Source organism: Haliotis rubra, unplaced genomic scaffold (assembly GCF_003918875.1).
Source record: "Haliotis rubra isolate DU_JTF1 unplaced genomic scaffold, ASM391887v1 Scf412, whole genome shotgun sequence".
NCBI classification, from domain to species: domain Eukaryota; kingdom Metazoa; phylum Mollusca; class Gastropoda; order Lepetellida; family Haliotidae; genus Haliotis; species Haliotis rubra.
This window is the reverse complement of record NW_025767094.1, coordinates 604,849-672,630: the sequence shown is the minus strand read 5'-3', so window position 1 is coordinate 672,630 and position 67,782 is coordinate 604,849. Positions and strand designations below refer to the sequence as shown.

The following is a 67,782-nucleotide window of genomic DNA, read 5'->3' as shown; positions in this document are numbered from 1 at the left end:
AAACACGTTCACGACATGAGGATTAGATAAGAGACTCCGTTAACGACATTATGTGATTGGTTGAAGCAGGTCCATCTATTTTCAGTCATCAAAGGCGACCCCAGAGATAAGTGTGAAACGAATAGCATAACATCCACCTGGGTTTGTAGGATGGGGCCGCCACCGACCACATTACTACATGTTTGCCTTAAAAGAAGAGGACGCCATTAACCCCATACGCTCAATGTCAGTGTATGTTTGTCTGCTCCAAACCCAATCTGTAGGTATTTAACCTGACGAGTCTTCCATCCTTTGTTCGTCACGTGTACACTCACGGTCGACCTAACCGCGGTTTCATTCATACAGACGCATCTCGCTAAGATAAACCTAAGGCATTTGGACCGCTTCCATGGTGTTGTGGAAATTGTGCTTGTTGCGCTGCCTGGTGTTCGCTGTTTAGGAATAAGACAAGGACGCATGTGCGTAAATCATGCAACCTCATTTCTCCTCACGTGTGGGGGTAGATGCCATGAAATGGTTGGTCAGGTTCGGGCAGACTTAATTAGTTGGCCCGGAGTTGGGGCTTGTTTTTTGGTGTTTTGTTGTTGTTTTTGTTGTTGTTGTTTTTTTGTTGTTTGTTTTGTTTTGTTTTGTTTTGTTGTTGTTGTTTTGTTTTGTTGGGGGCAAACATTTCAAACCGTGAGAGCGGGGGTGGGTTGTTTGTCAGGGGATGACGGCTGAAATTATTGGTAATGACATACATGTCTCTGTAATCACAAGTACCATGTGGAGCATTCTGTATATTTCTCATTCATATTTTACACACATTAATTTGTGGAATTCAGCAAGAATTCGCATGGCACAAAGTCTTAATAGTCACCCGTCAAATAGCCTCAAAATCAATAAATGCCGTATAGGTAATGATAAAAGATGACTCGTTAAGACACACGAAATTGTTATATCTATTTGGCGAACGAGACTGGTACTGAGTTCAGTTGTCATATATTATTGCTTTTCACTGTGAACCTTGTTTTGGGGAAATGATCCAAAGTAGCTTTGTCTTCTGTCATATGGCGCTACAAACTCTTTGGCAATGTCATTCAACAACAGTTCATCTGCAATGTGCTTGTGCGTATGCAATAACAAGACGTTGTTCAGTCGCTCCTGAGTCATCGTAGATCTCAGATTTGACTTCAGACGCCTCACTGATGGAAAAGATCCCTCAGCTGTAGAAGTTGCAAAAGTTGCTCTATTTCATATACAAAATCGAACCCTTCCTGTGAAGATTTTTTCGACAGTTCACCCTAAAGGACGCGAAGAACTCCACATTACATCTGTGATGTTCTGAACCATCATCTAATCTCTTTGGTCTCTTTCCATGATGATGGGGTAGGGAGGGGGGTGTAGGGACATGATGGGTGGTAGGGAGACATGATGGGTGGTAGGGGAGACATGGTGGGTGGTAGGGAGACATGATGGGGGGTAGGGAGACATGATGGGGGTAGGGGAGACATGATGGGGGTAGGGAGACATGATGGGTGGTAGGGAGACATGATGGGTGGTAGGGAGACATGGGTAGGGAGACATGATGGGTGGTAGGGAGACATGATGGGGGTAGGGAGACATGATGGGGTAGGGAGACATGATGGGGGTAGGGAGACAGAGGGGTCCTGTCTTATCTCCAGGTTCCTGGACTATTCCCATGAAGTATTCTGTGAAATTTTCTGACCTCAGTTTTGCATAATAATTCGGTACTTGCTGAGCAGCTTGTTTTGCATCCTGAACAATTGTGCGTACACTCTCAATGGAGGCTGATAGTTGTTCTGACGCAGCAAACATATGAGAGGCAACTTTCAGTTCAAAGTATGTACCGAACTGTTCAAGTCGTCTGCCATCAGACCACCCTGGGTGTTTATAAATTTCACTTAATGTTCTTTGAAGAGCATCATAGTTTTCCAGAACAGAGTTTTCCAGAGCATGAGCTTTTTGGACATTCTGAAAGAGATGTTCTTGCTTTGGTGAATATTTGATTCATTTTGTAATCTCCATCGTTACATCAAGAGCATCCCTTAAAGACTTGTAGGTTCTCCCTGCTTCAAGGTTAAGGCAAATGGGCTAGGCAATGGATGTGATGTGCCCTAGGTGCCATGTTGGAGTTGGTAACTCATCATGTTGGAGTTGTCCTCGATCCATCATAACCTTGTCCTCGACAGTCTGAGAGAGGTAATCCACAACGTGCCAGTGTGTTATTACAGTATGTTATCTTATCAAGGCACTCATGACATCATGAATGATTATAGCGAACATACCGTTTCGATTTCATTCTTTTTTGTCTCGAAGGACACAGCACTTTGTGCTTCCAATCAACGTTCAAAATCAAAGCATTGGAAACAAACGAACTGGTGATGTAACCAATTATTGGCGATCCTCATAAATAAACAAGCTTATATTTTTCTCATATATATTCGTAAATAAAGGAACTTACTTCATTGTGCTTCTAAACTTTTTGGTGCATTGTGTGTTGGGGCATTGCCACCCCCCAACTTCAAAAGAGGGGCAACACTCTCTCACACACACACCCCACCACCACCCAACCCGTTCCTACGCCTATGAGTCGGCGTCACCATTCACTCCTCACACCGAACACCCGGGTTCGATTCCCCACATAGGTACAATGTGTGAAGACCATTTCTTGTGTCCCCCGCCGTGATATTGCTGGAATATAACTAAAAGCGGCGTAAAACTAAACTCACCCCATACTCCTTGTCGTAAACCTTCGTCAGTCCATACGGAATTCATTGTCACGAGTCCCGTTGAAGAAACACGTTTGTCGTAAAACTGTTCTATTCACGGTTAAGTGCGCCATGGTTTAAATTTGATAAATTTCCCGGATGTTCATGGTTCAGCTGAAACATTTTCGCCTTCATAGTGCAAGCATTTATTAGGTCGGGGTATTACTGACAGGATGGAATCCGTCTTGCCTACGGTTTGAGAAAAGGATTTAACGAAAAGATGAACCATGCATTCATTAACCTGAAAATACATCCATCTCACTTATGGAATTTGGTAATACACTACGAACACTAAATGAAACGTACTGCTAATTACTATGACACACTAGATGTACAAATCGTTTTAGCCCTCCTCTCCCTGATACCCGTGAAGACCCGGGTTAGAATAATTAATGGCCTTCAGCAACCCATGCTTGTCGTAAGAGACGACTGACGAGATTGGTTAGTCAGACAAGCTGACTTAGTTGACACGTCATCTTATCCCAGTTGCGTAGATCGATGCCCATGTTGTTGATCACTGGATTGTCTGGTCCAGCCTTGTTTATTTACAGACCGCCACCATACAGCTGGAATATTGCTGAGTGCGGCGTCAAACAGCAAACTAACCTCTACCTGAAATTATGTTTCTTGGTATGTCAGTGCAAGAGTTGCGCTTGTGAGTTTTACCAAAGTTGTTAGAAGATTCCATTTAACAGGAATACTGGTCAAAAGAGCGTTGAACCTATCTCACCCGATCACTCACTCATTCACTCACTCACTCATTTTAGCCAATTGAGTTGACTTAAAAACACACATCATAGGGGTAAGGTGTGTCACTATATACACCATGTAAGCCACAGATGACGTATTCCAGACCTTGGAACGCTAAATGTGACCCTAGATACCCTATCTTATCCCGATCATCATTACTTTCGTGAGATCCGGTTTATTAAACGGGAGAGCCCGAGTACCGGAACTCCATCCGAAGTTTGTTTATTTCATGATGTAAATCGGATTATGTCATGCTCGTGGATATAACCAAATGTCGAAAACCTGCGTCACTGGCCTCTCATGCTGACTCAGATCCTGTTGACAACTTTACGTCTACCATCTAGACTAACTTTTAGTCTCTGAAAATATAATAATTTTGTTTCAAGGACCGCGAGACAGACTATCTACCTCTTCCCGAAGTGAAAACGTGCGCTTTCTCTCAGTATCGAAGTGAAAGCCTTTGTTCAAATGTCCCGAGGTTCTTGAAGGCTTTTTGTTCTATACCATGACATCATGTTCGACAACCTCATACCATGCTTACATATCCAGTCCACTATACCTTCATTCGTTTATAACAGTTTGGATAATCAGTTGCATACCATACTTTCTATAATCTTTCAGACATGGATGTCATTGAGCATATTAACAGTATACGCGGCGATGGCGGAATTCGCATCCAGCGTCCATTGCTTAGTCTTCTAATACCCTGCTAGTGACACAAGATTTGAAACGCTTTATACGGTCCTCATGGCTGGTAGGGTGGCATGGCTTGATGCGGGTTATTGTGTCCTAATGGCTAGGATCGATGTGTTCGGGGATTGTTTTGTCTCGTCCGGACCCTCTTTAGACACACATGAAGGCCTCCGTGATATAGCTGAAATATTACTGTCTGTGACTCCACCATGGGACGACTGGTTAGGGCGTAGTAAGCCTGGATGATATAAGCCGTTGATGACTGGTTAGGGTGTAGTAAGCCTGGATGATATAAGCCGTTGATGACTGGTTAGGGTGTAGTAAGCCTGGATGATATAATGCCGTTGACGACTGGTTAGGGTGTAGTAAGCCTGGATGCTGTAAGCCGTTGACGACTGGTTAGGGTGTAGTAAGCCTGGATGATATAAGCCGTTGACGACTGGTTAGGTTGTAGTAAGCCTGGATGTATAAGCCGTTGACGACTGGTTAGGGAGTATAAAGCCTGGATGATATATGCTGTTGGCGACTGGTTAGGGTGTAGTAAGCCTGGATGGTATAAGCCGTTGACGACTGGTTAGGGTGTAGTAAGCCTGGATGCTATAAGCCGTTGACGACTGGTTAGGGTGTAGTAAGCCTGGATGATATATGCCGTTGACGACTGGTTAGGGTGTAGTAAGCCTGTATAAGCCGTTGACGACTGGTTAGGTTGTAGTAAGCCTGTATAAGCCGTTGACGACTGGTTAGGGAGTATAAAGCCTGGATGATATATGCTGTTGGCGACTGGTTACGGTGTAGTAAGCCTGGATGGTATAAGCCGTTGACGACTGGTTAGGGTGTAGTAAGCCTGGATGCTATAAGCCGTTGACGACTGGTTAGGGTGTAGTAAGCCTGGATGATATATGCTGTTGACGACTGGTTAGGGTGTAATAAGCCTGGATGCTATACGCTGTTCCATAGCACATGGTTCAGTTACCTCCCGCTAACACCATACGCCACAATCAAAGTGAGTGGAAAAAAGAATTGAACATAGATATCACACTTAATCTATGGAAAATATGTAAGTTTATACCATTTCGAACATCTTTTAGTGCTAAGCACAGATGGCTTCAATACTGTATTCTCCGTAGAATCCTCACAACAAATAAGGATTTATACAAATACAAACTATTAGAATCACCGCTTTGTACATTTTGTGATGTTTAAATAGAATCAATCATTCATCTACTATATGAATGCAAATATGTCAAAAAGCTGTAGCAAGATGTACTAGAATCGATTGAAAATGAAACAGACACCCATTTGAAATTGAACGCAGAGACCATTTTTCTCGGATTCAAAGATTCAAGAGAGAAGAAATGATGTACTGAATTTCATTTATATATTAACTAAAGAATACATAAAGTCAAGAAAAGTAGCAATCATTTTAACTTCTCTCGCTGGTCTGAAACCAAACTTGAATTACAATTACCAATTACATAAATTTAATGCCTACTCTAACTGTAAATACGATACTTTTGTTTCATTTTGGTCATGTTGCCACAATCTATGTACATAGATAATGACTGTAATTTTACTTGCTATATATATTACAAATATGCCGACCTGTTAAATGTATATGAAATGCTGTACCCAGATCAAAAAGAAATAAAGTTATAAAAAACTAAACAAAACAACAATAGGAATAATACCTATGATTGCCATTATTAGTTTTAACTAATTATTCGGTCCACAAACATTAGATTGTATACCGTATCCTATCAAGTAACCCCACGTTAAAGTGTGGCATAAAATCTCAGTGGGCTCGCAACACGCATGCAAATACACGTCCAAGCAGTGAAATTATCTAAAAGCAACTTGAAACTCTATTCCACCTCACCTTGTGACTCGCAACCCGTTATGACGTCAATAATGTGTTTTTTGTTGTTGGTTTTGAGTATTGTCAAGTGTCGAGACACATATATGTTTAGCCAACACATCTAAAGTTTCATGTTTGTTCGACGCCAATTTCATAGTATTTTCATGAATCTATGCATTTGTTTCGCATTTTCAACACCTATTGATCTGAACTTATTAAACAGTTTGACTGACTGACTGACTGAGATTGGTTTTACGCCGCTTTTAGCAATATTCCAGCAACATCACGGCGGGGGACACCAGAAATGGGCTTCACACATTGTGCCCATGTGGGGATTCGAACCCGGGTCTTCGGCGTGACGAGCCAACGCTTTAACCATTATGCTACCCCACCGCCCCCTAAACAGTTTGAAATTGCAACTGTGGAGTTTTAATAAATGAATGTGTCTGATCATCTACATTCTTGTAGAGGTGTAGTATTTGACAAAAGGGTGTAACGGTTAATCACAACATCGATGTAGAGTGTAATTGTCCATGACCCACTTACAATACATCGACGGGAACGTAAAATATGTACAATTGACTTCGATGTCGACAACATTTAACAATCTTTCTTATCCAAAATATACATTGATTGAAGAGACGTGGAATTGTTTTTCATTTCTATCGGTCAGAGGTATCTGGCCATAAATTTCTCAAAGATTCTCCAACGCAGAACCGAATAGATGCTTCTCAAAAGAATGAAGACTGGTTGGTATGCTCTGTTTGAGTAGATAACCCAAGTTTAACTTCTTGTCGTAAGAGAATGTAAAATGGATCGGAGGTAAAGACTCTAAAAGCCATTAATATGCTTTCAACGTATATATTCAAATGTTCACGCACCAGTCAGGCTGATGAAGATATTGGACTATTTCCGCCCTTGTGAGCCTCAGCCGAAATACCCTAGATCTCCAAACATATTACCGCATAAATATGGCTATGCAGTTTTTGAAAATAGAAATTGAAATATGAAGATGGAGGAGAATCCAAGAATCAAAAACTACCAATGGCTTAGTCAATTTTGTTTCTAAAAGATACAGGATACGCGAATGTAAAACACAAAACATTCACCAAAGACTGTTGGTGCGGTCGGCGAGAGGCTACGAATGATGAGTACTAACGGGTCTTTGCCAGGGTACGTGTGTGTTTGGGCAGTTTCACCTCCGTAATTGGATTTAACCTTAATTTGGTGGTGTTGATCTAATCGCCGGTACACAGATTTTCGTGTTTGTTCTGAGATACACGAGAAGACTATTTGCACGGAATTACATGTTAATTAGGACTTGACCTACTTGCAACCTCACGGGGCACAGAGGTCTAAATACACGAATGTACCAGTGGTCTGTCCCGGGTCCATAACCCTGATATCATTGGTGGGTTCCAACAAAGTCATTGTCCTAGAAGGGGGTCATGACACCCTGATCTTCTTAGTTGGGTAGACAATAAACCGTTTGTCGGTAACGCACCACCTTGGACCGATTGCCGGTAAGACTAAACGTAAAGGTTCAGATGCTTGAAACCCATTTAAGGTATTGCTAAAATATATTAATAAAATATGTGGGGAGAGGAACACCAACTGCATAATGTTGAAGAGAGAGGAAGAATAACTCTTTAGAGGAACAAAACGGATGACTTGGCAGGGATAACAAGAAAACTGACAAGAGGTTGAAGGGTAAGATGATTGTCTAGGATCAGAGGGAAGAAGAACGTTGTCTATGCTGAGGGAGAGAGCAAGGTTCTCTGATGATAAAGGAGTAGAGGAAGAATGTGCAATCGTGACGAGGGAGGAACATCAACCTGTACACTTGGCAAGAGATGGGAACAACAATCTGTACACCTAGGAAGAAAGACCAACATCAACCAGTACACCTGAGAAGAGAGAGGAACAACTATCTGTACACCTGGCAAGAAAGAGGAACATCAACCAGCACCCCTGCCAAGAAAGAGGAACAATTATCAGTACCCCTAGGAAGAAAGACCAACATCAACCAGTACACCTGAGAAGAGAGAGGAACAACTATCTGTACACCTGGCAAGAGACAGGAACATCAACCAATACCCCTGGAAAGAGAGGAACATCACCAGCAACCATATCTGTACACCTGGCAGCTAGGGAAGAAGAGAGAGGGACAGTTACCAGCTTATCCAGGCCCCTGGGAAGAAAGAGGAACATCAATGCATACAGCTAGGAAGAGAGAGGAACAGTTACCAGTACCCCTTGGAAGAGACAGGAACAATTACCAGTACCCCTGTAAAGAAAGAGGAACATCAACCAGTACCCCTGGGAAGAGGCAAGAACAACAATAAGTACCCATGGCAACAAAGAGGACCATCAACGAGTCCCCTTGGCAAGAGGGAAGGACAACAACCTGTCCGGGTCTACAGCACATTCGTCTGATTCTCCTTCAAACCAGGACGATTGCACACTCAAAAGATTGCATACGACGCGAAGATGTAACAAAACCACATGTTATTTATAAGATATGGTATATTGGATTTCACATTTTAAGTAAAGATGGAGGTTTCGATAACGTACTTGTGTACAACTCTGACACATGTAAATTGAAACGGCTCTCATGGCCCGAGCTATGAAAACACATTAATTGTCATTTAGAATCAGTAAAGTGCAGATTATAGTGCAGATTCGTTATGGGTTACATTTGATCACTTCCCACATGGTATTGAGTAAACATGATATTTGATGTAAGACCAATATGTATTTTTCTCTTTAGAAGAAACAATGCGGTATGGTTATATTGAAAATAAGGCCTACAGTTGACATATACTAGAATTCGTCTCATTAGCAGGAAAACACCCAATACCCGTCTTATCTTTCGAAAACTAGACAAGATTCATTTAGGTGTGTCCGTATCATATCTATGTCTGGATTTCTTTCTGACCGCAGTCTTAGTTAAAGAGGCTGGTTGGTTGGTCGTTGCTTAACGCCGCTTATATACTACCCATCAAAAGTTTAGACTCACTAGTGTAAATATAGCCACTTACTTGTCCACTGTTCTAAACTAGCTTTTTGCAAAATATTCCATACTGTTTAAAGTAGTTTAGTTATGAACTGGTGTATTGTAAAACATATTCGTAACATTGAAAAGATTATTGTCATGAGTTCAGTAAATGATTAAAATCTTTGAAAATTGGCGAATTCTTAACAAAACTTTACACCAAAACGAATCTGTTTGCACGACATCAGCAATTTGAAGCATCATCATTCAGTGGTTTTCAGTTGGTTCCCCAAGTTGGTGGAGAAATTCATCTTCGATGTAACCACATACATATACATAACATATAGTGAGTGCTTTAAGTGAGTCTAAACTTTTGATGGGTAGTATAGTTCAAGTGGAGCGCTGTTTGTTTCAAACCACACATTCTAGTATTCCCATCTATCAATCAGTTAAATGGCAGCGTCTTCACTGAGACAGTATCAGTTTCACACAGGGCACAAAGGACACCTGAAATGTTCTGAATAAAAATTGACAGTTTTTGCTGTTGGTGCGCCTGGTACGTAACAGATGTAACAGCTTACAGGATGCGAGATCCAACACACGGACGTGACGCAAACATGACATCACTTTTCATAACACACTACGTGAAAAAACGGCGAATTCATGTATCAAGTTTCATTACTCACGGATATTATTTGGAAATGCGACTGCCAAAGCTGTTTTGGTGCCATGTGTTGATTAAGGAAGGGATGGGCCGAACAGGCACGATATGTTTCAATCATATTCGTGTTTTTCCTAATATTTTCATCATTAAACACAAACGTGTATGTAATTATGTCACATTCGTCTCTGCGGGAACAGATACCAAATATATTTCCTCATTGCAGTTTGAATTTTGCCATCGAATTATGTCTAACATCACGACGTAAAGGCCGTCCATGCAGAAGAAGAATAGCAGACGACAGTGTAAGTAAAGCAGACGACAGATCGCGAAGCAGACGACACACCGACACTGTATGTCTTCGACTTATCTCGGAATGTTGAAACATGCTTTCAAACTGCGATACACTGAACCAGGTCAAAGTTCGATCTGTCACAATTGCTGAAGGTCTTTCAACAAATGTTTCCAGAAATATGATAAACGGACTCAAGGAATTGTTACTTCATTCTTAATTAGACAAGTATCGGTTCCTAATCCTCCCAGACACTCCATTGCCTTGTTGATGAGTCGCAAATCCTCCCAGCATGCCCTGTCTGCCAGTCACTCCGTACAAGCCGGGACTTAGTCAATATTTGAAAACATCTAATGTGAAAAACGGAATGAAAGCGAAACAGAGTTCTCTTTTTCCAAACACCAACATCAAAGGATCTCAGGGATAGGGAACTACATTGCACGCACAGGCCTTATTTTTAGAGGTCGGGGGTACATAGACCCTGGCTCGGCCATTGTGCCTCTTCCCAGAAAGTCAGACGTTTCATAAAAATTCTGAATCACTATTTGTGTGTCTTATAGATAGACGTATAGAAGAAAGTGTAACAATTGTCCTTGTGAGTCTAAACATACAAACGGGCATTGTAGGCTGCGAATTCTCCGTATACAACCTAAGTCCACCAGTTTGTGTGAGCATGTCTTACACCACACACAATAGATGGCCAAAAGGAGACCAGATTCCAGCGGGACAAAAGGTTGATGAGATGTTAGGCTTTGTACACCGGCTCGGGAGACAGACATTTTGTCAACCGCCGCTCTTGCATGTGTCTTGTATTGTCGGATGTTTGATGCGAATAGTTGATGTAACGTAAGGTAACGCATTCTGCTCCCAGTGGCTGAGTACTATACATTAAAATGATGCTGCAGATTAGCAGTGAGAGAGAGAGAGAGAGAGAGAGAGAGAGAGAGAGAGAGAGAGAGAGAGAGAGAGAGAGAGAGAGAGAGAGAGAGAGAGAGAGAGAGAGAGAGAGAGAGAGAGAGAGAGAGTGAGATTAATATATTTTATTTACGTGTCTCATGCTTTACATGTCATAATACCAATAACATACAAATGTAAGACAAGCTTCCAGCCCTCAAGCCTACGAGACACGATATTACAAATTTAAAACATTAAGCTATACAGACAACATAAATAGCACACTCTTAGCACACATTAGCAGTGCATTGCTTGGAATAAGAAAATTACAATTAAACATTGTGTGTTGTCGATGATAGAAATTTAAGAGCCATAAATCATTGTAAGAGCAAATACGTGTTGTTTTGATAGTTGGATTGTAAATACACACAACCCATGCTAAAGAATTGCACGTAAGGGTGACACGCTGTGGAAATGTTACAGTACACCATCAATAACCGTGCATTACGATTACAAGAGCATGTCAGTTATGTTACATTTACATACTAACATTTGTATGGCGCCGATATCCAGCTCAGCTGCTCAAAGGCGCTTTGTTTTTTCCCTCGATCACTGGATGTCAATCTCAACGGCACGTCGTATTATCAATCTCAACTCCCTTGGGATCATACAACTCGGCGCACCGAGTTAGTGTGGCTTTCCCATCCTTGAGAGGCACCCGTTCACAGCTGGGTGGACTGGGACACATAGTCACAGTACTTTGTCCAAGTTTACTGCATGTTGCTGTACCCGCTACTAGGTGTTTGCACGTATTCATGTGGCCAATATCTGGTCATATACCAACGGATTCGTGGGTTCTTTTAAGTGCACAGGGTTGTGTACTGTACACTGAAAGAGTCTGCACACAAAGTTGACTCCAAGGTTTTTACACCCGGTCACAGGTGGGCTCGATCCCGTCACCTTAAGCTCGATGGATCACTAGCTTGGCGCTTTAGCCAGTTCGCCCACCACGCCCCCAAAAGACGCTAAATTTTATTCAACTGCAATGTTCGACTATTGTAAATAACAATATATTGATAGAAAACTATACACTATCTCATTACATCTGAGCTGCACGCATCATCACTCTCACCAGTACTCGCTGTCACATCTCTCCCATTCTAAACTCTCTACACTGGCTCCGTATTCGTGAAAGGATTGACTTCAAGATTCTCTGCCTCACCTACCAGTCTTTCTACAACTCAGGACCTTCCTACCTTCAAGACCTTCAGACACATTACTCTCCAGAAAGAACTCTGCGCTCATCACAACAACTGTTACTTGCTGTCCCGAGCTACAATCTCAAATCATTTGGCTCAAGGACCTTTTCATATGCAGCAGCTTCTCTGTGGAACTCTCTCCCAGTCGAGTTAAAATCATCTCCTTCCCTAAGTACATTCAAAACACGACTAAAGACTCATCTATTTCTTCGCTACAAGTGACTTCCAATCATCCGTACCTGCCAACTGTATATAGTTTTAACTTGAGCTCAGGAAGCGCTTTGAGCATATCCCTGTGACGTGGAAAGGCGCTATATAAATGGCCTATTATTATTATTATCATTACATGTATCTATCCTCAGTGCTCAAGTGGTGTAAATAGGACTGACAAGGTACTATGAAACATAGATTATACATTATAAAAGCTAATTGTTGCAAACACGACTGAGAAGATATTATGAAAAGAAAGGATTACCCACTGTTAATGCTAATAATTATTAATACGACTGATGTTATGAAACAAAGAGCATACACCACCATTGGTGAACTGTTAAAATTACGATTGAAAGGATAATTATGAAAATAAGAATAAACATACACTGTAAATGCTAAACTATTGAAATCAATATTGACAAGATATAATGGAAGCAAGATTATACAATACCAAATAAAACCATTGAAAACACGAAAAGTTTTATATATATATATATATATATATATATATATATATATAAATACAATCTACTATCATTGTTAAACTATTGAAAAACACAATTGCAAAAATATTAATATACGAAGACTACACTTTGAATGCTAAACTGTTCAAAACACGACTGGACAAGTTATTTTGGAAATAGAACTATAAATTATTAAAGACGCTAAACTGTTGAAATCTTTATTGAAAAGATAGTATAATAGAATTCTACATTATCAGTGCTGAACATTCGAAAACATGATCGGAAAGATAATAATGAACCTATAATTATACACTTTCAATGCTGGATTATACATTTTTCATGCTGCACTCTTGTTAGACTGGCAAAATACAATGAAAGAAAGATTATACGTTTTGAGTACTAATTCGCCGCGATTGCTGGAAGATTGCTGGTGCGGCGTAAAGCAATATCATGCATTCTCAATACTAAACAATAAATCATACAATGGTGGATGCAATAATGGGTTTCTTGCTTTCAAACATCAAACGCAGTTTCAGAATAACAACGATACAGGTGTGTGTTCACAGGGTTAAAACAAAAGGTGCGAGACGAACAAATCAAGACGTAGTGAAAGATCCGCCTGCAGCTGTTGTACAGTGTATGACCTTCACAAAGGTCACATTGAAACGTATATAATTTAAACTAAATCTATACAAATAGAAACGCAGAAATTGCGTTCGTCGATTTGTATATAGTATAAATCTATGTAAACATCCCGACATGCCCTTCTATATCCCAGGTATCCTGTTTTTGCACCTGGCGCACCTGTTGAAGGTAGACTGACAAAATATACAAGTGTGCGCGTGCTGGTCACCAAATCCGTTTGAATTATCCAGGATGTAAACATTTTTTAAAGTTGCAAAATGTTCATACTTTGCATATTTACATACGACTGCTAAGATCTATCCGTAGTTAGTCAGTTATAATATCGTCAACAAACCTGCATGTTTACATTGTGTACGACGAAGGTATTCAACTCAGTCCTTATTTAAGTAAGTGTCAGTACAAAGAGAGGGACTCAATATTTGAAAAGATTTAAACACATGCTTCTTCCAGCTGAGTTATCGCACAACGGACTGAAGACTATCCAGGGAGGGATATCAAGAACCATCAATATGTACCTATGTGGAATAGAACCCAAACCTTCGGCGTTACGATCGACGCCTTGATCACTTAAGCTACCCAGTGACCGGGTATCTTCAAGTCGGTTGTTGCAAAATCAGAACATGACAATAAGAACCCATTCCTTACCTCTCGGGATTGCAAACTTTAGAAACAAACAAAAAATGACTAAATTAAATCCATAAATCACTTGGGGGACAGGAACATATATTATCATTGTTATTGTATATTACCACTTGAAAGACGAGTACAAACATCTCGGATGCTGTCTAGTCTCTTCCATCAGCTCACCCACGTGAAATACTACGATGGTTCACAAATGAGTGACCAGGTCTATACATTATTAATTAAGCCGGTATACGTCAAATACCGAATGTCATTTCAGATAACAGCTAAAGTTAAATGTTGAAATATTATACGTAGCCACTTCTTTCAAAATGATGAATAAGCTACGCTGAGGTATTGCTCAATTCAAGCTAACAAGATCCGACATCAAATTAAAACATTCCCAGGCTTCGAAAACCGAAATCTGGTTTGCTCGTACTTAACAATGGTAATGTAATACACTTTTCAACACAGTATGGTTGCTCTTGTATAAGCACAAAGACGACATTGCTTAATCCCGTAATCACTAGTCCCCTAAGCATTGCCATTGTGATATTTTTGTAGTAATCCAGTATGGAAATACTCCGAAGCATTTTTAAGGTCTGTTCGTCTCACAATGGTCTCGAGTTAGTCTGTCAGTTCGAGTTCCCATTTCCAGCATCCCCATCCAACAGAGTCACTGCACTTAAAGCGTTCTTAAACTAAAGCCAATTTTAGTATTTATTTATTTCAAATGTCACGCATGCACTTCATAATGTATTTTCTGTTTCCTTAATTATCGACACATACGTAGGTTTTCTCTAGAGACTGGAGCTCTCCAGCACACAGAAAACCACAACCGATTTAGAGCTGAAACATTCAACTATGTAAATACATTTTACTGTAATGGATGACTTCACTGTACAAGCATATGTGTTCATTCCCGTGTATACTGATGGTAAGACGTGTATCAACACTCCCTTCTTGACGTCTCTGCTGGTACTGACATGTGAATTATTTCTTTTAAGGACACCTCACCGTGTCTGGAAAAGACACTACAAGTTAACGCACTTTTGAAAACTGATATAGCACAGAAGAGGTTGAAAAGGAAAATGCGAGTGCCATCAACTCATGTAATGTAGAACATTCGCGTATCCTACCCACTTTTGAACAATTCGGCAGCTCGGCTGTCATAGCAACAAGGGCAACAAAACCCTTCTTACACCCAAAAGAAATATCTGATTCCCACTATATGACGAGCATGTGTTTACGAATCACAATAAAAAGTGGATGATACCAGGTGTTACACGTGGCACCGGGGACATCCCTCATAAACACAAGCAAATGCTAGTCAATTGTACACCTGAAAAAAACAACAACATGGAAACTTGAAACAGTCCATCAATTATGGTTACCTCGGAGTATCACTACAAATATTGATTAAAACGATTACGTGGACCGTTACTCGTGCTTTAGACGTACCATTGCAAACAGTGATTGGCTACGATGACGTGGACCGTTGCTTATGCTTTAGACGTATCGTTACAAGTATTAATTGGCTACAATGACGTGGACCGTTGCTCATGCTTTAGACGTATCGTTACAAATGTTGATTGGCTACGATGACGTGGACCGTTGCTCGTGCTTTAGACGTATCGTTACAAGTATTGATTGGCTACAATGACGTGGACCGTTGCTCATGCTTTAGACGTATCGTTACAAGTATTAATTGGCTACGATGACGTGGACCGTTGCTCATGCTTTAGACGTATCGTTACAAGTATTGATTGGCTACAATGACGTGGACCGTTGCTCATGCTTTAGACGTATCGTTACAAATATTGATTGGCTACGATGACGTGGACCGTTGCTCATGCTTTAGACGTATCGTTACAAATGTTGCTTGGCTACGATGACGTGGACCGTTGCTCGTGCTTTAGACGTATCGTTACAAATGTTGCTTGGCTACGATGACGTGGACCGTTGCTCGTGCTTTAGACGTATCGTTACAAATGTTGATTGGCTACGATGACGTGGACCGTTGCTCGTGCTTTAGACGTATCGTTACAAATGTTGCTTGGCTACGATGACGTGGACCGTTGCTCGTGCTTTAGACGTATCGTTACAAAGGTTGCTTGGCTACGATGACGTGGACCGTTGCTCATGCTTTAGACGTATCGTTACAAATGTTGCTTGGCTGCGATGACGTGGACCGTTGCTCGTGCTTTAGACGTATCGTTACAAGTGTTGATTGGCTACGATGACGTGGACCGTTGCTCGTGCTTTAGACGTATCGTTACAAGTATTGATTGACTACAATGACGTGGACCGTTGCTCATGCTTTAGACGTATCGTTACAAGTATTGATTGACTACAATGACGTGGACCGTTGCTCATGCTTGAGACGTATCGTCACAAGTATTGATTGGCTACGATGACGTGGACCGTTGCTCATGCTTTAGACGTATCGTCACAAGTATTAATTGACTACAATGACGTGGACCGTTGCTCATGCTTTAGACGTATCGTCACAAGTGTTGATTGGCTACGATGACGTGGACCGTTGCTCATGCTTTAGACGTATCGTTACAAGTATTGATTGGCTACGATGACGTGGAGCGTTGCTCATACTTTAGACGTATCGTCACAAGTATTGATTGACTACAATGACGTGGACCATTGCTCATGCTTTAGACGTATCGTCACAAGTATTGATTGGTTACGATGACGTGGAGCGTTGCTCATGCTTTAGACGTATCGTTACAAGTATTGATTGGCTACGATGACGTGGACCGTTAAACCTAATTGTACTTAACATCACCTCAAACGACGCCCCACCTAAGAACAATTCTTTTCATCGACCTGTAATTAAAGCGACTCTTTTACCAATGATTTGTTATTCTGTGAACTTCATTCTTGGTTTTTAGCTGTTAAGCATTTCATATAACAATATTCAAGGAATTAAAATGAAAACCTGTTTCTTGTTAATGCGGCATTGACATGAACATACCATCTGTACAGTTTATACTTAAACCTCAGGAAGATTTGAGACAAAACAAAAAATACGCGCATCCTGGTTTTGAGAGTAAGTTGCTAATAATAGGTATTGCAAAAACGTTCAACGAACTTAATTTTAGCTGTTTACCTAATCAAGGACGACTGGCGCTCCAGCGTGGGACGTTATGAAATGTCAAAAACGTGATGCCGAGTTCTGCAGATTATTCAGGTTAATTTTTAGTCTTTAGTAATTGGTGTCAGTCTGATTGCGCATTTCAGCCTAGTTCCCGCTGTGATTTTGCTGACATATTGTAAGAGCGGCGTAAAACCATATTCCCTCACTCGCTGTGTATTTTTGCATAGTTTAAGTATTCAGTGTTGATAGCTCTTTCCGATACCTGATGGGTTTATGAATAATATTTACTTTCTATTATACTGAAACTTCATTTTTTTAAAGTCGAGATTTTCGTGACAGAATACAAGGTTAAATATTAATGAGGAACCTCCTGTACATACCGCATTGTACTGTATCTATCACCATGTCGAAGAGAAATATAGAGTTTCGTCATGTACATTTCATGCTGAATTGCTCATGTCGCCATGCACCATGCATGTCGTGTGCTATATGTGTCATGTTGCGCTGTATCCCCTTGCATATATACTCATGCCAATAATGGTTGTCACCCCCTTCAATTTTTTTAATTGGAGAGGGGGTGTGGGGTATTGGTGTGTGGGGTGTGTGTGTGGGGAGGGGGGTGACAACCATTTTAAGGCATGAGTATATTGTCGCCTTGTACTTCTTATGTTACCTTGTACTGAACGTAGCGTGGTGTTCTCGGCATGCCCTTGTGTACACTGCAGGTCGCCTTGTACTGTACATGTGATCGTGTTTGTCCCTGTGTAGTGTATATGTCGTCTTTTGATTTACATGTGGTCTTGCGCTGTACATGACGTACTGTGATGTACATGTGGTCTTGCGCTGTACATGACGTATTGTGATGTACATGTGGTCTTGCGCTGTACATGACGTATTGTGATGTACATGTGGTCTTGCGCTGTACATGACGTACGGTGATGTACATGTGGTCTTGTGCTGTACATGACGTACTGTGATGTACATGTGGTCTTGCGCTGTACATGACGTACGGTGATGTACATGTACTGTGATGTCTTGACTTGTGCTGTACATGACGTACTGTGATGTACATGTCGACGCTGTACATGACGTACTGTGATGTACATGTCGACTTGTGCTGACGTACTGTGATGTACATGTGGTCTTGCGCTGTACATGACGTACTGTGATGTACATGTCGACTTTGTGCGTACTGTGATGTACATGACGTACTTGTGATGTACATGTGGTCTTGCGCTGTACATGCTGTACATGACGTACTGTGATGTACATGTCGACTTGCGCTGTACATGACGTATTGTGATGTACATGTGGTCTTGCGCTGTACATGACGTACTGTGATGTACATGCCGACTTGTGCTGTACATGACGTATTGTGATGTACATGTCGACTTGTGCTGTACATGACGTATTGTGATGTACATGTCGACTTGTGCTGTACATGACGTATTGTGATGTACATGTCGACTTGTGCTGTACATGACGTATTGTGATGTACATGTCGACTTGTGCTGTACATGATGTACTGTGATGTACATGTCGATTTGTGCTGTACATGACGCACTGTGATGTACATATTGTACTGTGATGTGTATATCGTACTGTGATGTACATGTCGCCTTGCGTTGTACACGACGTTCTGTGATGTACATGTCGTCTTGTGCTGTACATGACGTTCTGTGATGTACATGTTTTGCGCTGTACATGACGTACTGTGATGTACATGTCTTGTGCTGTACATGACGTACTGTGATGTACATGTCTTGTGTTGTACATGATGTACTGTGATGTACACGTCTTGCGCTGTACATGACGTACTGTGATGTTCATGTCGTCTTGTGATGTACATATCGTACTGTGATGTACATGTCTTGTGCTGTACATGACGTTCTGTGATGTTCATGTCGTCTTGTGATGTACATGTCTTGCGCTGTACATGACGTACTGTGATTCACATGTCGTCTTGTGCTGTACATGACGTTCTGTGATGTACATAGACATTACTAAACGAGTGTCTGTCAGATACCATTTATCTTACAACGAGTTGTTTCAAAACGTATTTAACGAGCGAAAGCGAGTTAAATACGCTTGAAACAACGAGTTGTAAGATAAATTGTATCTGACAGACACGAGTACAGTAATCTGTTTCTTACACACCATAAAATCGTATCATTTTATGGTAGAATAGATTCAAATTTCATGTTTTCTCATCGTAGGTGCGCAATAATACACAACACAACGTTTATGAATGAGTGACGTCACTTGGCTTCCTAATCACTACTCATCCCCATGGTGACCCTCCACAAAAAGGTTTCTGCCACCTCTTCGCATCATCAAGGCAATGGTGATAATGATAACTAGATAAGATCACTGAAAATTAATTAAACCCTCTAAAACGATGATTTTACCATGCAAATGTGGATGATTTTAATTCTTGCAAGCGTAAAATATTTGAGCATGTGACGTCATCGTTATCGCTTGGTGGTTGTCGTCATCATCGGAAGATTGTTTTGGATATCTCTGCACATTGGGGATCTGTACTTGTGTACCAGTAATGTTTACGTTCAATGTTCTACCATCGACCGGAGCCAAAAGTTTTGAGTGTGTGTAATTAGGTGCACCCAGTGTGCTTGAATGTGACATTGCTGAGGTTACGTTCACTGTCAATGGGGGACTACTCTTCTTCGCCACATCCTTCTCGTTTTCCCGAGCCAGAAACTGCCACTTGGAATGTAATGGAATTTACGGAGTTTTCAGTATGAAATGTGAGTTGAGTACATCCTGTAAGTTATCAAGACATAAACTTTTCATTATCATGCGTCGGAGGAATATCTTGAGCAATGACTTATGTGTAGATCAACCGTTCCTGTACATGTTCGATTGAACAGAAAGGACGTGTGCCGCCATTTGCACTCATGGAACCTTGCAAAACGTACCATGTTGTACATTGTTTCAACGAGTGTGTTTTGGTTCAGATTGTCATGAGTGAATTTGATAACATTGGAATCACATAGTATCTCGGAGCTGGAAGTGGGTCTACATCATGTGTATCAGTGAAAAATGTCATCTTCATCAATGCATCAAAGAAACAACAAGGCAGATCTCTCGACAGCACTGACGTTATCGTGTCAGGTATTTTTGCAAGACGACACATGACACTTGTCGCATCTCTCCAGTAAAAGTACCAGTGTTGTACATTTTGAATATTCGAAGGGAATCAACGGCTTTATCTCTAACGGTGATTTTCACATAATTGTTTACACAGGTATCACAGATTGTTGGAGCCATTTTGAATTCATGACTAGAAATCAAAAGTTTTAATAAAAGGAATTAGAAAATAATAGATTTGTGTTATATTTATTCTACTTGTGACTCATTGTATAAATACATGTTTATGTTGCAATCGCGAAAATAACAGGTAGGTGTAAAGGGGTATTTTTTGCACGAGTAACAGGTTTCTGTTCGATTGAAGCACGAGTAACTTATCAATGAATTTTAATCAGGAAAGTAGTCCGTCATAACCTGACCCTAGGTCATCACCATGGAGTAGCCAATCACGGGATTAGAAATCGATCTCACACATATGTGTGATACCAGTTTTCTCACATGGGTTTCTCACCCACGGGTGTGTAAGAAATGTTTTGCGCTGTACATGACGTACTGTGATGTACATGTCTTGTGTTGTACATGATGTACTGTGATGTACACGTCTTGCGCTGTACATGACGTACTGTGATGTTCATGTCGTCTTGTGATGTACATATCGTACTGTGATGTACATGTCTTGTGCTGTACATGACGTTCTGTGATGTTCATGTCGTCTTGTGATGTACATGTCTTGCGCTGTACATGACGTACTGTGATTCACATGTCGTCTTGTGATGTACATGTTTTGTGCTGTACATGACGTACTGTGATGTACATGTCTTGCGCTGTACATGACGTACTGTGATTCACATGTCGTCTTGTGCTGTACATGACGTTCTATGATGTACATGTCTTGCACTGTACATGACATACATGTCGCCCTGCGCTGTACATGTGGTCTTGCGCTGTTCATGACGTACTGTGATGTACATGTCACCCTGCGCTGTACATGTCGTCTTGCCCTGTACATGACGTACTGTGATGTACATATTGTACTGTGATGTATATATCGTACTGGGATGTACATGTCGTCTTGCGCTGTTCATGTATTGCGCTGTACATGTCCTACTGGGATGTACATGTGGCCTTCTACTGTCCTGTCTTTTCAGTGGTTGCATGAGGAGACATTCCTTTCCGCATGGTCTGAACTAATATGTGATAACATAGATATTTAAAGTACCTGAATATATGATGTACAACAGCCAGACTGAGAATCCAGGAAGATTCTACGAAACATCTTTGAATAGTAACAATTTCATATTCAAACAGTCAGCCAATTGTCGGTTCCATTTAGGCGGCACTTTGAATCTACAGAATCAACAAAGACAGGAACTATATAGATTCCATCATATTTTGATCTTCAGGTCAAGTTTTGGTGCAGTGTTTCTATCTGTACTTGCTTAGTAAAGGTACCAGTGCAGGAACCGATAATTAGAACCCATAAATCAAGCTGTCACTGACGCCTTCACGGACACGATTTTGACAACACTATCGTTTTATGGTCTCATGTGATGGGACGTTGTGCAATTCTAGGATATTCCTCCCCGTCATGTTAACCGATGCTGAATACAGATGCGTGGCTTTAGATGCGTGGGTAGAAGAGTGTTTTATAAGAGGGCCATTCTAGTGCGATGCCATTGACACAGTGTACAGTTACACGTCTGGTAAGTATATAAACATATTGTAATTATGTTGAGGTTAAAGCAATGTATATTGATTCATATAGAAAAGTGTTTGCTCCTGAATATTCAATATGTATGTATAAATGTTTAAACATGGATATATAAATATATCTTTTTGACATCATTATTTCGGTTAATGTATGTTTGTTAAACGTTAAACCTTCCATAGAACTGTCGCTCTAATTTCTGATTAAGTGATATATAATGCACAAGAACAGCTGTTATTACGACAATTGTGTATAACGGATATCCACACTTCAGTTTATCAATGGCAATTACTAAGCAATGTACACGCTGTCGATTCCGGTGATGAGGGTATCAGTGATGATGTAGCTGATGTAGTATGGCTGTATCTGATATGACTCTTTTATTTCGTTGTTCCCCTTTTCTCTCTGTCATCCTGGATGAAGCGTCCATTTAGAGATTGATAGAATAACTTATTAGATTGTCATAGGATTCAAACTTAAGAGCTTGCTTTCCTACATTTTCAAATGTCAAACACGTGATTGGTTGTAACATCTGTAAAATTTAAAATGGATTACTGCAGCTTATATAAAGTTATTTTTAGACGTTTGATATGCGGAAATATCAATTTGATTTCAACCCCCCCAACCCCCACCCCCTTAATTTTGTTTCTGTACGTGCTGTTCCATCCCACTCACTCAATGTTAATAACTCATCATGATGTCTGAAAACGTTGTAGCTTACATTTTAAATGTCGCCATTTATATGATAATGTTGAAAACATTTAGATTTTTTAAGTGTCCCGCTAGGAGGTTTTTAATATGAAACCAATATTTAAACATTTCTGTTTATATATAAACGTTATATCCCAGTGTATGTCTAAGTAAATACAGTGTATGAGTATATGTAAAGGTTATAATTATAAGGAAAATCTTTGAATAGTAATAAGTCTGTATTCAAACAGTCAGTACAATTTAGGCGGCACTTTGAATATATGGAATCAGCTAAGACAGGATTGTTCCAACATATTTTGAAATATTCGTTACATCAACATTTTCATTTAATACTTATAACATGGTGCTGATTACAAAACAACAAGTAAATTACTTCGTGTTTTTGTTCTTGAAAGAAATATTTATGTTCCATTTGAAAGAATTTGGGTTGGGAAAGTGAGGATGACAGCCCGACAACAACATTTCCCGTGACCAATGATCAAATCGCTTGCGCAGGATTGACAGTGTCGGTCGCGAGCCAAAGTCATTTTACATGAATACGTGGGAGTCCAAATTACCTGTCTCTATTTGCATAGGGTCCACAATAGCCATACCCTTAATCCCGGCTATTTGGCTGATATGAGAGGCGCGCCGACACAAACGTTTGGGTTAGAGCCCTTGCTTACTCTGTGTCCCTTACTTCTATCGTCACAATAAACTGGCATCGTAACTGTCCGCAAACCCGTCTGTAGAGCAGATGTTAATGTGTGGTAATATGTTTAACAAAAGCTAGAAATTTGTTAATTTGTTGTGTGTTGGTCAACCGTCGTTTGTAGACGCAGAAGTCGCATGCCGACAGGACAGACGATACTCAATACGCCAACGGATGTTTCTAGTTGTTCTCAAGATCAGAGGTTAATCGCACCGAAGACTTCCCGAGCAGTTTTGTAAGAAGCGTTTGTTAAGGGAGTAGAACTTTAGCCTGCCCAGTGTGCAATATGCATAGGAGTTAAGACGGGCATTGGATGCTAAGAGGTAAAGAAGGTGGGTCTCAACTTGGATGGGCTCATTCTTGGCAGGGGGAGAGCTCTTCTTCATCGTCAGGTTCATTCGTAAATTTTCGCTTTGCAATTCTTTTAATGTTTGCGGAAATCAAGCAGGCACAAATTAAGTACGGTCCAAAGTAAATATAGCGAATGCATGTTAAGCGTTGTGGTATTACGAGTGTATTTCCACTGTCGTGGAGATAGAGAAAATTGAGCAGACGACAACTTGTAAGCAGCAGAACTGACAGTGAAGTATTCCCGCCCTCGTCCTGTACTCCCAATCAAGAAACTTTGTCTGGAGGGAGGAATTGATGAGACAATTGTTTCCTCAATGGCTTTACACTCACCGAATTGTGTTTTTGACTAAACAAGAATTTTAACACGAGCAAGCATCTGCTTTCAACGCTACCTTGTCTCACACTTTTCAGCTGTATTGAAGGATTACTTTGCCAGACAAGTGGCGCTTTTCATAGCGGAGGGATACATATCACATCGTTAACAGGTGAGTTGCTACTATTCACACAAATTACTATTCGAATATTAGTGAATAATGTTTAAATTAATTTAAGCAGCTTGATGAATAACATTTAATTGTTTCATTTCATTTTACCTGTTTATTACGTTTTTGTTGATCGCTATTTTGATTTATTATTTTATGTCTTTATATACTGATCGGGATAGAGTTACATTACCTTCGTGAGTTAAAGGAAGGTGGTACAAATTATATTTAGAACGGTATATTATCGATATCTTCATATACTTAGTACATGTGAATCTTCACGTTAACCGTGAACTTACGAAACTATAACTCTAGCGTCAACTAATTCAAGAAAGCTAGCGCTTCATTCTTTTTGCCAAATTCAAAGTCCTGTCTGAATGTCACAACATTTAAACATAATGATGCGCTTCATAACGCACCAGTTTTACCGTATACCTTAACATTGAAGTTGACGATCATTATCACCCCACCCACATGGTAATAGGCTGGGTGCAGTTTGACGTATTTTCATATAGATTCGGCAAATTTATTTCGAAATATCACACTTTATAACTTCCATATGAAAATCGTATTTGTCATTAAGTATCGCTCTCGCTTGAAATAGTTTATCCATTTGCCGAATTAAAAGTATCAGATATCTTGATATTGTTTTTGATTCAAACCATCAAAGGTAATCGTATTTTCAGTAACGTAATATAAAAACTATTTATAAAAGCACAATGCATTCAGAACCGGTACACTTTTTAATGATCATATGTTCTATATTAATTTTCGTATCACGGGGAATAGATTAAACTGATATGAAAGGTAGAACCTTAATCTCTCAAGATTTTCTAAGAAGGGACTTTTTAAAATCGGGGTATTCTGTCTAGGGTTGTGATCGCGCTGTTAAAGAATCCGGACTTCCTGTTGGACTCGTCTTTCGCGCTTGTTCTGTGAGAATGTTCTGTGAGAACCGAGGAAAAGACAGAGTCCTTCCTAGCTGTAACATAATTTAAATGTGATTCACGTTGAGTCGAAAGAGAGATGTCGTAATCCCTTCTACATAGCGACATGTCGCAAATAGGATCAAGGCCGTTTGAAGTCACTAGTGACGTCAGAACAGACACCATTTTCGGCAACACGTGATGAATTGTTTCATGGGGGGCCTTCTGCTTCACCCCCTTTTTTCCCTCACGACAAACGGAAACCAGCAGTTTACACATTGAGAAGTGTTCCACGATCACCTGCTGGTTTTCCATCAGCATCCAAACCGCGTATGGCTTCTCAAAGACAACAGCGTTTTTGTCCTTGAATTAAAAAAAAGTATTCTTGATATCTACCAACATCAGCTATACAAGCTGGCTCGAGAAGCTCACCCCATCGTGCGTGATCTCTACGTTGATCTTAATTAAACTACCCCTACAGCTGCCTCTGTGTAGGAAATATTCATTTCAAGATGTGGCGGTATAAATTTTTCTTAGAAATTATCATTTTCTTGAAAATTTGAATGTTTGAGATCCAATTAACAGCACAATGGCTAATTAATATATATCTACCAAGTGTAGTAATCATAGAAAACAGTCTAAAGATGCTTCTAAACATTTTCACATTTACTTCTGATAATTTATTACTGATGAATCACTTTTATCAACCTTTTATATCCAAAATACATATTTACATCGACTTTTAATTTAGTCAGCTTTAATTTGTTTACACAATAACTGGGTTGTGTGTTCTTTATTCCTAGAAAGTTGTCCGGATGTATAATATGGTCGACCACATCAACAAAGTGTAAAATACCAGTTTAGTTTGGCTTTATGGTAGCGGGATGTCGTAGATGAAACGCCCCTGTAGCAACTGATGACCCGAGTCTTGACTCGACTCGTTAACCCAAACACCCGGTGTCATATCTATTTGATGTAACTTCATAAATTATTCACATACTCTGCTTTTAACAACGATTACGTGTGATTTTCAAAAGGATTTATCATTATTTTTATTATTATTAACTATGTATTTCATATTAAAGATAAACATCCACTAGGGTTTGTAACAGAAATACTTTTTGAAGCTGTGATGGACCAAACGAAATCAAGTGTACACCTTTTAGAAAAGGATAATTTAAAGACATTTAGAAGTGTTAACATCATATACTGGACAAAATAAGTTAGGGATATTGGTATTTCTATCATTGATATTTTATCAGTATGTCAATGAATAAATAGATCATTATTCATAATTTCAAAATTTACATATATCCCTAACTATTTTTGGTCCAGTATAGATTATGACACGAAAACCTACTTTTCTTCTGCACCTTCATTTTCTCAAAACCTTTTCCTCGCTAGACATTTCCTCGCTAGACATTTCCTCGCGTAAAGATAATGAATCTCTGGAAAGCCAGCCCTAGTGTCATCCATTAACATCTTTAGTGCACATGCATTGTGTGATGGACATAACGTTATTAGCTGTACACCTAGTATAAAGTAACATATTGCCTCAATGATTCAACGGGAATTCAACATGGCCCGTATCTCTCATGCATTAACGCATGTGCTCCATTTTCTCTTTTGGTTTTGCGGAACAGTTCATAAAACTCATCCAGTACTTTTCTTTCTCACACAAGGGATTATTTCACCGTGTGTATGTTACTGTTATTTGTAAAACATCTTTGTCAACTATTCACTTAATTGCATGACAAAATGCAGATTCTTTGAATTCCCCATGTACATCCCCGCTAGAATATTATACAATAGATTTGTTACTTTCATACCAGAACTGAAATGTGCAAAGCGTTAGGCGCTCTGACAGTCGCATATCTAGTGGTATGCTATACATACGTCAGTTATCTATATATTATGTTAGACTGGGTTTAGGTGCGGTGTGTGTGCGACTTGGTCTCGGTAATACAGGCAAGGCTATATCACACACCTGTCAAAGTGATTGTTTCCTAGCTATTGTCTCCTTCTTATCCGAGGTGAGACGCCAGAAGCAGTCTAACACATAGCGTCGATTTTCCTCACCATCCACAGAACACCGTATTTTACAGTCTACTCGGGCTCACACTGACGTCAACCTATCGTAATTCGACACACTTGCATTTCAATGCTGTACCTATGTAAAACTAGGGTTAAACTCGGTTCAAAGGTGTCGTTCGTAATAAAACGATAAGCTGTTAACAAAATGTTTAAAGTGATAATTGTCTTACTTTAAAAAACCAAACAACACAATTTCTATGCACAAGTTAACTTTTTGTAGAAATAATACGCTCAACTGCGATTCTGCTAAGTATCATAAGTAAATTAATTGTTTTCTCTTAATTACGACTGTTATAGCCTGTCCACATTTGTATCCAATAGTTACGCGCCTTCGACAGCCACACACTGTCGTCTGGCTGCTTGACGTGATGCATCTCAAACTGACATGGTCAAGACTTACACATTTCACATTATTTCAAAAATTGTCTGTATTGTTTCATTGTTGTGAGATCACGACTACTCACGAATATCGTTTCAATGTCATCGTTAATGTATTTCGATTCCGTATTGTTACTCGGTACCGAGGTGACTAATTCGCCGAAGAAGCAAAGTAGGCAATTGTCTACAGTACTTTGCTCGCACCTGTTCAAACGCTCTATCAGTAGGTTCACAACACAACACACATCCCCACATCCCAGTTGTTGACTATTGTCATTTTGTCAAAGTATTTTGAAACGCATCGAGTTGATTTAAGTTCTTAAGCTAAAGAAATATAATTAATCAAATCATCCCATTGGCTGATAATTATACGTTTCATCGATTATATATTTAATATCGAACGCATCACACAAATATAGATTGTGGCAGAGATTCTAAACATCAACACAATGTAAAGTTTTAAAACATATTTCTCTATAACCTGTTATATAGGCACAATTTTTTTCTCATTCTAATACATTTCCAATATATTTATAAATCTGATGTTGGATTCTATTTAAATTTTGTTCTAAATTTAGCAAATGCGTAAAAGCTATACGTATAAAGGATGTTTATCCAATGTACGCATTACACAGTTAAATATACGTAAGTGCATAGACAGATCCTTCGTAAAATACTTAGTTAACACAGCCTAGCTTCTCTGAGGGTAATCTTTAACCCTTTAAACAATCATCCGCAAACAATCAGGTAAACGCAATTTGCCCGCTCTAACTGGAAGAGTACAGGAAACATGTCTCTCAGAGCAGACTCGTGGAAGCCGGTCTCGCACACCTGTCTACTTCTCAGAGATCTTTGAACTGGCGCCAGACCCATGCACGTAATTCACTTCTATGGCATCCTGGAGAAGCGCGTGTTTATTGTGTACACATAAAGTATGCCACAGCACACAACAACGACGGACTATCACGCTGCTTGGCCGTTACTGTAGCCGTCGCAGTTACTGAGGGCATCGGACGTCCGTGACCCCCTCGCCGTACAGAGATGGCTCGAATTGTTAATCGTTGTAGGCAACTTAAACTTCTTCAGACGGGAGAGTAAGGACTGAGATTTGAGGATTGGATTGGAGATAAAGCACACTGGGTGATTGATTATCGTTTAATCCGGTGATTATGGAGGCTGCCCACTTCCAGTTCGTGCTAGACACCTGAATGTGAAAATATGATCCTTTAGATTAAATACCTGCTGTCATTAGGATACGATTGTGTTACTGATTGGAGAGCCAACGTGACCACTTTGGTTTTTATGACTTCCAGGAACCAGTCGCAGAGTAAGGATGAAGACATATCTAACGACAATAATAGCACTCATAGCAACTTTGGAATATGTTGATACATTCCCAATGAAGGTAAGTCCTAAGAAATGTGTAACTGTTAAGTGAGTGAGTATCAGTACGTGGTCGTTAGTGTGCGTGTGCGTACGTGTGTGTGTGTGTGTGTGTTTGTCTCTATCTTTCTGTGCTTGTGTGTGTGCGTGTATGTGTGTGTGCGTGCGTGTATGTGTGTTTGTCTCTCCCTTTCTATATGTGCGCGTGTGTGTGTGTGCGTTGTCTGACGCCTCTTTTCAATATTCCACTATTGTTAAAGAACATTCAGAATTATACATAAAATATCACAAATATTATCGTGAGGCTTACCATCACATGAAGTATATCATCCCCGCTCTGATCTTACATATTCAGCGTATAAAGGATACATGATTTACCTAGGTACAAGGAACATACAGAAAGTGAGTGTAAAATGGATACATGTGGTTCTTGAGTACTATAAGTACACGTATAGACCTACCGCTTCTGGAACGCACTCGCTCGATGTTATTTTAATTCAATGCTTTCTCAAGACATTTTAAGTCACACTGACTACCCTTGAAACGTCCTGAAATAACTTGCCTGCTTCGCAATAGAGCACTGACAGAGTGAGTGTGGTATTTTGCTACTGCCACTGGTTGCTGAAAGGATTCCATTCTTCATACATTATTGGTGTACATGTTTTGGTACATCGTTAACATTTCACAAATCAGTAAGGATTTGTATTATCGTAGATTAAGCTGGCATTTGTTTAGGACATCACGGTCAAACTTCTCAGTACAGCACGTATTTATCATTAACATGTGATGAGGCATTCACCTGCATTGGGTGTGCAAAGTGTTTATGAGTTAAAGATAGATAAGATGTTGAAAAGAAGTAGAACAGAAATTGGAGGAAATGAAATTTAGTTTTACCACTGGTGTCAGAATAGGTAGCTAATATATGACTGAAATACCATGCGTGTATCAACAAGTGTTATAAACGTATTTACCAACAGTCTACAACAACAGAAATAATGACTCCTTACGTATATTGTTAGCCAGTTTGTAGCACTAACATAGGAATGTTCACTCCTTGCATTTATCATTACTATAAACACATGCTTATTACACCCAACACATGCTCATTACTCTCAACACATGCCCATTACTCTCAACACATGCCCATTACTCTCAACACATGCTAATTACTCTCAACACATGCTAATTACTCTCAACACAGGCCCATTACTCTCAACACATGCTCATTACTCTCAACACATGCTAATTACTCTCAACACATGCTAATTACTCTCAACACAGGCCCATTACTCTCAACACATGCCCATTACTCTCAACACATGCTAATTACTCTCAACACATGCTCATTACTCTCAACACATGCTCATTACTCTCAACACATGCCCATTACTCTCAACACATGCTCATTACTCTCAACACATACTAATTACTCTCAACACATGCTAATTACTCGCTAAACACATGCTTATTACTCTCAACACATGCTAATTACTCTCAACACATACTAATTACTCTCAACACATGCTTATTACACCCAACACATGCTCATTACTCTCAACACATACTAATTACTCTCAACACATGTCCATTTCTCTCAACACATGCTAATTACTCTCAACACATGCTCATTACTCTCAACACAGGCCCATTCTTCTCAACACATACTCATTACTCTCAAACACATGCCCATTACTCTCAACAGATGCTCATTACTCTCAACACATGCTCATTACTCTCAACACATCAACACTCATTACTGCTCTCAACACATGCCCTCATTACTCTCAACACATGCATGCCCATTACACTCTCAACTCTCAACACATATGCCCATTACTCTCAACACATGCTCATTACTCTCAACACATGCCCATTACTCTCAACACATGCCCATTACTCTCAAACACATACTCATTACTCAACACATGCTCAACACATGCTCATTACTCAACACATGCTCATTACTTTCAACACATGCTCATTACTCTCAACACATGCCCATTACTCTCAACACATGCATGCCCATTACTCTCAACAGCACATACTCATTACTCATCTCAACACATACTCATTACTCAACACATACACATCAACACCCATTGCTCTCAACACATGCATTACTCATCAACACATGCTCATTACTCTCAACACATGCCCATTACTCTCAACACATGCTCATTACTCTCTCAACACATGCCCATTACACATGCCCATTACTCAACACATGCCCATTACTCTCAACACATCAACACATATGCCCATTACTCTCAACACATGCCCATTACTACTCTCAACACATGCTCATTACTCTCAACACATGCCCATTACTCTCTCAACACATGCCCATTACTCTCAACACATACTCATTACTCTCAACACATACTCATTACAGCACATACTCTCAACACATGCTCATTACTCTCAACACATACTCATTACTCTCAACACATGCCCATTACTCTCAACACATGCTCATTACTCTCAACACATGCCCATTACTCTCAACACATGCCCATTACTCTCAACACATGCTCATTACTCAACACATGCCCATTACTCTCAACACATACTCATTACTCTCAACACATGCTAATTACTCTCAACAAATGCCCATTACTCTCAACACATGCCCATTACTCTCAACACATGCTCATTACTCTCAACACATGCTAATTACTCTCAACACATGCCCATTACTCTCAACACATGCAGATTACTCTCCCCACATGGCTATTGCAGTATTCTCTGTAAGCTACAATGGCGTGAAATCAGCCAACCATTGCCCATGGGAGGAACACAGTTGTACACGCATCTATAATAATCCCTGACGCAAGTATCTTACTGAGTAATCTAGTTAATTTAATCTTTAGAAGTCGACCTTAATTTATCATGTCGCCTAAAAACAGAGTGTTTTAGTCTGTTCCTGTCTCTACGGTGGAACTCCCCCTCTGTCTTGTGCAACATTTCATCATTTCTCAGTGCGTTCGTCTCTGATTAAGATGAAGTTGACCTGCCTTTAAATGCTGCCTCGAAACTTTCACCTGGGAAAAGCACTCCGCCCTCTGACCTGTAGTGATGGTTGCAGTGAAATCTTGACTTGGGAGATATAATTGTTGAGTTATTTGGTCAAATCCGGTTTTCAAGAGTGTACTTTCTTCTACCAGGCAGTCCTTTACTAAGACCTTTACTTTGAATCATTATTAAGACATTTATGTAAATACTTATGGCACGCGTATGTGAAAAGAGAACTGTTCCTCAGTTCACAAATGAAACAATGATTTCGAAAAGTATGTAAATATGTATATAGTGTATACATTCATGTGGCCTACATACTGAATAAGCACTTGATTTGGATAAATTATGTGTTAAATGGCAGTTCAAGTGAAGCAAAGCTGAAGTGTTCCTGTACTCAGTGAAAAATGCAATGTATTTAAAAATGATATACCAGTTCAAATGTAACTATAACCAGATCAATATTATTATGATTCACTGATCCCACGTGATTTAAAACCATGTTAATAATTATCATAACTGAGACATAAACATTAAAGTATACATGAGAAAATTGGTTTTAACAAAACATTTACATGTTGAAAACGTTATTAGGCTGAACCCAGTGTCCGACACACCCCAAACAAGGTCATGCCCAGTATTAGTCTGTCATACAGACCCTGAAGCAAATATATCCAAGAAAACCCATTAAGTCTAGAACTGACTGACTGACTGAGTTTGGTTTTACGCCGCTTTTAGCAATATCCCAACAACATCACGGCGGGGGGACACCAGAAATGGGCTTCACACATTGTACCCATGTGGGGATTCGAACCCGGGTCTTCGGCGTGACGAGCCAACGCTTTAACCACTAAGCTACCCCACCGCCCCTCAAGTCTAGAAAATGTGGCAAGTCTACTCTGAAAATGAAGAAAGTCTCAGGGCTCCTTTTCATTATATTTTATTTGTTTTCACTATGAGCTTTTTTTCTGTAAAATATTATCATTTCAGAGACTAGTTGTTAGTCTAGGTCTATAGCACATCTATGATACCCGTATCACAAGCTTCAACATGTCTTGCTTGTTGCTGTTCTAGGCACCGTCAAACATGGGTGTACGCTTTCTTTTTTCCTGGCACTGATGCAAATGTATGCTTCAATACACTGTAGTGTGTGAGGGAAAAAAGGCTTCTTTCATTACAGCATTGCCTGTGGTGTTTGTCGGTTGTCAATAGTTTTAACTTAATTCCATCTGTAATTAAAACAAAATAATAGTGTTTTCAGTGTATTAAATGGTGTTAGTTTCAGCTCAATTTAGCACATTTTATTAAGCAGCAAGCACACAAACTAACTCCCGGGGATACCGTGAAGCTCACGTGTCGCGTTATGTAAGATGTGTCTCACCAACCAATGTCCACACCTATGATTCGTTTTAAAATTCAAGGCTGTCATGTGGAATGGCTGCCGGAGCTCCCAATGTAAACATGGGTAATTTTCTCAACTGTGCGAACTAAACGAACTATTTTGTCCACCGTGTTTGCGAAAGCCTAATCACGACCTTTAAAGTCATCGCAGGAATACCTGCATGGTGGGGCCGTGGAATGAGAAGCTGGGGCAATGAGAGATACGAATACCCCGCATTGTTAGCTGCATGTAGCACATGTCTTTCACTGATAGTTAAATCGTAAAACGTAGTTAAATCTCGGTTAAACTGCATGCTTTGAAAGACTAATTTCTCCTGAATAAATAATGTCAAAACAAATACTAAAAAACGCATTTTAGAACATCCATGAAATTGTCAAAGTTGAAACCGCAACAGGTCTTTGGAAGATTGCTAGATGGCATCGCTGAATTGCAAATGCACACGCATGAATAAACACACATGCATACCCACGCATAAGGACAGGCATGCACCAGTGAGTGAGTTTAGTTTTACGCCGCACTCAGCAACAGGTACGTTCAGAGACAGGCCTATCCGCAGGAAATGCTCACACGTATAGAGATGTCTCAAGACACAGGAACCCATGGAGACGCGCACACACGCAGGCAATGCTCACACGTATAGAGATGTCTCACGACACAGGAACCCATAGAGACGCGCACACACGCAGGTAATGCTCACACGTATAGAGATGTCTCACGACACAGGAGCCAATAGAGACGCACACACACGCGGGCAATGCTCACACGTATAGAGATGTCTCAAGACACAGGAGCCCATGGAGACGCGCACACACGCAGGTAATGCTCACACGTATAGAGATGTCTCACGACACAGGAGCCAATAGAGACGCGCACACACGCGGGCAATGCTCACACGTATAGAGATGTCTCAAGACACAGGAGCCCATAGAGACGCGCACACACGCAGGTAATGCTCACACGTATAGAGATGTCTCACGACACAGGAGCCAATAGAGACGCGCACACACGCAGGCAATGCTCACACGTACAGAGATGTCTCAAGACACAGGAGCCCATAGAGACGCGCACACACGCATGCACTAGCAAAGACGTAGAATTAATGTGTATCAGTCATACTGAAATGCACATCTCAAATCAATATAATTGTAGCGTACAAAGAATGTATCAGATCAGATGTGTCAAGAGGATTTTTTTAGTTAGCCATGTTTCGATTTGCGCCTTCTAACATACAAAAGAATGTATCAAAAACTGATTATTCGTATGTTGATCAGATGCATCAGACGGGTTTTTTAGTTAGCCATGCAGCTATTTGCGCCTTCTATCGTCTATTTGTTTCTATTTCTTCACAATTATGTTCGTTGTTTTTCCTGTCTTCATGTAACACGACTGTACCTACAAAGGGCGACGTTCAATCTAGCCTACTCTTTAGACGTGCGATCATGTATTGCTAGCTGTTCCAATATTTCATACAAAATGAAGGTTTTTCAGGGAAGGGTGTTGGAGTGTATTGACAGAGATATTATCTCAACACTGTGGAAATAAGAGATTGTAGACGTCGATAAATTCCCTTATCGGAAATGTTCTCAATAACCTGTGGTTTGAAGAGGGACGAGTCGGTGCTCGTTACTGGGATGACATCATTCCCTATTTACGTTGTTTATGATATCGATCACTGGATTTTCTGGTCCAGATTAGATTCTTTACATATCTAACCTGACAAAGCCTTTTGTGAAGCAAGTCGACGTTTTCTTCAGGGATCTCCAATCTCACTGGGATTCCTTTTCAATTTATAAACCGTTACATGTTTCTATCAAAATTATGTAAGCGTTAGTCAAACCCGATCGTGTAGCTGGGATATTGCTGAACAACACACAATCATCTTGGCTTAGCCTAATATTTAACAGTCTCTATCCCAATTCGTTAATACATCAAATCGAAATAGTGACTATATCGTTTACACTGTGTAACTATGTAGCTGTAGTTCCTGGCGGGTTCACAGGACAAATACATTCTCATAATGACATTCCTCATATCCTTATATGGCACCTAATGTGGCGCCTTTTGTGGCGCCTTGAGTGGCGTTAAACGAACAACACACTACACACAGACACGAGACCTTATTAACATTGGCTGGTTGGTTGGTTGTTGTTTAACGCTACACTCAGCAATATTCCAGCTATATGAAGGCGGTCTGTAAATAATAAAGTCTGGACCAGACAATCCAGTGATTAACGTCATGAACATCGATCTACGCAGTTGGGATACCATGAAATGTGTTAACCAAGTCAGTGAGCACTTACGAAGTGACGTTATAGTGAATAAGACACCGGTTAAATGATGTTATAGTGTATAGACATCGTTAGTTGGTTTAATGTAGATAAGCATATAGACTTAACATAACATATACACAGACACCGGTTAAATGATGTTATAGTGTATAGACATCGTTAGTTGGTTTAATGTAGATAAGCATATAGACTTAACATAACATATACACAGACACCGGTTAAATGATGTTATAGTGTATAGACATCGTTAGTTGGTTTAAAGTAGATAAGCATATAGACTTAACATAATACACAGATACCGGTTAAATGATGTTATAGTGTATAGACATCGTTAGTTGGTCAATGTAGATAAGCATATAGACTTAACATAACATAATACACAGATACCGGTTAAATGATGTTATAGTGCACCTGTTGGTTTTATCGTAGATACGCATAGATCAGCGACTTACAGTTTTACAATTGTGAACTGCACGTAGGGGTAAATATTAATTCATATTGAATTAGAAATCGTTCATCTACTGGAAGTACATAATCAGATATTACGTTCAACAGGACGTTCATTGAACAAACTGCACGGTGGTAATAACAAACGAAGCTGTGTATGGATCCCAGTTTATACACCTATGTATGAGTGAGTGAATATGGTTCTACGCCGCTTTTAGCAATATTCTAGCAATATCACGGCGGGGAACACCAGAAAGGGCTTCACACATTATACCCATGTTGGCGAATCGAACCCGGGTCATCGGCGTGACGAGCGAACGCTCTAACCATTAGGCTACCCCACCGCCCCTCTTTGTCTGTAGAACTTTGCAACAAAGGAGCTCAGAGGGTGAGTGAATGTTGTTTATATATATATGAAGACATTGTATAGCAGCTATGAAAACAGTTAGTACATGTTACATACGTTTTATTAATTATTTTAATTATTTTTTTTTATTGTTAACAATAAAAATATGTTACATACTTACTCATATTACAGATACAAATGAGGCGGCAAATATCAAATATCTAATTCCGATAGTATGCAGCTTGGTTTGTTGTTAAACGCTGGCGATTGTGAGTGAGTGAGAGAGTTTAGTTTTACGGCGGTGACACCAGAAATGGACTTCTCATTGTACCCATGTGGGGAATCGAACCCGGGTCTTCACCATGACGAGCGGACGCTTTAACCATTAGGCTGCCCCGCCCCCCAATAATCAATTAAACTCCAGGGAACGAGAAAAAAAATACTTCAACATTTGATTTGACGCTAACGTTATCAAAGTATTACTAGGCTGAAAACAGTCACTTGAGGTACATAATACAACTTGGATATCCCTGTAGACACATCACCATCGACTAACATTGGGTATTGTCAGTCTAAGGGAGTATACTTTCTTTTGACAGAATCAATACAAGTGATGAATAGACTATGGCTGAATCGTCCTCACAATACTGATTTGATTGCATGTAACCGACGTATAATCTGTCTGTATCAAGTGATAATGTGTGGGGTTCAATGTTAATAAAATGTCAATAATGCCATATTCGTGATGCCTCAGCATCTACACAATTGTATTAATTAGAACGAACTGTTTAAAAATAAAGCATTCACTGTGATGACCATGTTCAAATTGAAATTTTATACCACTTTAATTAGAAATAGCAAACACAATGCGGTGACCAAATATGATTTGCGGTAGGCGTGATGGGAATAAGTAATTTTGTCTGTGGTTTTACATTACATTGTCAAGTAATCGCTCAGCAGCGTTATTATTCAGATCCAGGAATGCACACCAGGTTTACAGGCCAGAAACTAATTGTATATTTTCCTAGGTGGTCGTTAACCCTTCACCTCAACGCCATGTATATAGTATGTAAGCCCTAACGGAAACATCTTACTCAGATGTAATGGAGCATTTTACTTTCATATCGTATGTTAAGGTATATATATATATATATTTATTCCTATATATATATGCACGTGTGTGTGTGTGTGTGTGTTTGTGTTTGTGTGTGTTTGTGTTTTCCCGGTGTACCAGTAAGGACTAGAATCCCACTGTGTCAGTGTGCCCGAGTTTAATATAGGTATTCCACCTGGGCATACTAACCTGACTCCGAGCCGACCAATCTTGGTTTTATCCCATACATGCCAAGCACCAGGAAGGGAGCCAGTACCATGTTTAAATGTCATCTGATACGCCAGCGTACTGAACCCTGACATTCCATGCAACATAATGGATAGATCCTATACATGCCGCAGACTTGTATAACTGAGGAACTTTTAAATCAAACATATTTGCAACATGGTTATGTCATTATGGTGTGATGGGGAATATTCATTTAAAAGTTCTCAAAATAACACATTTCCGAAGAACTGGTTTGCTGCATAGCTAATCACGAAATGGGAAAGTTAAGAGGAACACGTAGGACTCCAAGTAATGAGATACACAGACTGTAAGCTGATAGACCCACGGACCCTCCGGATACATTGATAAATATAAATTAGAATGGTTAAAGTTGTCAACTGACTGCCTGACTGACTGAGTTTGGTTTTACGCCGCTTTTAGCAATATTCCAGCAACATTACGGCGGGGGACACCAGAAATGGGCTTCACACATTGTACCCATGTGGAGATTCGAACCCGGGTCTTCGGCGTGACGAGCCAACGCCTTAGCCACTAGGCTACCCCACCGCCCCTAAAGTTGTCAAGGGGTATAAGACACTAGAAGTATATCCTCACTTTGCTACCATGTTTCATGGGATTAACAGTTACCGTGTTAATGAAAGCACCAAACAACAGCCACGTCATCAAACAAAATAATACATGGTGTCTTGGCTCCTCATGATTCATACCTAAGTTGGACATTTAACGCCCAGTTGGAACATTGCAGTGAGGTAACCTAGTGGTTAAGGCGCCTGCTCGTCACGCTGAAGACCCAGTTCGATTCCCCATATAGGCACAATGTATGAAGCCCGTTTCTGGTGTTCCACCGTGATATTGCTGGAATATTGCTACGAGCGGCGTAAAACAAAACTCACTCACTCTACCATTCTTACATCACAGGAAACTGTATGTGAGAATCTCTGTCACTGATAAATTCTGAAGCCTGTTTAATGGGGGGAGTATTGTATTTATATGAAATCTGATATATATGTAAATGACATATAGGTGGTGTGCTTGCTTGCTATAGTCATTGTTAGTCCTAGCCCACTGAGATAACATTGCCACATGGATACCTCTCTCATACAGTCTTCTTACTTCAACCCACCAGTTCTTATTTTATCATCTTAAAGCCGAGGGCAGGACATGAAAACAACAGGTAGTTTCTTTCATTTGGATTCGACCACCGAGCCTACATTCTCCGAGGAGACGCTGTATCCACTAGACTCTAGTTCATGAGTACGAGTTAATGACTTGTAATAAAGGACAATATAAGACAAACAGCTAAACAGGTAATTCCCGTCTCCTCACGTCTGGGGTCACGATTGACTTAGTAGGCTAAGGCGTCCCTGTTCGCTTCCCAGAGGTAGTTATGACCCTCTGATCAGGGCCCCGTTTCACAAAGTGATTGTAGCACTATACTCCCATACTTTAACATAGACTTACGAGAGTCGTAGCGCTGCGACCGCTTTGTGAAACGGGCCCCTGGTTGGTCCAGGCCGTCGTTGTACAAAACAACTTTAGGGCAACGACAGTCGTAAGTCTATGTTAAGGTATGGAAGTTACGATCACCTTAGCCCTAAGATTGCTTTGTACAACGGCACCCTGATTGTATTCCGTACTTTATCAGCATCGTCCTCATCTTTCACCACAGCGGAAAACGTCTAAGACCCGCGTCACCACGCTCTTCCTCCACATCAAGCTGGCGTGCTGATGTACGACTCTCGTAAGTCTATGTTAAGGTATGGAAGTTACGATCACCTTAGCCCTAAGATCGCTTTGTACAACGGCACCCTGATTGTATTCCGTACTTTATCAGCATCGTCCTCATCTTTCACCACAGCGGAAAACGTCTAAGACCCGCGTCACCACGCTCTTCCTCCACCTGGCGTGCTGATGTACGACTCTCGGAAAACGATCACCTTAGCCCTAAGAGACGGCACCCTGATTGTATTCCGTACTTTATCAGCATCGTCCTCATCTTTCACCACAGCAGAAAACGTCTGGACCCGCGTCAGCTCGCTCTTCCTCCACATCAAGCTGGCGTGCTGATGTAACAGATATAATAGCCAAGCATCATGAAGTCAAACTCACTCGTCCACACTTATATCCGTCAAATGAACGTTGAACAGAAAGCTGCTTCATTACTAACAAGTCATCCGAACCTGTCACTAACAGTAACTGACAATAATTACCACCTTCTTATAGATGTGTACTCAAAGGCAAAACCGTAACCGTTTGTTGCGTCCCCTTTAAAGTGCATTGGTGTTCAATTTAGCTGTCACAGTTGTTTAGAGGTGTGTATTTTTTCAAGCTCGGATTCATTACGCATTAAAACGATATCAATCCCTTATGTAAAGCAATGTACGACATGTTTTTATCATTTGCTATCAGGTCATCTATATGTATATATACTGGACAAAATAAGTTAGGGTTATTGGTATTTTTATGATTGATATTTTATCAGTGTGTCAATGAATAAATAGATCACTATTCATAATTTCAAGATTTACATATATCCCTAACTATTTTTGTCCAGTATGTTTGATCACAGTTACTTTCGCCTTTAAGCATAACCAAAATATTTAAAAAATGAAATATTCTTAAACAGACAGCATGTTCAAACATTCTGTTCTTTACAGATTATAGCATTATATCAGGCAGAGGTTGTTGAAAGTAGGACAAGCTTCACCAAACAATATGTCTCAGAGACGGAATAAAAGGTATCATCCTTTTCAAATGGTCACGGCTGATAAGCCCCCAGATTACGTGTATTTGACATTCAACCCCAGATAATAACCAAACAAAGCATCGGTGTATTTATTAACCGTCTGCACGTTGGATTCGGGTTATTTTGCAGTTTGTCAATGAAAGTTTTTGGGAGATGAGCACACAAAGACTTGACTAAGTGCAACTTCCAAGTTATGTCGCAATGCCCTCTATGAAATAGATAGTCAGGCATTCTTGATTTAAAATCGTGATTTGTTTTAAATGGATACGTGCCAGAGTCAATTTCAGGGGTGTATGTTTGTTTGGGGCGTTGGAAATACTGGGAGTGCAATTCCAACTAATATTGACATAACTTAAGCTGTATTCGCCAAGGAAAACATGCACAATCCACCGTATACTTGCAAAAATGGAGTACAAGTATTTATATAAATACGTATTATTTAAATATTTTGTTTGTTATTGTAAACGTGCACGAGAGTTCGTATCAATCAGCAACATTAATAACTAAATGTACTTATAATGTGTCACAGTCTGATGTGTGTTACGTGAACCAGGCACATGGACTAGCGAATGAATTGTTGGCACGTTTGAAGGTATAACGATTGATATACCTGGTTGGATGTTCAGATAGTCATGTTAATGAGCTGTTCGACTGTATCAGTGTCGTGAGTTAGACTCTGATTGTATTTTTGTAAGTGTGTGAAAGTATTAATGCTGATTTCCACCATTTAGACACACGACAATGGCTTATAAGTTACATGAATTTAGTTCTCGTAAAACCTTAAAATCAAGGGCCCCGTTTCACAAAGCTCTCGTAAGGCTAAGATCTCGTAACTGTTCTCGAAATGAAATGTTAGGCTGACGAGTGAGTGAGTGAGTGAGTTTGGTTTTACGCCGCTTTTAGCAATATTCCAGCAATATCACGGCGGGGGACACCAGAAATGGGCTTCACACATTGTACCCATGTGGGGATTCGAACCCGGGTCTTCGGCGTGACGAGCCAACGCTTTAACCACTAGACTACCCCACCGCCCCTTAGGCTTACGAGAGCTTTGTGAAAAGGGTCCGAGCATAATTGATTTTGTATAGTGTAGACACTCATGTAGACAAGATTGAAGGGATGTTCCAACAAATGTAGATTGATTCGTGATGTTTGCTAACTGGTTCATCATGCAACAATAAACCCTTGACCATGAATGATTGAACTGACCTAAGGGTGAACGTTGCCATAGATACGTACATAAGATTACATGGATGTGGAGATATGATTTCATTTGCATTTTATGTCTTCAATGTAAATACTTAATAGATATCTATTTAACAACTTTGTTCCCTGTTGTTTTCAGAATGGGAGGGAAATATACCCAGAAGAGAATGCAGGTAAGTAATAGTAGGACTTACTTTACAGATAACGGACATGGGACAAGAGAAATTTCTGTGTTACACTAATATATTCTCAAAATTTTGTCGGAACTACAGAGTTACATAGTTTCAAACGATATATTATCGTATTCGAGTTAACGATATCAACGTTTTCGAGTTTTGATATCAACGTAATCAAATTATTGATATCGGCGTATTAGAGTTAACAATATCATGATATTCGAATTTAGGTTATCAACGTTATTAACAATATCGACGTATATTCGGGTTATCGATATCAGAGTATTCGAGTAAAGAGTGTCACTGTAAATAAATCTGTAAATTGGTAGGCGTAGCTTTGCTGTTTGTTGTTTAACTCCGAACATGTATGACGTCAACCTGTAATTAATCGAGTCTAATCTGACCTAAAATCCCCGGATGTAAAGCAGATTAAAGGAACTGTACTGAATCAATATCGCAATAATCCCAAGACAAATAATAAAGTTAACAGGACAAAAAAATATGAAACATCCCATGTTGTCACCACGGAATATATACTACCATTTTCTACCAGCAAACAGTGTCTGTCTATATTGAACAGTCGTATAATACGGGACTATAATATGTTCTCCTAACACGTGAGGGTTTACTGTTCTATTATTATTGTTACATCACAACGTATGGTAAGGATTTACAACTTCTTTATTATGTACAACACGACGTTTCTGGGCTACTTCCTGCCCATTCATTCACCTACAGTACAGAAGTTGTAAATCCATACCATACATTGTGATGTTACCTTCCAACATCTAAATGCTCATCAAGCATCTATTATTATTGTCTTATAAGAATATACCAAGGATTATGCTTTGTATTGTTTCATACTGTTAGGATTGTTATCAATATGATTTGTTGTACAACATTTTGTGTCATTTCGTGAAACATGTAAGAGTGCCTCTCAGTAAGCATGGAGCGTTCATTGGTATGCACACATTAACATGGGTTAGCATTGATATGCACACAGTAACATTCCTTCATTGGCATGAAGAGTTCATTGGTATGCACACAGTGACATGCACACATTGAGCATGAAGTAGTTCATGCCAGTAACATGCCAGCAGTGAGCATGAAGAGTTCATTGGTATGCACACAGTAACATGGCTAGCAGTGAGCATGAAGAGTTCATTGGTATGCACACAGTAACATGGCTCTCAGTGAGCATGAAGAGTTCATTGGTATGCACACAGTAACATGGCTCTCAGTGAGCATGAAGAGTTCATTGGTATGCACACAGTAACATGGCTCTCAGTGAGCATGAAGAGTTCATTGGTATGCACACAGTAACATGGCTCTCAGTGAGCATGAAGAGTTCATTGGTATGCACACAGTAACATGCCTAGCAGTGAGCATGAAGAGTTCATTGGTATGCACACAGTAACATGGCTCTCAGTGAGCATGAAGAGTTCATTGGTATGCACACAGTAACATGGCTCTCAGTGAGCATGAAGCGTTTATTGGTATGCACACAGTAACATGCCTAGCAGTGAGCATGAAGCGTTCATTGGTATGCACACAGTAACATGCCCTCAGTGAGCATGAAGCGTTCATTGGTATGAACACAGTAACATGCATTCATCTGTACTCTTGTGAACATATCTACCATTGGCTTAATGTTTTCAATGATATATTTTCAGATATTGATTCTGTGTTTCTGTCCGAGGGAGACATTGTGGTTGACTTGGTAAGTCCCAATAGTAAATGTTCACATACAAACCGTCGTGTCATTTCAAACCTACATTATACGTTAATGTATACATAAAACAGATATCTGTAACATCATGAAGTCCAATACATATACACTTCGACGCATGAAAAAATATACGACGATTTATTGTTTACGTAATTTTTTAATTGTTTTGATACGACTTTTTAATATTCACAAAAAGCTTCTAGTATGATTAGTATCGATTGAAAACGCTTCTAGTATGATTGGTATCGATTGAAAAAGCTTCTAGTATGATTAATAACGACTATTCGCCTCAAACTCGTCACCAACCCTATCTGTCACTTGTTGCTAAACTGATGTTCACGTGTTTGTTGGATCTCGGAAGGTGAATGACATGTTTGGGATGGTACGGAAAAGAAGACAACCTAAGGTGCTATTCTGTAAGACTGGCCTGTAGTGTCTCTCTTGTCCTGCACGTCACGTGACATTCAGCATCAAATCAGCTTGTTTTATTTGTAGTAAACATGTCTTTTTTTGTTTTCTGTTGACCCAGCATGTTTACTTTCAAATGGTCATCTACAGTAAACAAAATTAACCTTAAGGCATGTCTAGATTTATTACCTTCTGAAAATATACTACCCAAACGAAGTAAAGAGAACCCTATTGTTTCAAATTAGTAGCGTTCAACAGATATGGTCGAACAGTCATCGGCAAAATCGGGTTTCCTTTTTCTGTGTGGTTTAACTCGTCATTATTTCATCAATCAGAATAGAACGTTTTTAATTGAGTATTCGGAACACATATTATATATGTGTAAACTGATCATCCATGTGTTGATTACAACTGGTCTGGAAATAGTAAAGGTAGTCTGTGTTGCTCCCATTCTTGTGTTAGCATTCCCGTGTACACCTCCTGTTTCAATCTTGCATGGAATCTACATGCCACACAGAACGTCCGTGTTCCTAGCATTTCCCTTTGTGTTTTACGTCCGTAACCTTGATCTGGAATGTTTTGTGCGTTCTGTTTCTGTGTCGTGCACATGTGCATGTTTCGAATTTTCTGTTTCAACACGATGCACTTGAAATTGGTTTTGGTCCAGATATACATCCCCTTCCAATCAAGAGCCCATTAAGTCAATCCATTTCTACTCAGGTGGAATTTATTACTCTGGTAGTAGTGGAACATCGCCGAGCAGCGCTGAAAGCAACGCTATGTGAGTGATGTTTGCAGTAGCAGATGGAATCGCGATATATGATATTCCTGGAAACGTCTCTCATGAATGGAGCATGGTTTACTGAGGAAAGGCGTTTTTTACCCGAAATGTCAGACCGACCTTGAACCGCGTTAACAACCTTATTACCATTGTATATGTCGGTTTCTACAGACAGTCTGACTATTAAGATGTCGGTATAGCCAGAGTTCGCTGTGTATCACACTCTGCCTACGAACATTCTATTGGAGGTTCTTGAGTACGTTTCAGACATATGTCTGTGGTTAATGACAGTGGTGATTTCTTAAGGAAAGTTAATTACGTTTAACTGTGCAATAGTTCCACTTATGTGCGGAAGATATAAAACAAAATATCTTAAGTGGCATGTCCTACTTTCAATGTACCTCTTTCAACATTCTTTGTAAATCACGGAAAAACAAGATTAATTTCTTATTCTTTGTCGAATCAGCACGTTAATGTAAATTAACACTTAACAGAATGATTATCAGAAAACAACCCAAGCATGCGCAGAATTAACCAACCCGCATCCATTTAGAAATAGAAAAGCATTTTAATGAATGAAGTTTGAAATCATGGCTAAATAAATCGTAAATTTATTATTACTTCTATTTAAATATTTTTTTAAAACTAAGTGAAATGTAAGTTTGATCACATGATCCTTAAAACGCTATACGCTTTTATATGGCTTCTACCGATATATATTCTGATATATCAACCAATCGAAACGCGGCCAATTGTCTCCCCATTGTCACAAACATTCTGCGCGAGTTATGATAAAACGCCACCTTTAACATGTATACCGTTATCCATTGACAGAGACGCAATGCTGTGAGAGATTTGTACGGAACATGGCTCAACAGAACAGTTCCTTATGAAATACAGAGTTCCTATGGTAAGTGCATGTGTACCAAGAAGGAGATGCAGAAATCTAGGCTGTTTCACGCCTTCACACCCTCAGCTTTAAATATCAGGAGGTGCATCGTAGTGCTCTTTTCAGGTTATCCAGTCTTCAATTACACTCTGGCCCGCACTTCGGTTGTGGGTGTTACATATTTCTACTTCCTTGCTTTAATCTCTGTCGCTTTTATATAATACGAAAATACAAACATGAGGTAAACGCGTAGGGTCTGGTTGTCTCGATGTTAAATCATAGGGATGTATACCTTACATTATCAGTTTTTTGACCAAACAATCTTCCAGTTACCAGTGCCATGTTGGTAGTTTTTGTTATTTAATGTCCAACACAGCAATGTTCCAGCTATATGGCGGCGGTCTGGAAGTAATCGAGTCTGGATCAGACAATCCTGTGACTGACATCATAAGCATCGATCTATGCAATTGGTATGTGAAGTCCTACATCCATTAAGTCAACGAGCCTCACCACCCGATTCCGTTAGTTGCCTTTTACGACAAGCATGGGTTGGTGAAGACCAACACTGACCAGGACGTTCACGGAAACAGTGGGATCACGTAAACTACCATCATAATCATTGTCATTTCAGATGATCAACAACGCCGTGAAATGCGAATGGCCATGGAGGAATTCGAGCAAAAAACGTGTGTCCGGTTCCGACCCCGGACTATCGAGCCTGATTACATTCGAATTCTGCCCGATGGGGGGTAAAATCTTTGTTTCTACATCGCTCTACGTTATACTGAATCTTTTGTCAGCCAAATGTCCCCCAAAATCGACAGTGTCGAGAAGTCCCGGGTGCCTTAAATTCATATTCATTACGTAAATCTTATTTTATGAATGGCATTAGGTTTTTGTGATTTGCTTGACTTTTTGATAAATTGGTATTATAAGTGGATCGCTGTTACATAATGTTTTATAACATCAATTCGTTTTTATGTGTACAGTGTTTTAAAGCACAGAGATATATACTCGTGGCATCATAAATTATGGAATTCCTGTATTATGAATGACATAACAATGAATACAATGAATACCAGTGTACTTGTTGTCATTTCCATGTACAGATTTTTATTTTAGTACAGATGATGGCGTGGTAACTTTATCGAAAATATAGTAACTTAATAGTTGAAAACAAACGAAAGGAAACAAATGCCCGAAGCCTATTCTAACACATTATTCATGAGCTTAGGAGCATCTGTTCAGTCATGCAATAGTCATATCTAGCAGAAGCACTACAATTCAGGGTATGGGGAGGTTTGAGCAGTTTTGTTTCACCCAATTTCTACTATCATGTCTGATTATTTGATCTGTTTCCTACATACAGCTGCTCCAGTTCAGTGGGTCGGAAGGGCGGGAAGCAGAAGGTGTCTATCGACTCCAACTGTGACAACAAGGGCACCATCATGCACGAGCTGATGCACGCTCTTGGGTTCTGGCACGAGCATAGCCGACCTGATAGAGACCACTATATCACCATCATGTGGGATAACATAGCTAAAGGTGAGCAAAGTCGACCTGATAGAGACCACTATATCACCATCATGTGGGATAACATAGCTAAAGGTGAGCATAGTCGACCTGGCAGAGATCACTATATCACCATCATGTGGGATACCATAGCTAAAGGTGAGCATAGTCGACCTGATAGAGATCACTATATCACCATCATGTGGGATAACATAGCTAAAGGTGAGCATAGAGGACCTGATAGAGATCACTATATCACCATCATGTGGGATACCATAGCTAAAGGTGAGCATAGAGAATGTGGGAGGACCTGATAGAGACCAATCACCATCATGTGGGATAACATAGCTAAAGGTGAGCATAGATGACACCATCATGTGGGATAACATAGTTAAAGGTAGGACCTGATAGAGATCTCTATATCACCATCATGTCGACATAGCTAAAGGTGAATAGAGTGAGATCACTATATCACCATCATGTGGGATAACATAGCTAAAGGTGAGCATAGTCGACCTGATAGAGATCACTATATCACCATCATGTGGGATAACATAGCTAAAGGTGAACATAGTCGACCTGATAGAGATCACTATATCACCATCATGTGGGATACCATAGCTAAAGGTGAGCATAGAGGACCTGATAGAGATCACTATATCACCATCATGTGGGAAAGCAAATAATGTAAGGAAGCCACACCCTTGACAATATTACGTTACATATTAAATCTTTGAAGGACATTTAGAAGTGGAATACATAAGAAAAACGAGATTATGGATGTCAACTTCTTTATTGTGAATAACACACAAGAAAGAAGTTATTCACAATAAAGACGTTGACATCCATAACTCTTGCTTTTCTCACGTTACATATTGTTATCCTTAAACTGTACCCTAAATGTTACTCTCGTTTCCTTTACTGCACCTTGTTATGTGCCTCTATGTTAAACATTAAAGGTGACGTTTAACCACCCCTTTTCCCCTAAGCTTCATGCATGATAAGCTAATTATTGGAGGACACGATTCCTGATAACGTAGTGGGTCTTCTTGTGTTGGCTTGTACAAGGTTAGATCCGAGTTCGATTATATTAATTGCCGCAATATCTGAAGTCAATTACCACTGTTTACACGATACATATATTTATAACGCATGAAGTGTATAAGATTCATAACGATTTCCAGAACACGAGGACAACTTCAAGTCTTACTCCTCCGACGACATCGACACCCTCGGAGCCCCCTACGACTACGGCTCCATCATGCACTACCGCAACAACACCTTCGCTTTGGATAGGTCCAAGCCGACCATTCTCTCCAAATTCCCGCTACCTAGAGGTGTGGTCATGGGTCAGCGAGAGCACCTGTCTGACATCGATATTGTCAAGATCAACAGGCTGTACAGATGTAGTGAGTATACAAGTGTATTCCCAACATCACAGCGGAAAGGACTGTGAACTTTGGTGATAGAAATGTGTGGTCGATGGTACTTCAGACAGAAGAGGCTCTTGGGTCAGAAACAAGAAGTAATGCGCTATTGTGATCACCGCCAAAGTGTAATGTAAACTAACGACCTTGGGTAAAGTAAATAGAAAGATGACTAAATAGTGAATAGAAATAAATTCATATAGTTGTCAACTTTGTTTTTCGTTTTACGCTCAATTGCACGTTTTACAGCATGAGCATTGATCTACGCAATTGGGAACCGATGACATGTGTCAACCAAGTCAGTCGAGCCTCACCACCCGATCCCGTTAGTCGCCTCTCACCACAGGCATGGGTTGCTGAAGACCTATTCTAACCCGGATTTTCAGGGGTCGATTGTTTACTGTTGACGTATTCGATAGTATATGCACATAAACGAACACAATAGTATCATATCAAATGTGAACAAAGCAGCTGAAGAGAGATTATTATAGGGCGCCGGAATGTCACGTTGTACTCTGTTTCCAATATTAAATTTCTTCGAAATAAATACTTCATAAATTCATTTTTTTATGATGTGAGATATCTTCAACTACTGGTGTCCACTCCCCAGATATAACTCACTGCCCCGACGCGGGCATCCCCAAGAATGGCGTCCGAGTTGGCGACGACTTCAAGGTGTCGAAGACGGTGAAGTACAAGTGTCAAACTGGCTATTCTCTGGTGGGAAGTAACGCACGGTTCTGCATGGACCTCGGGGACTGGACTGGCAACTTCCCAGTCTGTCTGCGTGAGTAGAAGCTGTGTGTGGCATCCTGGTGTTAGAGAACCTCCAACTACTGGAGTTTCTGGCCAGTCTCCCTTTATGCCATAACACCGTATGTCACTCTGAATTCATTTTGAACACCTTCAGATCATTTACCATTTGTTAATTGGACAGCAGGTGACAAACCGAGTTCGAATGCTTTTTTCAATCATTGTTACCCAACAATGTAAAATATCAGGTACGTTTGGTCCTCTAGTTACCTACATATGTTAACATTACCTCTCCACTTACAGTGACTAGTCAGGGTAGTGGGATAGTCTAGTTGTTGCAGCCTTGGCTCCTCACTCAGACTAATCAGGTTCGAATCCGAACACTAGAGTACAGTATGTAACTCATTGGTGTGCTGCCCTGTTTAATGGCTGACACCTGTTAATGGCGGCTTTAAGCCTGACTCACTCACACATGACGTAACGTCGTTACCTGGACAATGTGCCATCGTTTTCAGCCTCGTACAAAGGAGGTTACCTTCACTACTGCAACTTTGACCAGGGGAACCTGTGTGGCTGGAAGCAGGACTACACTGACGAGCAGAACTGGACCCTCCACAACCGCAGCACGCCGTCAGACTCTACCGGACCCAAGGCAGACCACACTATGGGGACGTCAGAAGGTAGGGCCTCGTTATCAGCCTTGACACTTCCTACTAATCTGTGATGCACTGATTACAAACATTATCGTGTGGTATGTTAATGTATCTGCTATAGTCTTCGAGGCGTTGTTTAAATATATTCGACCCAATTTTTACAATTGGATTTATTTTTATTGTTGTTAGTGTTGCCTTTGAAGCCATTATCTTATGATGTCTTTAACACTATGTGATAGGGTCATTCTTGGAATTTCATATTTGTATGTCAACACTAAATATATCTCATGGCTCTGTATGTGGTATTTGTATATCATTGTTATATGTACCTCATGGTACTGTACCGGATATGTGTGTATCATTGCTGTCACAATGTTAACACTCTGAAACACTTCTTACCTACATCTCTTCAGGTTACTACATCTACCTTGAGAGCTCTACACCATGCAAGGAGGGCGATCGCGCCAGGCTTATCTCCCCTACTTTCAGCTACCTGGGAACCAAGGCATGTCTTGCGTAAGTGTGTGAGAGAAAACATATTTCATTGCTACAGTTTATGATTTTACAATATATTCAGATATTGCATCACATGAACACTATGCAATTATATGGTCATTGAGAGAGAATGAGTCAGTGAGTTAGTATTTAACGTCATCTCAGCCATATCGCATTGAGAGAGAGGGGCGGTGGGGTAGCCTAGTGGTTAAAGCGTTCGCTCGTCACGCCGAAGACTCGGGTACAATGTGTGAAGCCCATTCTGGTGTCCCCCGTCGTGATATAGCTGAAATATGGTTAAAAGCGGCGTAAAACTGAACTCACTCACTCACTCACTCATTGAGAGAGAAACTGAAAAGTAATTGCATAGCTTTATTCATAAATTGATGTCCACATACACATATTGTAAATGATTTAGTTACATAATTAAACATGTATACAAACGCACGTCCCACCCAAGGCCTGGGTAACATGTATCCTTGAAACTTGAGATAATGCTTTGATATCAAGTAAGAAAAGAGGTTTTTAGTATAGGAGATCCCAGCTCAACAGCAATACAAGTACATCAGTGGTTAAGAGAACAAGTAGCCCAGATCCACATGTACCCACATAGTTAGGCTCATAAAGTCAATAAGTAACTAGAATACAGAAACATATGTATGTGCTAGATAGTTGGTATGAACAATTGCAGAGACCTATTTCATTATCGGCATTCTCAGACTTTGTTCGAATTTAATATTTTCCTGACTTTTCTTTGCTGCTTGTAAAACTGTCGCCGTCATATGAATAGCCAGTGATTTTATAAGCGGTATTGATACTTTTAAATATATTGTTTATAGTTTGAACAGCTTTGATTCCATCCACGAAATAAGAACGTGAGGATGTTGTGAATACATATTTTGTAGAAAGATTTCCTAAGAGTTTTACCAGTGTTATCATGCCGCAAGTGGCGAAGGAAATACAACCTCTGTTATAGATTAGATCTGTATTTGCATTACAAGTAAGTTTACGGCTTTGACTACTATGTTGTGCTGGGAGTCCGGCCTACTGATACAAACTTGATAAAAATACTATAATTCATCTGCTACATTATCAAATTAGACTTTTAGTTCGTGCAATTGGAAATGTCGCAGGTCCCATGTTTATAGTTTCGCATACGATTGTTCAAATTTCATTGATTTGGAGCTTATACGAAAATATCATCACTGAGTGAAACATCAAATTAGGTTTATCAGAGTGAGGGTGGCCTCATATTAACTTCATCAAATAACGCAACGAATACAACCGTCGTTCTCGGTATTGAGATATATATATATATATATATATATTTATATATATTGTATTTGTGACAGGTTTCACTACCACATGTACGGCAAGACTATGGGGACGCTGAACGTCTATCAGAGAGTCGGCGGCAAGAACGTACCCAAGTTTTCCCTGTCTGACAACCACGGAACCAGCTGGCACATGGCGGTCTTCGTCCTGGACGACTCAAGCAGCTTCCAGGTACACTGCAGCATACTGAGTGGACATGTACCCAAATATACAAACTCAGCATTAAGGCTAAAAAGTCTGCCCATTGTGCCTGTCATCTGGCGTTTCATATATACATCCATATAACACACAAACGCACGCGCACACACATACCAAAAACCAACAACACACCAAAACGCACACACACAAAACGCACACAGACAGACAATCTCCCAATCTAGTACAATAAATCTACTAGAATATACTTAGTATTGTAGTTTGCGCTTCAACTCGGCATTGCAATATCTATACTGAGGGTAATGGGTATATGTGTATTTTAGATTTCAATATGCAGGAATGACAAACGTACGTTCTTGTAACAAAACACAATGTATCTCGAGTTGTAGAAGTTGATTTAGAGTTTTACACAGATCTTGATTTAATCCAGTATATCAAACCGAAACATGAATCTCATTAACCTATTCAGACAATGACCTACTTTTCAGCCGATCCGAATTTTCTCGTGTGAAAGTGAAAATAGACATCACAAACAACTATGGTTACACTGAATTCCAATTTCTTGTTTCATAAGAAAATGGTATTTACAAATGAATTTTAATTTTAAACTTTAATAACATCGTATTTCTATATTTTATGGTGAGGTGTAGGCAGCATGACCTTAACTAAGACGTCACAGACTGCCCCTGTTTGATGAGGTCGTAAAATGATTCACAATGCATCTGGCACACTGGTTACACCTGTTATGTGTGTTTTTTGCGCTTATTCAGTGTAGTTCTGTAAAGCACAATGTGATTGATATAATACCAAGTCCGTACCAGACCGCCAAACTTTTCTAGCGGGAGAGCCTCGTTTTGAGATTTTCACGATTTCCAGGTTTCCGTTTATCAGAGCTCGCTGTACGACAGAGCAGGCTGCACGATGTGTTTGCAAGGATTAGAAGGGGCGTAGTGTTGCACTATACAAATTCTTAGATGTATCAAATAATACTAATTAATAATTATGTATCCAGTTAAATGAATTGGTCCCAAAATTCTGGACTGGTTATTGTACTAAGTTCCGCAATAGAACGGGAGCCAGTCAACAGGAAACGAGACTATTGTGTAATCCATGTTTTGATTTGACTGTATATCTCATTGTAAGCATGAGCAATTCCAACCCATGTCTGCGCGATAATCAGCTATGCATCCCATCACCTGTTGAACAAGGCCTAATACGCGTATGACTATAAAAACTAGAAACAAAAACAACGAATGAAAAACACTTTGTATCATCGAGGTTCGGTCTGAAACTGTTGTATATATTTCATAAGCTGGTGATCGAGGCGGTGGCCGGAAGCAGCTTCAAGAGCGACATGGCCGTCGACGACATCGTTGTTGGATCCTGCGACAGCCTATCAACACTTGTCAACGGTACTGGTACCCATATAGACATGTCGATCTTCACTCGGCTACAGTAACTGTTATGCACTATAATATATATTCATACTACTCAAAGGTTGCTAGGAACATGAACAAAAGGAATCATTTGTCGGGCAGTCAAAGGGAAATACCAATAAAAGGTGTTCAAGTTTCAGTGTATATATGAATGTATACCTATGTATTTGTGGGAATCAGATCTGAGGCATGATGTATGGTCATGAACGTAATACAAAGATGTATACATCAACATTGAAGCTATAAAACACTCAAATGAACGTGTGAGTGAGGGTGTTAGGTTTGGCGCTGTTTTGAACCAAACATTCAGCTACATCACAGCGTGTGAGGTTGATGTGGTAATAAAGTAGATCATGGACGTTTTCTACTTTGATGAAACCAAGAGTTGCGGTCCTGACAAATCTGGAAACATAATTATGGGAAAACCAAGACTCGTACCAACGGTCATAGGTTTCTGGATCCTTAATGGACTCGACGCAACTCGCAACCTAATATGATTTGGACACTGGTGCTCTCTAAGTCGTCCGTTACCAAGAGGTCCCAAGAAAGAAAGTCAGGAGAACGAATCACAAAAAGAACACGAGAAGCATCCAATCACAATCTTTCAGTAAGAAGCCATATTTATACTATGTGTGTATCGTACCACGGACACGAGATCACATGACAGTCAGATCTTGTATACTTCCTCAACGTGTAAAACAAAGTGCAAGAGGCTGCTATAGATCTGATTCCCACACTGACATACAACCAGTATCATTGGAACCAACACTGAAGTGACCATTTGCTGTTAAATATACACGTCAACCTTTCAGAATGGTATACTGTCGACTGTTTCAGGTGCTTTGAGCGTTGCATCTGTAAGAATGTGCTTAGCAATCTTTGAGTAGTATATAATGCTGAAATGTTCTTAGTACTAATGCAGCTTGTACAGCACATGTTTTCAGTTTTGCCGCTTTATATGAGATAACGTTAATATAAACTATATTATTAACCATACAACATGGGTGTGCCAGTGCAAATTAAAACTAATGTCCCAATCAACAACTGTGGTTTACAAGCAGTGTTAATGTCAGCCGTTATGTTTGCGACATGAAGGAAGGTTCTGCACGCATACAACATGGACAACCCTTTAACTCGAAATCAGATATACCGAATATATAAGTATATCTTTATGATAATGTGATATTGAGATAGGTTTCATGTATGCCTGTGTGGTCTTTATTTCATGTCATATCACACATATATAAGCATAATTGAGACATGACGATGCTCAAGTGTATTGTATTTAGTTAAAGTCAGCTACCCGCAGCCAAACTGTGATAGCACATAGTCCAGGGTGCTTTGTTTTTAACGTACACATATTCACGTAACAGATATTCACAAAACCGTGCATAATATGCAAATGCTTCTATTTTTAATACCTCTCTGTTCCCTGTGATTTGCATATGACATAATAAATACTTGCGAATAACTCGTTATGTCGTTGTTCTAAGCAACATGGCCGTACTACTGATATTTGTTTCCATCAGGAAGTTCTCATGTCTTTCCTGATCTGATGATACACCTGGTGTATTGGCCATAACATATACGATCAAGAATTGGATAACGTCTTTATAATACATTAATGGAATATCTTTGTGTCATGTTTAACTGGTTCAAACTCAGGAAATAGATCCGATACTCGACAACAGACAACGTATGACACTGCACGCGTGGTACACGTGACCTGAGGCTAGTTTCCCGCCATAATGCACACATGGAGGTATGAGGAACTGATACTCCTCATACGACTTCGAGGTCAATACGAAACTGTTTAACATTGTCGAGGTAATATCCCCATCGTTCTTAAGATTAGGAGGAAACAGTTACTTGGATGGTTCCAGATATTAACTATCTTGTGGAATAGTTAAGGGTTGTAGATAATGGCCGATATGCCACTCACACTGGTAGGGAACTTGGTCACTTGGTTTGTGATTTTTGCGACAGAAATTTTGCGATATGTCACAGTGTCTTTGTGATTTTAGCATCAGCAAGGGAAGGGTAAGGTACGGTGAATGGCCTGTATGCCTACAAAATGAATATTACAAGAGAGTTGAATTCACATTTACTGACATTAGGTTTCCATTAGTAACAAGTAAATATTATGATGTTCAGAAAGCGAATGATAATCATGTAAAACCACTAATTGGCACGAAATTAAACATTTGTGATAAATAATCGGTATTATGTGACAAATGACCCCATAAAGAAGTGTAAAAATAATACAATGTGTTCCGATTATGTGTTTATCCCCTTTCATCATAAAGCATGTGCTGTTTTATCAGCGAAAAAAGCTTACATATCAGTTTCCATGCATTGGTCTTATGTCACAGAAACTTTGTGATTACGAAATTGATGTAACGGAAAATTCACTCATTGTCACAGGTAATTCCCAATCACAAAATGAAGTAAATGGGGTATGATTCGTCCAATCTGGACAGTGAATCGGATTTGGATGTGTCTTTGAACATATCTGAAACATCACCGTCATTGAAACATTACCATGGTCCTCAAGGAGCCCCGACATGATCCCCATCAAACATTATGGGGACTGTCTTGGACGCCAAGTTTGAACTAGAGATCCTCCTGTTAAAATCTGCAGGATTTGACGCAGTCATTCTATGATGAATGACAAAGGATTCCAATGCTGAGAATTCCACGCTTGATTGGCAGTATGAGGAGGAGACTGGCAGTATGAGGAGGAGACTGGCAGTATGAGGAGGAGACTGGCAGTATGAGGAGGAGACTGGCAGTATGAGGAGGAGACTGGCAGTATGAGGAGGAGACTGGCAGATGTTGTCTGTGTGAGGGGTGGAGACACCAGGTGTTGACTTGATCACCGATTCACTGTCCAGATTGGACGAATCATACCCCGTCTCCTTCATTTTGTGATTGGGAATTACCTGTGACAATAAGTGAAATTTCCGTTACATCAATTTCGTAATCACATAGTTTCTGTGACATAAGATCAATGCATGGAAACTGATATGTACGCTTTTTTTCATTTGTTACTGATGGAGACCTAATGTAAGTACATGTGAATTCAAATCTCTTGTAATATTCATTTTATAGGCATACAGGCCATTTACCGTACCTTACCCTTCCCTTGCTGATGCTAAAATCACAAAGACTCTGTGACATATCGCAAAGTTTCCGTCGCAAAAATCACAAAGACTCCACTCTCACTGTGACCAAGTTCCCTACCAGTGACTCAGAGAATTCGGAAACTGTGACAGTGCCGTGGTTGATGCATTTGAATACGGAACTTTCTGATGCCAGTACAGCAACAGCTGGCCAGTATCCTGTCTGCTCTAAATGTCCTTACATCGACCACAGTTGGAAATATAGGACAAGTTGATGATGACGTCGAGTATATTTTTTCGGTCACTTCGTGAAACGGGTCTTGTGTGCAACAACCCCACCCCAACACCACACCTGCAGCACACGTGTTTTGGTACTTGCATATGTACATATATACATGTGTACACGTATATCTCATCACCACACTCAGAAAACACAACCACCTGATAGTAGGACTTTTATTAGATCAGTATTGTTTGTGGAAGACGTAGCCTACATACATGTTGTCACTATTTACAATATATAGAATACTAATATGTGGTTTCAACTATCTCATTAACAGTACTTAAATATGAAGATCAATATAAAGGGAAAACAGTTTTCATCCTATTCCAAATGCTAGGAGCAAATATAGTGAACTGACGTACCGGCTTAACTCACCATACGATAGCTTCCCCCCATTTCATTTGCGATCATTAACATCTCTGAAACGACGTCAATGTTGCAGCTGCTACCCCAGAGACGATGTCGTGCGACTTCAACAGCGACACTTGTGGTTGGATACAGGCTAAGGACGACGTCTTTGACTGGACACTAGAGAAGGATTCCACCTCTACATTCAACACCGGCCCCGACTGTGACCCCACGAACTGTGCCAACGGTGAGACAACTATAACGATTGGTCACATCCAAGCTGTGTTATTGATTATACTCGTTGTCATTGAAGTCGTCGGTGTGTAGGGAACGCACACAACGTATAACTTACGGTATCAAAAAATAGGGTATAGGTAAGTCCCATACACATCTCAAAAAGAGCAACGTGTGAATGGGGTATCAATGCACTTTCAATTCACACGCATTTCTCACAGAGAGCAACATGTGAATGGGGTATCAATACAATTTGAAGTCCCACACATTTCTCAACAACAAGTGAATAGGGTATCAATTACTCTTTGAAGTCCCACACATTTCTCACAGAGAGCAACAAGTGAATAGGGTATCAATTACACTTTCAATTCACACGCATTCTCACAGAGCAACAAGTGAATAGGGTATCAATGCACTTTGAAGTCCCACACATTTCTCACAGAGAGCAACAAGTGAATAGGGTATCCATTAAACTTTCAATTTACACGCATTTCTCACAGAGAGCAACAAGTGAATAGGGTATCAATTGCACTTTCAAGTCCAGCACATTTCTCACAGAGAGCAACACGTGAGTAGGGTATCAATGCACTTTCAAGTCACGCGAATTTCTCACAAAGAGCAACATGTGAATAGGGCATCAATGCTCTTTCAATTCACAAGCATTTCTCACAGGGACAAAAAGTGAATAGGGTATCAGTGCACTTTCAAGTCACACACATTTCTCACAGAGAGCAACAAGAGAATAGGGTATCAATGCACTTTCAAGTCACAAGCATTTCTCACAGAGAGCAACAAGTGAATAGGGTACCAATGCACTTTCAAGTCACACACATTTCTCACAGAGAGCAACAAGTGAATAGGGTATCAATGCACTTTCAAGTCACACACATTTCTCACAGAGATGCACTTTCAAGCAACAAGTGAATTGGGTATCAATGCACATTCAAGTCACACACATTTCTCACAGAGAGCAACAAGTGAATAGGGTATCAATGCACTTTCAAGTCACACGCATTTCTCACAGAGAGCAACATGTGAATAGGGTATCAATGCTCTTTCAGTTCACAAGCATTTCTCACAGAGAGCAACATGTGAATAGGGTACCAATACACCATCATGTCACATGCAGATTACAAAGAGCAACACGTGAATGTGAATACATGACACGTTTTTATGGATACGAATGTTCAAGAACATGTGAATAGACTATAATACATATTTATGTCACATAGATATCTCGCAGAAAGCAACAAGTGAATAAGGTATCAAAACACTTTCCAGTTACACACAGATAATAAAGAGCAACATGTGAATAGGATATCAATACACTATTTTTCGCAGAGAGCAACACTTCCATGTTACACTCAGATCACTGTGTGTAACAGATCACAGAGAGCAACATGTGTTTAGTGTATAAAACACTTTCACGTTACACTCAAATGACAGAGCTAAACATGTGTTAAACACTTTCACAGATGACAGAGAGCAACATGTGTATAGTGTATAAAACACTTTCACGTTACACTCAGATCACAGAGAGCAACATGTGTATAGTGTATAAAACACTTTCACGTTACACTCAGATGACACAGAGAGCAACATGTGTATAGTGTATAAAACACTTTCACGTTACACTCAGATCACAGAGAGCAACATGTGTATAGTGTGTAAAACACTTTCACGTTACACTCAGATCACAGAGAGCAACATGTGTATAGTGTGTTAAACACTTTCACGTTACACTCAGATCACAGAGAGCAACATGTGTATAGTGTATAAAACACTTTCACGTTACACTCAGATCACAGAGAGCAACATGTGTATAGTGTATAAAACACTTTCACGTTACACTCAAATCACAGAGAGCAACATGTGTATAGTGTATAAAACACTTTCACGTTACACTCAGATCACAGAGAGCAACATGTGTATAGTGTATAAAACACTTTCACGTTACACTCAGATCACAGAGAGCAACATGTGTAAAGTGTATAAAACACTTTCACGTTACACTCAGATCACAGAGAGCAACATGTGTGTATAAACACTTTCACGTTACACTCAAATGACAGAGAGCAACATGTGTATAGTGTGTAAAACACTTTCACGTTACACTCAAATCACAGAGAGCAACACGTGAATGGGCATCAATGCACAGAGAGCAGTATGTGAATAGGGTACCAATAAGCATTCAAGTAACATATTATCATAGAGCAGAATCTGAAAATGGTATCAACTTACTTATATGTAATCAAAACATTAAACACTATGTGCAGTGTGTTGACAGATACAAAAAGTTGATGAAATCCGGTGCATTATGGATACACGCCAGAATTGATAAAATGCACTCAAAAGTATGTGAATTCCTGCCGTTGTAATCATTATGTACTACTATTAGTGTTCTGTTAAACTATCCAATCAGTATACATGTATCTTCATATGATACAAACATTTTGTTCTAATCACAGGCACTTATCTGTACACGGAGTCATCCAGCCCAAGGAAGCCCGGCGATACAGCCAGAATAGCCACACCTGTCTTAAAGGTATTCACAGTCTAAGATTATAATTGCAATCTTCAACTTCAATTTGCATCGTTTAATTTGTAAAAGACATTTATGAGGATATTTTAAACATTAATCAGCCTTGTGAGTTGTGCCACGTCTGAAGTCTGTGTTTAAGTCTCCACGTGGGTACAGTAATTGATGGCCTACTTGGACGTTACATCTGTACTATGTCAATAAATATGTTCTCTAATCCAGGACGTGTGTGTTTCAGTAAGTCATGCTGTGTTCTTACGTCTGTGTTTATTGTACAAGCAGGGAGGTGGACCAAGATGTCTGTCGTTTTCGTACCACATGTTTGGGAACTCCATGGGAACGCTCCGAGTGTTTAATGCAGAGCTGGGAGCAGTACCTCAGCTTCTGTGGGTGAGATCTGGTGACCATGGAAACCAGTGGCATCGAGAACAGATCGACCTTGTCCCAAAGTCACCATTTCAGGTTGGTAAAGCAAGAGTGAGAGAATCTATATCAGTAATTCAGTAACCCCTTTATTGTGTGTACCAACGTGTTGTAATCCGGTTATGGTAAAATAGACACAACATGGATAAAGTAGATCCAGTTATACTGGAGATGTGACGTTGCATATCTATAGCTCTAAATCCTTGCATGGCACCTAAGTGGTTTGATATTGCAAAGCAGCTTACATCGAGATCAGTGGCTAGATAAGGGATCGCCTCACACGACAGACTCTGAGCCATTGCCTAGAACTATGACATCTCATCCGGCGCTGCCCACGGTTTGTTTTGTCCAGATCCGAACTAATGCAGTCGCAACTAACAGAATCGGGTGGTCAATCTAGCTGATTTGGCTAACATATGTCATCATATCCCAGCTGCTTAGATTGATACTCGTGATATCAATCACTGGATTGTCTGGTTTAGACTCGATTACCTACAGACCGCCGTCATGCAGCAAGCTTAAATATGAACGCTTTAAGGCCAGGTTTCAAGAACGGGATTTAGTTCTATAAAATCAACAGGTAACATAAACCTGTTTTGAATGTATGGTTAATGGTCAATTTGTCTCATCGTCGTCGTCATCATCATCATCATGATCATTTGCTTGGTTTGTCACTATGTACAGCGAATGAAGAGTATATCAATATGTTAGCTAACCTCATATCGTCATACAGTGACTTCTGATAGCAATAACCACATTTTACATAAACGGAAACGAACAGTTCACCCACACAAATCGGGCATGACTGAAGAACGGAAGTGCCATTGCAACAAGTAGGGATTCTCATATAATGTAAATACTATGCAAATTGTATGTACTTTATATGCGGATGATGATGACGTTGTAATATTGCAGCTATTTACTAAAACGTGAGGTTAAGGGACCAGCAAAACAATTTCTTTAAGAAAATCGGGTAATATGTTTGATTGTTATAGTCCGTTTGGCTCAAAAGCGGACCGATGAATTGCAATCTAACTGAAAAACTAATACACATATAATACTCAATGAAATGCTGATCATAATAAAAACACCAGACCAACTCTATGACCTTTTTGCAGAGTTAACGTCTAAAAAGAAAAAAGGTTGTTTAACAAACCTGGCTGTTCCTCTCTGTGCACTCCTCCCGCGTAACAAATAGTGAATTGTGCCAATATTTTAATGATAGTTTGTAAAAACAAACTTTATTTTCAGGACATACATTCTATAATATGTCTTTTTTTGTGTTATCGCATAAAAGTATATTTTCTCCTTCAAAATTAACCCTCCTCTTTCGTTGAACTGAATGTGGTGTCGTGTTTCAGATTGTGTTTGAGGGGATGCGTGGGACAAGCTGGCGGAGCGACATGGCGATAGACAACGTGGACATCACAAAGGGAGAATGTGCAGGTATTACCACATGCAGCAGCTCAGTTCAGAGCGAGCGAGATGTGTTTAACCACTTTCATCAATATGTCACTGCATTATATTTAGTTGGTGGTTTTACAAAGACTTAGATAAATAATACCTCTTTATATAGTGAATGAGTTTGTTCCGGTGCAGAGTTATTTCTTTCCGAAGAGGGGCGGTGGGGTACCCTAGTCGTCTAACCGTTGGTTCGTCACGCAGAGGACCCGGGTTCGATTCTCTTCATGGTTACAATGTGTGAAGCCCATTTCTGGTGTCCCCGCCGTGATATTGCTGGAATATTGCTAAAAGCGGCGTAAAACCATACTCACTCTTTCCGAAGCCGCAGGTACATGTGTGTTTACCTGTGCCTCTGTCACCATTGATTAATCCAGGAAGAATAGGCGTTATTTGTATTATTGGTTATAGTTTTGCGTATGTCAATAAATATATAGACAACATGGTAAACATGATAGTGTTTAACCGCGATAGTAAATGGATGCATGGGGAACCCGTCATTTCCACTGTTGTTTTGCCTTTAACCCCCAATAAAATCTGTTTTGAACTACTAATTATTTTCTGAAGTGCGGTTAGGTAGCCTAGTGGTTAAAGCGTTTGCTCGCCAAGCCGAAGACCCGGGTACGATTCCCCACATGGGTCCAATGTGTGAAGCACATGTCGGGTGTATAGCTGGAATATTTTTAAAAGAGGCGTAAAACCATACTCACTCTGGAACCTACGTTTATTTCGTTAAAAAATCACCCATGTTTAGGTACCTCAAGCTCTTATATAACACACCTGTATCTGTTTTAGACATCGTACAGTTTAACTGTCAGTTCGACACGGACTGGTGTGGATGGACAAACGCCCAACCCCCGATGGACACATTTGATTGGGAAAGATCGAACCACTCAACATGGACGCCAGGCACTGGACCAACTGCTGACCACACGACCAGTACAGGTATGTAGTCTGTCTCCAGCAGTTCCTGTCACACCCTGTCTTCATCACGATAATGCTGGGAACCTAAAACTCCCTGTAATTTCCAGATTTCATTTGGAACCGTAACGATCGGAATTACGCTATTTCTCTTCACCATTGACGTTCTGATGCTGCTCGTCTCTAACACAAACATTGACCACAAGCATGTCTTCTAGTGTGGTTTCCTTATGTCCTTAACGATCATCTTGCGTTCTTTCTATTTATTATTAGTAATCTTACTTTGTAATTGTTATTCTAGTAGTTGGTGAGTGAATGACAAAGCTTACAACTATGGATAGCAACTTCTTGTTTAACATATGTTATATTTGGGATTACACTTTCTCAGGAAAGTACAGGTTCTAGTACTAATGTTGGGTGGAGTCCCATCCGGGATTCGAACCCACACCCTCAGTGTAAGGCACTTAATCGCCAGCACACACGGTCAGCCGTCTAACCCACTCAGCTATCGTGATCACGACTCCTTCAAAAGTGGAAGTCGGACAACTGGTTGTCTTGGCCACGGACTTAGTGTACCCCTCTGATAAGTGTATATCGGCACGGCTCCTACGACCGAAAGCTTTGAAATACTTTACTGACAAGGTGTAATCCCAAATATGACATATGTTGCATTTGACCACTTTCTAAATGTCATTTTGTATTACATAACTTCTTGTTTATTGCATAGAGCGACGATTAAATGTAGGCCCTTAAACCGTTATCAAGCTAAATGCGACTACAGCCACGCGAAGAGAAGATTACACGTCTTCTCCAATCAGTTCATGGTGCCACGTCTCCATGAAGACGTCTTACTGATTGTATGTTCAGCGTTCGACATTCTCATGTCAGAGACTGAATGTTATTGTATCGAGTTTTTCAAAGGTGTACGTGTTATCCACTTGTTATCAATGGAATTACAGTTGGGTTTTACAGCGGTAATGGCTGTGTGATCACCAGGGAAGTGGGTAGCTCTTCATGTCGATCTCCTCACCACCCTGGTCTGTATATGCTAAATATTTATGGTGTAATCTTGATCTGTCATTGCAGGCTTCTTTGTATACATTGAAACGTCTGGGCCCGTGGCTCCCGGCTCAGTGGCTCGTCTCGTGTCCCCACGTATGACAGATGAGTCCTCGGGCTTCTGTCTGGAGTTCTGGTACCACATGTATGGGAGGGACGTCCGTACCCTCAGCGTCTTGCGCTACTCTCTGGAGGGGGGCGGCATCACCTCACTCTGGTCCGCCACTGGAGACAAGGGCAATTGGTGGAGACGTCATCGCCAAACCGTGACAAGCTCTGGACAGGACTTTCAGGTGAAAATATACCACATACTAAATCACTTTCGTGAAACACCAAGAACAGAGGAATGTATGTGAGTGTCAGAAAACGGGCAAAACCGGAGATAAACCACGCCTACAACTAGACCACCCACGACCCTCCTAACAAAGAAGCATGCTACCACTTATAGTGAGCAAGTAGGGTTTCACGCCGCTGTTTACAGTATTTGAGTAATATCAAGGCGTGTTATCGCAGAAGGAGATCCCGGGATTACGTCTATGACGTTTAATACTCTTGTTAACACGATTAAGGTGCTGACAACCACGAACAATAAGCATCGTGAATCATGTATTCAAATGAGAGCAACAAACCCCTTCCCACATCCATAGGAGAACTCTCCTTAAAGCAGAGTCCATTGTACAATTCCAACTGTATCATGAGCAAATGTTTACTTACCACTATCAAATAGTGATAATAACAGGTGTTTGTAAAAAGCTAAGCGTATCCTGCCCCACGGTTGCCCCTGTCATAAACACATGTAAAGGCTAGGCAATTCTCTATCTCGCCCGATGGACACAACTCGTCATGCAGTGTTATTCCTCATGCTTCAGATCATATTTGAGGCGGTGTCCGGCGGCTCCCTCGGAGACATTGCCATCGACGACGTGTCCATCACACCTGGCGCATGCTACAGCTTCGACGCCCAGGTGTTGTCAAGAAGGCATTTCCCGTTTTTGCAGAGTTCTGGGCGCTGATTGGTTAGATGACCATGTGAGCTATTGGCTGGATTCACCCCGGGAGTGAACAACGAATGTGATATAGTGAATTATAATGACTTGTGTGATCTTTGAGGAGGACCACGGACGGACAACGTATTTTGTGTATATATTTTGGAAAAGATATGCGAGACTGCAGCCATACTGGAACTATATTTTTGAGAGGCAGCAGTGGAGGGTTGCGTTTGTAAATATGGTTGTTTGACATTCTGTATCCCATACTTAAGGTTGTCTTGTTGTCTGTCTGCTTAACACAAGTATTATACATTTCAATGCTGATTGGTGTATCATGTTGTAGTCAGAAGTTCTGTAATGTTTAAAGCGCGACATGTAACGTTGATGTAATGTTGTCTTACATATATCTTGCTTTATTGCCTCACCTAAAGTGCATTCTATTTAACTCAAAACAAATATCACCAGCTTACTAAAATTCATAACTTTTCTTTCTGATTAGTTTTAGATGAAACCAAATCATCAAATTGATTACAGAGCAAAATAAGCCACATAACATCTCGAACACATTTGTAGAAATGCTAGCAAACTACGAATACAAAAGTAGCCTGATCTTCATGTCGGATGATTAGAAACAAATATATTGTCCGTATTAAGTGTTTCCATGGTAACATTTCATCTACAATTGGGATTTAACAACACTCCAGGATATGTTTTAGTCAACAAAGCTACTAATTCAGTGTTATCTGTGTTGTACATTTATGTTTGTTATATTAGATGTTTGTATTTATGTTTATTTAATGCTTCCATTTAAAATCATGTTCCTCAAATAACAGTGTTCAGTAACAAATGATTTATTCTCGGCGAAATTGTATCAACTTTGAATTAACCATATACTTGATTCTAGGCTGTGGTATCGCTCGCTAGAATGTAACGGTATGTACGGTAGACATGTGAGACTTTCGCTCCTCTGACCTTGTAGCTAAAACCCAACTCAACTTGTAGCTAATGCCAGACAAACGATCTTATATGAATAGTAGCGAATAAGAAGATATATCAAGCGTTGTACTCTGGGCAGCCTGGGGAAAATGCGGGCGAGGAGATGATATTTTATGAGCGCTTCGATTTTTACACGTTTTCTTTTGTTATAATTCAATGTGACATTCAGCTTTGATTAAACAGGGGTTTACAGGACACTTAAAAAAGATACCAATGCTAGGAGGAAAGGAGTACTTCATGTTGATAGCGCCTGTATTCTGTGTTGCCATCCACCGCCAGTGTATGCATGCAATACTCAAGGAATCATGTAGCTTGGAAGTTGATGTTTCTACTCATTCTATCATATCATATAAAAATAACCATCCATGGCAAGAAAGGCGGAAAGTTTAACGTTCACGTATATTGTCTAAATAACCTGGGCGGCATTCATTGCAGAGACTTCAGTGGCGATAATCCATTATTTTGTTTTGTCTCAGATGAGTAATATTTGTCTTCATCAAACTGTCTTTCCTGTAAATAATAAATGTGATTTGCCAAACACGTCTACCCGTGTCTCTGCAGAGTCATGTTTGTATTTGTGTCATTAGAGGTCGTTAACCCGCGAACCTTCATACACGGCGTGAGTTGGAGTTTAAAGCTGCTTTTAGCAATACTCCAACATTATCACGACGGGGGACACCAGAAGTGTGCTTCACACATTGTACCCATGTGGGGATTTGAACCCTGGTCTTCAGCGACACGAACGCACGTTTCAACCACTTGGTTACCCCAGCGCACCAATTATATATGCTAACACGTCCAACATTACAGTTCATGTAACACAATCATCTTCAAAGTTAACACATCCATCATTACAGTAACAGATAACACATCAACATTCACAGTGTAGGTAACACTCATCATCAAAGGTAACTCATGCAGCTAACAGAGAACACAACCATCATCACTGTAACTGATAACATAGAACATCACAATCACAGATAACAATCGCATCACAATTACAGGTAACACATCCAGCATCACAGTAACAGATAAAATATCCAGTTAGAAATAACACATCCATAAACTGAAATTACAGGCAATATATCATCACCACAAGTTAAAATAACACATCCATCAACTGAAATTACAGGTAATATATCATCACCACAAGTTAAAATAACACATCCATCAACTGAAATTACAGGTAATACATCCATCATTACAGGTTACATCCATCATCACAAGTAAAAATAACAACTCCATCTACTTAAATTACAGGTAATACATCATCACCACAAGTTAAAATAACACATCCATCAGCTGAAATTACAGGTAATATATCATCACCACAAGTTAAAATAACACATCCATCAACTGAAATTACAGGTAATACATCCATCATTACAAGTAAAAATAACAACTCCATCTACTTAAATTACAGGTAATACATCATCACCACAAGTTAAAATAACACATCCATCAGCTGAAATTACAGGCAATATATCATCACCACAAGTTAAAATAACACATCCATCAACTGAAATTACAGGTAATATATCATCACCACAAGTTAAAATAACACATCCATCAACTGAAATTACAGGTAATACATCCATCATTACAAGTAAAAATAACACCTCAATCAACACAGTTACAGGCAATACATCCATCACCACAAGTGAAAATAAGACATCCATCAACTGAAATTACAGGTAATACATCCATCATTACAAATAAAAATAAGACCTCCATCAACTTAAATTACAGGTAATACATCATCACCATAAGTTGAAATAACACATCCATCAACTGAAATCACAGGTAATACA

General features: G+C 40.0%; 1 protein-coding gene across 2 annotated transcripts; it reads left to right on the top strand.

The window, feature by feature from the left end:
• The first annotated feature begins 21,797 nt into the window (after window positions 1–21,797).
• LOC124288139 (MAM and LDL-receptor class A domain-containing protein 1-like) lies at window positions 21,798–66,515 on the top strand. Of its 2 annotated transcripts, XM_046724707.1 has the most exons (22): window positions 21,798–22,036; window positions 24,206–24,279; window positions 28,988–29,079; window positions 41,986–42,019; window positions 43,696–43,742; window positions 44,113–44,157; window positions 45,775–45,850; window positions 46,461–46,578; window positions 47,199–47,374; window positions 48,526–48,750; window positions 49,379–49,555; window positions 50,037–50,201; window positions 50,588–50,690; window positions 52,022–52,175; window positions 53,473–53,572; window positions 57,444–57,596; window positions 60,052–60,128; window positions 60,402–60,584; window positions 61,907–61,991; window positions 62,802–62,951; window positions 64,014–64,279; window positions 64,856–66,515. In XM_046724707.1, the coding sequence occupies exons 3-22, from the start codon at window positions 29,008–29,010 to the stop codon at window positions 64,997–64,999; spliced, it is 2,550 nt and encodes an 849-aa protein (XP_046580663.1). In that variant the 5' UTR covers window positions 21,798–22,036; window positions 24,206–24,279; window positions 28,988–29,007; the 3' UTR covers window positions 65,000–66,515. The 2 variants fall into 2 exon arrangements, with proteins under 2 accessions (XP_046580663.1, XP_046580664.1); XM_046724708.1 differs by lacking the exons at window positions 21,798–22,036; window positions 24,206–24,279; window positions 44,113–44,157 and having other exon boundaries at window positions 28,415–29,079.
• The last annotated feature ends 1,267 nt before the right edge of the window (window positions 66,516–67,782 follow it).

What these genes read in the sequence shown, in the direction of transcription:
- LOC124288139 (XM_046724707.1), top strand. Translation starts at nt 29,008, where the DNA reads ATGAAGACATATCTAACGACAATAATAGCACTCATAGCAACTTTGGAA. An exon ending in TGAAATACAGAGTTCCTATG is followed by an intron (nt 45,851 to 46,460) that starts GTAAGTGCATGT and finishes TTGTCATTTCAG; the next exon opens with ATGATCAACAACGCCGTGAA. An exon ending in TCCCAAAGTCACCATTTCAG is followed by an intron (nt 60,585 to 61,906) that starts GTTGGTAAAGCA and finishes GTCGTGTTTCAG; the next exon opens with ATTGTGTTTGAGGGGATGCG.